This window comes from Nicotiana attenuata, chromosome 3, assembly GCF_001879085.1.
Source record: "Nicotiana attenuata strain UT chromosome 3, NIATTr2, whole genome shotgun sequence".
Lineage (NCBI taxonomy): Eukaryota > Viridiplantae > Streptophyta > Magnoliopsida > Solanales > Solanaceae > Nicotiana > Nicotiana attenuata.
This window is the reverse complement of record NC_031991.1, coordinates 51,178,188-51,250,276: the sequence shown is the minus strand read 5'-3', so window position 1 is coordinate 51,250,276 and position 72,089 is coordinate 51,178,188. Positions and strand designations below refer to the sequence as shown.

The window sequence follows — 72,089 nt, the reverse complement described above, 5'->3', positions numbered from 1 at the left end:
ATTCTCATCTTCAATGGCAATAGGAACACTATCATCATGAGGAGGCATACGCACTGCCAAAGGGATAGGGTCAGTTGCCATGCTGGAACTAGAAGGTACGTTAACCATATCTTTGAGAGAGGATGTTTTAAGTACAGAAGGGTTGGAAGCAACTGATAATCAGAATCAGGGGAGTAGATACACAATAATGATGTAAAGAGAAGACAAGGATTCATATGAAGAATAGAGAAGAAGACATAGGGATTCGATATTAAGAATATGCAAAACACAAACGAATGGTCTCATATCCCTATTTATAAGAGTTCAAGCGTCATGATCAAGAAATCAGGCCATCATTACCCAGCACAGGTATCGAAACGGCAGAGGCACGGGAAACGACCCAAAGCATCGGGAAAACACGCTATAATGACGCATGATGTCATGACGTCATTCTGAAACGATGCGACCCAAAAGGTTGTGGCTCACGAAAGGTCATGTTGTCACCTCGTCTGAAACGCCACTACTCGACTTGCTCGCCCAATTTTGCCAACCGCGATAAACAGTGTCCGCTCATCAAGGTCGTCTGGGGTCGGCCTTAATAAACTGAGGGACTAACTGTATAGGCCAAAATCTACACTAAGGATATTTAGCATAATATGGCATTAAGGAAAGAGTCGGTCGAGGTCAACCAGGAAGCAGCAAGATTCATGGCCGAAATGTCAACCATGACCGAGGTCGAGAATTGTGTAAAGAACAGTAACGGCTAGTGTTTGAAATAGGAGATTAAAGAGAATATTCTAGTAAATATTCTCTGCACTTTTACCATTAGGGTTTGTTAGAAACATGTCTTATAAATAGAAAAATAGATAATGGGATAGGGCATGTGATATTCACTTTATAAGAACACTTTCCAGAAGAAGATTCTCTCTCTCTAGCAAAATACAAACTTTACCTTTTCATCAATATTTTTACTCACATTATTTCATACTTTTCCATCAGATCCGAGAATAGTTCGAACATTATAGGATTTGTCTGTCATTCATCATTGTCGGGAGGAACAATCATCTACCTCATTCATTATTGGGTGAATCACTCCCCCTATTTACTTAAATGCCATTTATTATTATTATTATTATTTTTTATTGTTATTATTATTATTTATTGCTAGTTACTCATCCATTATTGTTCATACCTTTTGGAATATTAAACGTGTGTTATTTTCAATCTCCCACTGACTATGTCTTACATTATCCGTGTTTTCAAGATCTATATCTAGAGATATTATCATTAACTAAGTTTAACCCTTTATTACATAAAATATAATAGTTTAACCGAATGTTTATACTTTTTGGTCAAACATCATTATTCGTGACCAAGATGTTAGTGAATCTTGAGGATTTTCGATTGATTGAATTTTCAGAGATTTGTTGTAAGTAAAATCAGCTCCACTATTGAAGGCTCTTGAAGCTTGAAACTCATAAACTGGGTTTGTTGAATTTGTAGTTGTTTTTATCCGATTTTGACTAAGGTGTGTTTGAAATGTTGATTAGAGGTTGTGACTAAATTTTAAGTCCATTTGGTGGAGATTTTAGAGTTGGTTTTGGTATTTGGATCAAAATTGAGTTGAACTAGTGAATAAGACGAATTTATACTATATACCATAATGATATATTATATACCATTTTGGTATATAATAATTAATTCAAAAGTATACCATGAATTGTAATAGTGTACTATTATAGTATACAATATGATGTTACAATACACTATTACAGTATATAGTATGCTATCATACTTTGGTACTTTTAATTATTATTTTTAAATTTACCACTGGGTCCTTTTTTAACTTTTCAATAGAGTTCTCAAATTTTTATTTTTAATGTTTTTCTTAAATGAGGTGTTTGTTGAAGTTTCATGAAAGTATTATTCACTACACAAAAAGACAATGAATTGAATACTATATATCAAATGATATATTGTATACCATTTTGGTATATAATATATAATATATTACAACAGTATGGGCGCCTACATACTCATGAACAAGACTCTACTAAATATTGCTCCATGACTCGGGACTTAAAGCCTAAGCTCTGATACCAACTTTGTCAAGTCCCAATTTAGGATCATGACCAGCACTTAGGAGCAAGTACCCCCAAGTATGCCTCATCTGTTTCTCAAGCCATGCTAGGACACGCACACCCTCATTTGTTGGACGTGGTACTACCCGAGGTGGCGGTCAAGTTGGGGTTCATCAAACTAGAGGAAAGGATGCTCCTCAACCTGAAGTTCAGAACATGGGTCAACCCCAAGGTACTATGCCAGATCAAGGGCAAGAACAAGGGGTTCAAGACGCTCCATCACCAGTGACAACTGTTGTACCTAATGCTGCCTTACCTGCAGACGCAGTGGCAAGGTTATTGAATGTGTCAGAGGCATTGATGCTTACTCATGGTGGAAGTTCAGCTTCTCAGGCTACTTTACAGACACAAGCACCTACACGGACTCAGACTTCCGGGAACAAGGAGGTATCTCTACAAGAGTTCCTGAAATTGAAATCACCAAAATTCACAGGTTCAGATAATTCAACAGATCCTCAAAGTTTCTTTGATGGGACACTCAAGGCATTACGTGCTCTAGGATGTTCCTGTGAGAGAGCTGTGGAGCTCGCAACATACAAACTAGAGGATATGGCCAACACAAAATTGTATTGCTAGGAAGGCCAGCGGGAGCAGAAGCACTGACATGGGATGAGTTCAGTAAGTTGTTCATAGATCATTCCTTCCAGACAACCTGAGGCAAAAATATGCTAGTGTACGTGGTGAAATCAGAGGGCCCGATTTCCCGCCATCAATCTATCTCGGGGAGGTACCTCGAGACCCCGAGAACATGAAGCCATATCGGGAAGATATCTCAAGACCCCGATGATATGAAGCCACAACATAGTCCATCCCTTCGAGGCTTGTCGAGGTCCGATTCAAGGTCGAGATAAAGACAAAAGGGGGAAGCCCCCAAGACGCACGGTTGAGTCTGACAGAACCGGCCTATCCCTAGCCTATGTTGGGGTGTCGAGCCAAGCCATCACATCTCCATATTTCATAAATTAGATATATATGTATTCGTTACTAAGTTCCCTCTCCTATATAAAGGGAACTCGCCCTACCTTGTAAGGGACTGATGTTGCTCCCACAATTCTACAAAGTGCAATAATATCTCTCTCTCTCTCTCTCTCTNCTCTCTCTCTCTCTCTCTCTCTCTCTCTCTCTCTCTCTCTCTCTCTCTCTCTCTCTCTCTCTCTCTCTCTCTCTCTCTCTCTCTCTCTCTCTCTCTCTCTCTCTCTCTCTCTCTCTCTCTCTCTCTCTCTCTCTCTCTCTCTCTCTCTCTCTCTCTCTCTCTCTCTCTCTCTCTCTCTCTCTCTCTCTCTCTCTCTCTCTCTCTCTCTCTCTCTCTTTTCTTACTAAAGCTCATTGGTTCTCACTGATACTGAGGATACCTCGATATCCTTTGTCTCTATACGTGTTCTTCATTTTATATGTGTTCTTCATCGTACAAACTCAATTTCGGTTGTAAATAGCTTCATTTGATTATATTTCTAGCTGTTAGATTACTCTCGAGTATCCCCGACAACCAGAGCTCGACCCCGAGGTCGACCTCGAAGTCCCAATCGACCAAGTTTACGCCCGGGTAGCAGACCCTTTGGTTCGCTCGTTACCCCGTTTTATCTCCCCCCCCCCCCCCCCATCGTTAAAATTCATAACACTAGCATCATCTGCTCTAACAAACTAGCTTGGGAATAGATCATGTATTTTTAGAGTCCCATTTAATAAATTTAATTGTTGTTACCATTTTTACGGTAAACAGTTTAGCGCCCACCGTGGAGCTAAAAATAATAGTGATTATTTTCTTGTTAGTTTCATTACACGAACGCATACCATCTTTCACACTTTTTCTTGTCCAAGATCCTTTGATTTCAGGTAAAAATGTCTGGCTCAATGAACAGAGCTGAGAACGACCACCTCGAAGATTACAGGGAAAATGGCGTAGCTATCCCGGCCGCCTGAGCAGCGCTACAGGATCCCGATAACGCATCCGGACCAATACTAGCAGAAGCGAACTCACAGGACGCACAACAAGTCAACGAAACTTCTCACGCCGACAGAAGCGTGCGACTCAGCGACCGACAGGAAGTTCAAAAAACCCCGGCCCGGGAAGAACAGGAGGTTAGTCTTCACATTATTTTTGAAATGTTGCAGGCACAACAACTGGACATTTCTCGGTTACAAAGCCATCCAAGAACTCCCAGCACACCAGCACCGGAGACAGCTCCCCCCGCCGAACAAATACACGAAAGATCAAATGATATCGGGTCAACGACTGACCCCACCATTGTGATGATGCTGGAGGACCTTACCAAAAGGATCGAATCGGGCGAAAAAATAATTGCGGCCAACGATAGAAAAGTCGAGACCAACAACTCTCGAGTGGACCATATCCCGGGAGCACCCCCGATCCTAAAAGGTCTGGATTCGAAGAAATTCGTACAGAGGCCACTCCCCGAGGAAGCGGCCCCGAAGCCCATTCCCAAAAAATTCAGGATGCCGGAACTCCCCAAATACAATGGCACCACCGATCCCAACGAGCATGTCACCGCTTATACCTGCGCTGTAAAAGGAAACGATATAAAAAATGACGAAATCGAGTCTGTGTTGCTGAAAAAATTCGGAGAAACACTTTCGAAGGGGGCCATGATGTGGTATCACAACTTGGCTCCCAACTCCATAGATTCATTCGCCATGCTAGCAGATTCCTTCTTAAAAGCACACGCGGGAGCCATCAAAGTAGCAACGAGGAAGTTCGACGTTTTCAAAATCAAGCAAAGAGAGAATGAGATGCTGCGGGAATTCGTGTCCCGCTTCCAAATAGAATGAATGAAACTGCCACCCGTCTCCGACGACTGGGCGGTACAGGCCTTCACCCAAGGCCTGAACGAAAAAAGCTCGGCGGCCTTGAAGCAGCTGAAGCAGAACCTGATCAAATACACGACCATGACTTGGTCGGACGTCCACAACCGGTACCAATCAAAGATCAGGGCCGAGGACGACCAGCTGGGAGCCCCTTCGGTCTCAGTATGCCCGAGCAGACTCCCGGTAAAGGAAGCAAGACCAAGCAAAGAAAGGTACCAGCCGTACCTCGAAGACAGGAGGAACATCCCAAGACGCAACCTACCTCGAAACGATCGAAGGATGGATCGAGGACAGGACCCTCGAGGACTCATCAACAGAACCAGGTTCGATCAAAACATAGCACCAGCTAACGCGCCCCACTTATCGGAATACAACATCTGCGTCGATGTTTCAGACATCGTGTTCGCTATCAGCAAGATCAGGGACGCCAAGTGGCCCAAACCGATACAGACAGACCCTTCGCAGAGAAACTACAATCTAGTATGCGAGTTTCACAACACGCACGGTCACAGGACCGAGGACTGCCATCAGCTACGAGAGGAGGTGGCTCGACTACTCAACAAAGGACATCTCCGGGAATTTCTCAGCGATCGGGCCAAAAATCAATTCCGGGAGAGGGAGGCGGCCAAGAAAAACGAGGTAAATGAACCAGGACATGTCATCCACATGATCATGGGGGGCGCCGATGCCCCGTAGGAACTGGTAGTGAGAAGAACAAAGATATCCATCACCAGCGAAAAAAGGACTCGGGGATATATCCTAGAAGACGCCCTCACGTTCAGCGAGGAAGACACCGAGGCCCTATCCCAACCCCACAACGACACCCTGGTAATCTCCTTTCTTATAAATTCATTTCAGATAAAATGGGTACTCGTGGATCCAGGTAGTTCGGCCAATATCATCAGGGCGAAGGTAATAGAACGACTCGGGCTGCTCGAACGAATCGTACCCGCCACTCGGGTCCTTAATGGTTTCAACATGGCTAGCGAAACAATGAAGGGAGAAATCATCCTCCCGGTTACCGTGGCCGGCACAACCCAAGACGCCAAGTTCCATGTCATCGACGGAGATATGAGGTATAATGCTCGGACGACCCTAGATACACTGCATGAGAGCAGTACCATCCACCCTCCATCAGGTGATAAAATTCCCGACAAAGGACGGGATCAAGATCGTATACAGGGAACAGCATGCGGCAAGGGAAATGTTCGTTGTACACGACGTAGTGCCAACACTTACACTTCCACCCCAAATGAAACCACGAGCAGTCCAGGTCTCGCCCCCGGTCGAACATGACAAAGCAAAGTGAAGAATTCGCACTGCATCTCTGCTCCCGGGAAGTTATAATAGGCTAAGTCCCAAGACGTCGCCTGCGCACGTAACTCTAAGGTACAACCATTCCTTTCCTTATGTTATTTTTTCAAATTCGGGACTAACCCTTGCGCAAACACCCAAATCGGAAGCTGCCCAGACGTTAGTACTGCCGCGGAACCCGAAGCCCTAATGGCGCACCCGTTGCACTCTTTTCCTTCGATCGAGTTTTTATCCTAAAAATAAAGGTTTTTACCGGCAAGGTTTTTAACGAGGCAATGTATGCAAGCCACCAGGAGGGGAACTCCGCAAGATTTTCAGAACAAACCCAGCGGCCGTTAAAAAATCAAGAAGGCATTCCCCCCAAACAAAAGCGGCCCGCTCGTGGGAATCTCGGAAAACGCCGGACAAGGTTCCCTGTAAGAAAAATGTTGCATCGGAACTCCGGTGCATTCAGGCCTCGTCGGCAAAAACGTGTACTATTGTATCAAAGAAATCAAAAAATACCTTTTGGAGGAGGGAACTCCGTCCCAAAGTAAAGCAACGGATATTTCCCCTGAAACATCCTAAAATCGCAGGAACAGGTGCCAACAATTCAAAACGCCCCAAACGGCCTCCGGGTCGAGGCTATGAGACCGCAATGTCTTTCACGCGGAATAAACCCGCAGGCAATCAGCCTTGACCCGATATAGGTCGGGCCAACACAACAAGGTATATTGCGCCAACGGATTAAAGGACGCTTTCCAACGCTCTGTTCCCCGAACGGAGAAATTACAGCGCATTCCTGGCAGAGATCTCTTCACCAAGTGTATCTCGGAATACTCGGAGACTTAATGCCTGCAATAGGGCACTCGCACAGCTCCAGGACCGGAACTCCGGGCTCATAAAGCCCAGAAAACACAGCTCTGAGTTCACAAGAAGCGGTCTTCACGCTTAAACAACTTGATGACTCGGAGACCGACGACAATCGCCATACTACATCACCGAAAAAACTGTAAGACCTCAATAGGCATGACAAACTGTAAGACCTCAATAGGCATGACAAACTGTAAGACCTCAACAGGCATGAAAATCCCGAAGTTTAGGCTACACGTCGCATTTGTAAGAATCCCGAAAGGGCATACCCTCGATGTGGATGCCTAAACTATCACTCAGGATCAAAAATGGCTACGGCCAAACGAACATGACTACAGTCAAAACGGCTGATACAGCCAAAATAACGCGACTCGGGGACGTCCGACCATCGCTAAACAAAAAATTGCAGGCCACTACTTCGAATATACTTTGAAAAGAACCGGTTACAACAGGCTTCCCTCAACAGGCAAACAACGGGCTATGAACCTTCCGAGGTGCTCGAAATATCGCCGATTACGACTTGAAATCGAGGTTTCTTTAGAACCGACGACGGGTCAGGCAAAAATCTTTCAAAAAGACCTTAATGAGCGGAAAACAAAGCCTACAAAAAGCCCACGGGCAAAAACAGCGTAAGAGCCATTGTCGCCAGCTAAGAAAGCCTATGGCCCACATATAAAAAGGTCTCTACGACCAAAAAGCGTAAGAGCCATTGTCGCCAGCCAAATTGACAACTTGAGGATTAAAGTAAGCTCGAATCATAACTCGATTCGGAGACCGGATCCAAAATAGTTAACTAAGCAAACCTACGGGCCACATGTTGAAAGGTCTCAACAACCAAAAAGCGAAAGAGCCATTGTCGCCAGCCAAATTGACCAACTTGAGGATTAAAGTGAGCTCGAATCGTAACTCGATTCGGAGACCGGATCCAAAATAGTTAACTAAGCAAACCTACGGGCCACATGTTGAAAGGTCTCAACAACCAAAAAGCGAAAGAGCCATTGTCGCCAGCCAAATTGACCAACTTGAGGATTAAAGTGAGCTCGAATCGTAACTCGATTCGGAGACCGGATCCAAAATAGTTAACTAAGCATGCCCCCGGGCCACATACGGAGGGGTCTCAACGACCAAAAACCACGTGCGAAGCACTACCTCATTCGGGAAATCGAAAGGTGCGTAAAGGTCAATTACAGCCCGAATCGCAAAGCGACTCGGAGACTGGACCCACAATAAGCACAAAGCTACAGCATGCCTAAGGGCACGGCACATATGCCACAATCGCCAGCCGAGTGAGCCCCAGGGTCACCCGCTTATAAGGTCATTTCGACCCGAAGCAAAGAAGGCCACCGTCACCCCCCCCCCCCCGTATGAACAGGGAAGAGCTTAAAGGCCCGTAACAGCTCGACTCACAAAGTGACTCGGAGACTAGATCTAAACGGCCGAACAAAGCGCAGGGACCGCAATGCTCGCTCACATCAAGATACACTCCTAGCAGCCAAGGGCTGACCCGGTTGATCCCGGACATGTGAGGATCCCGCCAAACATCGAAACCGGCCTGGTCGAGGACGATAACAGAAGGAGATGCGGAAAAAGTAAGGCTTCAAAGTATCTTCTCATTTTACGCACACAGAAGAAAAAGGGGGAATAGACACACTCTTCATAAACAGACATATTCTACATATATCAAAAACAAAGCAACAAAATGGCACAATCTATGATCCGTTCCGAAGAGCTACAGCTCGCCAGGTTCACTCCCCGCCCCATCGGCAAGAAATGACCACGCGTCACGCTCGTCCCCCCTTGCTCGGTCCAACTCATTGGAAAGAATAAATCCCCTCGCACCAATCTCCTCGAGTGCTTCCCTTCGCGATCTGCAGCGGACATATTCCTGATCTTTTTCTCCCGGTCGAGGGCTCGCCTCAGCTCGGCCTGAGCGTCCGCGACATCCTTCATACGGACCGCCATCTACTGATCAGCGTTGGCTCGGCTTCGCATCGCCCTAGCCCGGGCATTAATTACCTCGGCCCTGGTCTTTAAAAGTTCGGATTCCAATTTCTCGATCACATCTGCTTGGGTTTTGGCATTATCTCGAGCCAAGCACATTTGGACTTCTAAGAGACTCCACCTCATCTCGAACTTTCTGAAACTTGGCCCCTTGGCGGACCAGCTCAGACATCAGCCTGTCACAGGCCTGCACAAGGAAAACTCAATGACGAACAAAGGACGCAAAATATAGGGAAATTGCGCCTAAACTCACCACGAAGTGAAGCCAGCGGACTTCCTCGAAGTCGGAGCATACTCCTGTTGATCCTGTCCCTTCGCCCCCGGGAGAGTCGGTCTCGGGCATAGCACATCCACTCAAAGGCATCGACGACCAGAAAAGGGGAAAAATGTTACCTCAAATACATAAAGGCCGAGGCAAAAAGAAGCACGCGCACATACCTTGGTATATCGCTCCCCACCTGACGCAAAGCACAGTTCACCACCGACGCTCGTCGCAAGACGAATGGGTCACCAGCCTCCGGACCCAGCCGGGCAGATAAGAGACTTCGCCTGGCGTCCATGAAATTGCTACAACAAGGTAAAAAGCATCATTATTTAACTAACTTCCGCTATAGGTACAACCTAAAAGAGCACCAGACGCTCCACTCACGTGCGTAATTCCACCCTTCCGGGAACGGCAAAAGCTCCGAGGGGATGATGTCGACTGTCCGGTCCCAGACAAACCAACCGGCCCATTCTCGACCCCCCTCCTCATCGTCATCGACAACAAACGACGGGGATGAACGACACTTCAGGGTTAGCAGGCCCTGATGATGAAAGGGTCGATACAGCCGGATGAGGTGGTCGAGCGTAAATTCGAGATTGGCCTTCTCCCTAAAGAACCTCATCATCAGTACCACCCGCCAATATGACGTATGTATCTGCGCCAAAGTTAACCCGATACTTCAAGCAAAAATCAAGCACGACCCTGTCGAGGGGGCCAAACACGAAAGGATGCAGGTATACACTCAAAAATCCGTCAGCGGAATCTGTAACATTTTCTCCCGGAGGAAGGACCTGCAGCGCTACCCCCTCACTCCATCCGTAGTATTTTCTCACCATCTCCAAATGCTCCCCTCTTATCAAAGAAACCATCGTCAGAACGAAATCCCTCAGCTCCCGAGCGCAGGGAACATCACTCTCCGCTCTTGGCCATGTCGTACCCAGAGTGGTTGCCATGGCTACGGTAATACTAAACAGAGCAAAGCAAGGACGCGCACAAACACTTCTTGCACCTAGGGAAATAAGGAACCCTATGCCAAAGCAAGAGAACAACTACCTCAAAATAGTGAAGCCCTGCAAAGAAGCCGAAGCCGCCCCACTTATGTTATAAGAAACGGCAATGTTTCGCCTACCCGAAGTCAGCCCCGGGGAGTACACGACGTCGATATAGTCCAATAGGATAATATCCGACCCCGAAAGTATCCTCCGACAAAAACCCAAGACTCAAGAAACGGCCCGCATTATCTCCAAGATCGGGATGGCATCCCGCCTCGAGGATCCCCACCGAAGAGAAACCAGAATTTGTGAAGCTTTCCATGCCGTCACTCAATGCAAGGAGCTCCAATAGCGAAAGCTCCATAAAAGTTTGAAGCGGTGCCTAAGCATAGGCAACCGCTCAGCAAAACCTATCTCCTACATATCTAAAGGAAGTTGTCCACATCGGAAATCAAAAGGGACCCCACGGTACCCAAAGCTGGCCTCCATCCAGGATAACATCCTCAAAGGCTCCGAAGTTCAAACGCATTATCTCCATGCGATCAGAAGGCCTAGGCAGCCCAAATCTGACCAATCAACCTAGGGTTGCCCGAGGAACAATGATGGCCTCGAAAGGGAGCCGTGTCGATCAGTAGAAGAGCTGAGAGAATGCTCGCACCCTGGGCAAGTATCTGCAGTCGAAAGGTAAAAAGGGGCGTTCAAGGGGCCTCGAGGGTATAAAAACATGCAGTTACTCGGTGCAAATCGAAAGTAGAAATCAAAAGGATATCTTTATATTCATTAAAATTCATGTACAACAGCCCCTGAAGGGTCATGACATACGTTTACAAAAGCCCTCGAAGGGTCATTACATACAATTTCTAAGGCCTACGGGAGTCTACCCCTACAGCGAAGGAACGGAAGGATGTACATGTGATGAAACCAGGAAGCCCAGTCCGCCCTCGAGGGTGCATCTCTGGTATCAGCATCCTCGAGCATCACACCCTCGAGGATGATCCCTTCGACCTCCACCTCCTCTAGGTTCCCAGCTCAATCCCTCAAGGGATTCCTGCCTGAGGAGATGGAGAAGATGAAAAGGAGGAGACACAGAGGAGGCAGAGAAAAGAGACATAGCCCGCCAAAACCAAAAATTGGAGATTCGGCGGGCCTCAACCTCAACGACCGAGAGGGCCACCTTATCCCTCGGGAAAGAAAGAGCCCTAAGGATGAGGTGCCACACCAGGCCCGGGTAGGAGAGTGAGCAGCGGTGCATAATCTGAACGACTGTCTGCATAAGGGAGAGGCCGATTCCCCGTCCATCGCCACCTCGAGCCGACGGCAGCAGCAAACACCGGCATACCAATGACCATAGCGGGACAACGCGCTTATGCTCAACAAAGGGACGTCCCGACGAAGGGCCATGGCACAACTTAAGAAAACTCCTCCTAACGGTCTTGAGGCCATAAGCCCCAAGCATGATGTTCAAAGGTAGAAGAAGATGACAAGAAGGAATAGGCAAAGCATTCCAATAAAGATACTGGGATAGGAAAAACAACGCCAAGGCACCCCATTTATAGGGGGGCAGCAACACGGTCGTAGAGGCTTTGGAAAACTGACCGACGAATGCAATTATTGCATCCTTGAAAAACCAAATCGACGGCAGCACTTTTTACCTTGAAGAACGAAAGTGGCAGAGTATTGAGTAGGAGTCTATGAGATATGCCATCTGTCACGAAAGATTTCGCCACGACACGGATCGCCAATGCACTATCTCCATGAGGAGCTTGAGGAGTCAATGGTCATAACCGGTTCCCATCGCTTCGTTCTGAGAAACGCGGAGACTATCTGTACGTGGTGAAATTAGAGGGCCCGATTTCCCGCTATCAAGCCATCTCGGGGAGGTACCTCGAGACCCCGAGAACATGGAGCCACCTCGGGAAGATATCTCAAGACCCCGATAATATGAAGTCACAACTTAGTCCACCCCTTCGAGGCTTGTCGAGGTCCGATTCAAGGTCGAGATAAAGACAAAAGGGGGAAGCCCCCAAGACACGCGGTTGAGTCTGACAGAACCGGCCTATCCCTAGCCTATGCTGGGGTATCGAGTCAAGCCATCACATCTCCATATTTCATAAATTAGATATACATGTATTCGTTACTAAGTTCCCTCTCCTATATAAAGGGAACTCTCCCTACCTTGTAAGGGACTGATGTTGCTCCCACAATTCTACAAAGTGCAATAATATCTCTCTCTCTCTCTCTCTTTTCTTACTAAAGCTCATTGGTTCTCACTGATACTGAGGATACCTAGATATCCTGTTGTCTCTATACGTGTTCTTCATTTTATATGTGTTCTTCATCGTACAAACTCAATTTCGGTTGTAAATAGCTTCGTTTGATTATATTTCTAGCTATTAGATTACTCCCAAGTATCCCCGACAACCCGAGCTCGACCCCGATGTCGACCTCGAAGTCCCAATCGACCAAGCTTACGACCGGGTAGCAAACCCTTTGGTTCGCTCGTTACCTCATTTTATCTCCCCCCCCCCCCATCGTTAAAATTCATAATACTAGTGGAGGTTTTAGTGAAAATTGAAGAGCAGGAAATCAGGGACAACAACAACAGGGTTCTCAGATAGGGACAAACTTATCTTCACAGTCCATATACAGACCACATTACAGACAGGGTACTAAGGGACCATTATCATCTGGACATCGTAATTCTGGGCAGATATATGCCACTACTCCAGTCTGTCAGACCTGTGGTAAATCACATTTGGGCCAATGTTGTGTTCTAACTGGAGAGAGCTTTCGACGTGGCCAGTTGGGACATCACTTGAGGGATTGCCATCAGCCTCCGAGGAATTTCAACCAGGCCAACTACACCTACTAAGACTACTCGTAATACTCAGGTCCTACAGGTACAAGAAATAGAGGTCGTTGTGCTGGAGACCGTGCTACTGTGAATCAAGGATAAGGGAATGCTGGTAGAGGTCAGGCGAGAGTTTTTGCATTTACTAGACAGGATGCTCAGGCCTCGAATGCTGTGGTTACAGGTATTCTTTCTGTCTGCTCATTTGATGCACTTGCGTTGATTGATCTAGGATCTACTCACTCCTATGTGTCCTCGTACTTTGCTTTGAGGTTTTGTAGACAACCTGAGCTATTGAATGATCCTTTTCTAGTTGCTACTCCTATTGGAGTGTCTTTATTAGCTGAATACGTATATCATGCTTGTCAGATTCGGGTTGAGGGTAGAGATACTCTAGCTGACCTTATTGTACTTGATATGATTGACTTTGACATGCTGATGGGAATGGATTGGTTATCTTCTTGCTATGCTATCATCGATTGTCATGCAAAGATAGTTAAGTTTGAGATACCAAAAGAACCCAGTTTTGTTCTAAAAGGGGGTCAGGTTCCAAAGACTTGCAAAGTTGTATCTTTTAGGAAGGCTCAACGACATCTGAAGAAAGGTTGCTTGGGTCTCTTAGCTATTGTAAATGACACAAGAAAGGAAAAAATTAGTACAGAAAATGTACTAGTAGTGAGAGAATTTTCTGATGTATTTCCTGAAGATTACCAAGATTGCCTCCAGTACTAGAAATAGATTTTGGTATTGATATTCTACCTGACACACAACCCATATCGATACCCCCATATCGGATGGCACCAACAGAGTTGAAGGAGATACAACAATAGTTGCACGATTTGTTAGATAAGGGTTTTATCAGACCGAGTATATCTCCATGGGGTACACCAGTACTGTTCGTAAAAAAGAAAGACGGATCCCTGAGAATGTGCATTAACTACAATTAGTTGAACAAGATAACAATACGCAATAAATATCCTTTACCTCGTATAGATGACATGTTTGATCAGTTACAAGGAGCTACCCACTTTTCAAAGATTGACCTCCGTTTTGGTTATCATCAACTTAGAATCAAAGATGAAGACATTTCTAAGACTGCTTTCAAAACTCGATACGGGCACTATGAGTTTCTTGTGATGCCTTTAGGACGGACTAATGCTCCAGCTGCATTCATGGATTTAATGAATAGGGTGTTCAAGCCATTTCTGGATAGATTTGTAATAGTATTTATTGATGATATCCTTGTAAGGTGTTTGCCATAATTTTCTTACCATATTTGGTTTTCCTATTTGTTGAAGGAAAGGGCAACATGTTTACCTTAATTGGGTTTTCCTTCTTGTAGAAGAAAATTACAAATCCTCCATATTTGGCTAGTCCCTTTTCTTGTAGGAAAAGGTTTGGGCTTCTATAAATAGAGGATCCTTCCTTCTCATTCAGTAGCATCCACAATGTAGCCATATGGGGTTGAGAGTCGTGTTTAGGGGGAGAACTTTACGGGACAAGTGTTAGTGTGTCACTTGTGTTTGCCTCTTTGTGAGGTTGTTCTCTCGATATTTTGTACTCTCTTTTATATAGCGGATTGCTCATCTCCGTTGTGGACGTAGGTCAGTTGACCGAACCACGTTAAAATATTTATGTCTCTTTTGGTAGATTTCTCTTAGTTATGTGTGGTTTATCGGTTCAACGTTTGCTTTACTAGCTTCCGCATGACACCTGACTTTTTCTGTCCTAACAAGTGGTATCAGAGCGAGGTTCAAGACAGGTTCATCTTGGCGGGTTCAGTCTAGCTGCAACATATTTGACGATAATCGTGATTTTTGTCTGAGAAATTTGACCGGAGTGCTACGCACGTTGAGACAAACTTTGTCGCGGAGATTTGGAGATGCGACCAGTTGAAGGCTATGTGAAGAAGGTGGATCAAGTTTATTTTGTCAGAAAATTCAGGCCAAGGGGGAGAATTGTTAGGTGTTTGCCATAATTTTCTTACCATATTTGGTTTTCCTATTTGTTGAAGGAAAGGGCAACATGTTTAACTTAATTGGGTTTTCCTTCTTGTAGAAGGAAATTACAAATCTTCCATATTTGGCTAGTCCCTTTTCTTATAGGAAAAGGTTTGGGCTTCTATAAATAGAGGATCATTCCTTCTTATTCAGTAGCATCCACAATGTAGCCATATAGGGTTGAGAGTCGTGTTTAGGGGGAGAACTTTACGGGACAAGTGTTAGTGTGTCACTTGTGTTTGCCTGTTCGTGAGGTTGTTCTCTCGATATTTTGTACTCTCTTTTATATAGTGGATTGCTCATCTCCGTTGTGGAAGTAGGTCAGTTGATCGAACCACGTTAAATGTTTGTGTCTCTTTTGTAGATTTCTCTTTGTTATGTGTGGTTTATCGTCGTTCAACGTTTGCTTTACTAGCTTCCGCATGACACCTGACTTTTTCGGTCCTAACAATCCTGATATATTCTCATAGCCAAGGTGAAGACAAGAATCATTTGAGGACTGTGGTGCAAAAATTGCGAGAACATCGGCTTTATGCTAAGTTCTCAAAGTGTGAATTTTGGCTGGACTCAGTATCATTTCTGGGCATGTTGTATCCAAAGATGAAATTATGGTAGATCCTAAGAAGACAGAAGTTGTGCAGAAATGGCCTAGACCTACTTCTCCTATAGAGATTCGTAGCTTTTTAGGCTTGGCAGGCTATTATAGGCGTATTATGCGGGATTTCCCTAGAATAGCAGTGCCACTGACCAAGCTAACACAGAAAAATACAAAGTTTCAGTGGACGCAAGAATATGAGCAGAGCTTTCAAAAACTCAAAATATGTTTGACAACTGCGCCAATATTAGCCTTACCATCAGGTTCTGGAGGATTTATAGTATTATGTGACACCTCGAGGGTGGGATTAGGAAGTGTTCTCATGAAAAATGGTCGCATTATAGCTTATGCTTCGAGAAAATTGAAAAAGCACGAGCAAAACTATCCTACACATGATTTGGAGATGGCTCCAGTGGTATTTGCTCTAAAAATTTGGAGGCATTACTTATACGGCGAAACTTGTAAGATTTATACAAACCATAAAAGTCTGAAGTATATCTTTCAGCAGAGAGATCTGAATCTTTGACAGTGTCGATGGATGGAACTACTAAAAGACTATGATTGTTCTATTTTGTATCATCCTGGAAAAGCCAATGTGGTGGCTGATGCATTGAGCAGAAAATCTATGGGGAGTTTGGCACATATAGCTCCTGCAAAGAGACTTTTGGCCAAAGATATTCAGAGACTAGAAGATACAGGTATCAGATTTAGTGTCAGAAATTCAGAGGCATTGTTAGCTAGTGCTCAGGCTAAATCTTCATTAGTTGAGCTCATTAAGCCCACCCAATATGAGGATGAGCGATTATGCAAATACATAGATGAGGTCTTAGCCGGTAAAAGCAAGGATATGGTTGTTGAAAGTGATGGTGTTCTTCAAATGGGTGACAGACTATGTGTAGTAGACGTAGACGGGTTGAGACATGCTATTCTTGAAGAAGCCCACAACTCTAAATACACTATACATCCTGGATCCACAAAAATGTATGATGACCTGAAGCAATTTTATTGGTGGGAAGGTATGAAGAAAGATGTTGCTAACTTTGTTTCTAACTGTTTGACTTGTCAGCAAGTCAAGGCTGAGCATCAGCGATCCGCGGGACTACTACAATAAATTGAGATTCCAGAGTGGAAATGGGAAAGAATTACTACAGAATTTGTCATCGGGCTACCACGAACCCTTAGAGGTTGTGACTCTGTAAGGGTGATTGTAGATCGTTTGACAAAATAAGCACATTTTTCGCCAGTGAAGACTACATATGGTAGAGTGAGGTATGCATAGATATTTATGAATGAAATTGTCCGACTTCATGGAGTTCTGATATCCATCATCTCTGATAGAGGATCACAGTTCACTTTATACTTTTGGAAATCTTTTCAAGAAGCATTGGGTACACGAGTAGATCTTAGTACTGCATTTCATCCACAGACACATGGGCAGTCAGAACGTACTATACAAATCTTGGAGGATATGTTGAGAGCCTGTATTTTTGAGTTTGGAGATAGTTGGGACGCCTATCTACCTTTAGCTGAATTTGCTTACAACAATAGCTTCCAGTCCAGTATCCAAATGGCACTGTACGAAGTATTATACGGTAGAAGATGTCGTTCTCCTATTGGATGGTTTGAAGCTGGTGAGACTAACTTATTGGGGCCCGACTTAGTACAAGAAGCTATGGACAAGGTCCAGTTGATCAGACAGAGATTGCTTACAGCTCAAAGCAGACAAAAATCTTATGCAGATAAGAGAATAAGAGACTTAGTGTTCGCAATTGGAGACAAAGTGTTCCTACGAGTCTCCCCTATGAAAGGCGTGATGCGGTTTGGGAAAAGAGGCAAGTTGAGCCCCAGGTTTATAGGACCGTATGAGATACTAGACCGAATGGGAGTTGTGGCTTATCATTTGGCACTTCCTCCTGAGTTGTCTTTTATTCATCCAATGTTTCATGTCTCAATGCTAAGAAAATGTTTATCAGACTTATCTCAGGTGCTTGAAGCACCGACTAAACCGCTCGATGAGAAGTTGTCTTGCGAGAAGGAGCTGATGGCTATTGTTGATAGACAAATAAGAAAACTACGGTCAAAATAAATACTGTTTGCGAAGGTCTTATGGAGAAATCATACAGTTGAAGAAGCTACATGGGAAGTGAAAGATGCTATACGAGTCAAGTATCCTCACTTATTTCAGTCTACAGGTATGCACTTGATTTAAATTCGGGGATCGAATTTCATAAGGTAGGGAGAATGCAATGCCCTATATTTTAAATAAGGGTGTATTGGTGATTAGAAAAAAAAAGGAACTAACTAATAAAACAAAACAAAAAAGATAAGGAATTGAAGTAAAAGGGCCGAAGCCCATTAACCTTCTGCCAAATTGAAAAGGGTTAGGGGAAGGGAAACGAAGCAAAAAACATCAGGAAACGAAAAAACAAAAAAAAACGAGCATAGGAAGAAAGAAAGAAAAAAAGAAAAGAAGGAGGAAGAAGTTGGTGCAGTGCGTTGGAACTATATCTATAACTGTTGAGGAATCTTAAGCACTGATTGAGTCTTACGGGTAATACTTGAGCTTCTTCTTCTGGTAGATTTTAATTCTTTTTCAATAATCGAAAGATTCTACAGAGTAAGAGAAATGACACTAGTTCATTCACGTAATTGAGAATTTTCATCCTGAAGAATCCGTAGAACTTTATAAAATTGGGTTAATAAATTATATGAATAGGTTGGAGTTGATAGATTAGTAATTACTCATACCCTGGGTAAATATAATTCGACGAATTAAGAGCCAAATATGAAACCTCGAGTGTTGGGTATTCTAAATTAGCTATGAATTAGCCTAAACATGGAAATTAACATAAGATCGATATTATGTAATTATAGATTGATTGGAGGAAGTTGTACGAACTGCTCGAGGTAAAGCATTTGGTATTTCGGCACGAGTACTGTGACTAGTAATCTTACCGCAGTTTGTGTTTTCATATCTTGCATGATTTACACATGATTTTTAATATGAATATGTTACCGATTATTTTGAGTTGCATGTGTGTGATGACCCGAAAGTTCATCTTATGTTTGAGAACTCAACTTTGCGCTTTCAAGCGTTATAAATCTAATTTTTACCCTCCTCGATTTGCGTGCATAGTCCGGGCGTGTTTTTGGAAAGCTTTTATGTTAAAAGCTGATGTAAATAAACTTCATTTGAGTTGACTTCGGTCAATATTTTTGGTAAACAGACCCATATTCGTGATTTGACGGTCCCAGTGGATCCGTATCGTGATTTTGGACTTGGGCGTATGCCCGGAATCGAAATCGGAAAGCCCTAGCCCGAGATATTGGACTTTGTTAAAATTTTGAAGTTAAAGACTTAATGAATTTGAAAGGGTTGACCCATAGTTGACTTTTTGGATATCTGGTCCGTATTTTGGTTACAAAATACGGTATAGGTCCAACATCACATATATGACTTGTCTGTGAAATTTGATGAAAAACGGAATTGGTTTGACTTAATTCGGATGTCCTGTTGTGAAATAGAAATTTCAAAGTGTTCTTGAGAATTTCATTTGATTCGCTACTAAATATGTAGTTCTAGGTGTTATTTTGTTGATTTGATCGCACTAGCAAGTTCGTATGATATTTTTCGACTTGTGTGCATGTTTGGTTTGGAGCCCCGAGGGCTCGGGTGAGTTTTGGATAGGCTACGGAGTGATTTGAACCTGGAAAAAATTTGCTGGTGTAACTGATCTTGTTGCAGGCCTCTGATCTCGCATTTGCGAGATCAAGCATCGCAATTGCAATCTCTGAGAGATTCGCATTTGCGAGCTTCTCATCGCAAATGCAAAGAGTAGCTGGGCCAGGCAGTCCTCGCAATTGCGAGAAAAGCTTCGCATTTGCGAAGTGAGTCTTGGGAGGGCATGATCGCAAATGCAATCATTTCTGTCGCAAATTGCGAAGTGGGATGTTCGCATTTGCGAATAAACCTTCGCATTTGCGATAATCCCCTCGCATTTGCGAAGCTCAGGTCGCAAATGCGACATCTGCAGCTGTGTAAAAGTGACTTAGATGGGAGTTTTCTCCCATTCTTCAAATTTTCAAAACCTAAAACACAAGAGGCGATTTTTCAAAGACCATTTCTTCCCCAAAATATTGGTAAGTGATTCTAAACTAGTTTCTTTCAATCTTTCACTTCATTTTACAAGATTTCAACTTAAAATCTAAGGTTTTCATGGTGGAATTGGGGATTTTTGGGTAGAACCTAGGGATTCCAAATTTGGGGATTTAGACCTCAAATTGAGGTCGAATTCCAAAACAAATTATATATCTGGGCTCGGGGTGAATGGGTAATCGGTTTATGGTCCGAATTTCGAGTTTGGACCAAGCGAGCCCGGGTGTTGACTTTTGTTGACTTTTTTGATAATGACTTAAATTGAATCTTTTGCAATCATTGGTGATTCCTAAGGCTTATTTTGAATCGTCTGGTTGGTAATTGCTAGATATTGTTAGTTCGAAGGCTAGTTTCAAAGGCGAAGCCGTGGTTGAGCTTTTACTGGTCTTTGGAGCGAGGTAAGTGTTGTGTCTAACCTTGACTTGAGGGAATTAGGAACCCTCATACTATTTTCTATGTGATTCTCACGTGAGCGGCGTATATGCGAGGTGGCGAGTGCTTATACGCCGCCAAATCATCTGTTTTCCCTGATTTACAGCTTTTCCTTAATTGTTTCCCTTCTCGTCTTAACTGTTATATGCTCTACATGCTTTCCATGCTTAACTGCTACCTTTTAATCAATGTCTTCTCCCGTTAATGATGTTAGCTCTTTTCATAATTTCACAAATCCCTGTTATTTGCTTAACTTGACTTGTTTTCACCTTAAAATTGTAAATGATGGATTGGACTCGCTGTGTAGTGCTATTTGTGTAGATTCTATATTGAACAAGGTTTCCCTTTTGGTTAGTTTGGTATTTATTGATCGTAAAGGCTTTGTAGTTTCCACTGTTGATTTGACTATGTACATTGAGTGATTAGAACTGATATGGTGGGATCGGGTTGCGCACCGCAACAGGTATAATAAGGGTGGATTGACATGGTGGAATAAGGGTGAATATGTTTATACGATGGTATCGAGTTGCACGCCGCAACAGGTGAAATAAGGGTAGATTGATATGGTAAATAAGAGTGAACTATGATATTAATAATGATATATGGTGGGATCGGGTTGCGCGCCGCAAAGATTCTATATTATTTACTATTATTGATATTGTTACGGTGGAATAAGGAGGATTATGAGTTGTCTGACGGGAATGGGTTGCGCGCCACAATAACCTACATGTTTCCATTTTCTGAGTTGCGTTGTTTCCCGCTATTATTATTTGAACTGGTAAAGATTGGTAAATTCTGGACGACACTGGTTTATTTTTTAGGCTGAAGTTATCATTTTTTGTTGGCTAATTAAAATCTGTTCAGTAATTCCATTATTCTGTCATTATTATATACTGCGTACAGATTACAGTGTAGGTGACCCGCCTTATCCTCGTCACTACTTCATCGAGGTTAGGCTCGGCACTTACTAGTACATGAGGTCGATTGTACTGATACTACACTCTGCACACTGTGCAGATTTTGGAGTCGTTCCCAGCGGCGGTTATTAGCATGCTCGGATGGACATTGTCGGAGACTTGAGGTACGGCTGTTCAGCGCCCGCAGCTCCTAGAGTCCCCATCCTCTTTTCTTTTTAGCTGTATAACTTCATTCAAATAGCTTTGTACTCATTTAAAACCTTTATATGTATCACTTTAGAAGCTCGTGCACTTGTGACACCAGGTTCAGGGGATTGTAATAGATGTTTGGCTGGTTTAGTTTTCCGCATTTAAACTTAGAACATATATGTTATTTCAGTTTGTTATTAATGTCATCATTTAAACGGTTAAAAGAACAAAATTGTTCTAATATTGGCTTGCCTAGCAAGTGAAATGTTAGGCGCCATCACGATCCCGACGGTGGGAATTCCGGGTCGTGACAATGTGGGACAAGTCTTTTACTAATTATGATATCAAAATAGTTATTTGAGATGATTACCATTGTTTTAAATATTTCTATTGTCACTAGATATGTTTTACCGTTACTTGAATTTACTGCTATCCAAATAAAATTTTATGATTTGATAAGAACCGATATGCCCTACATTATTTTAAAATATTTTCCTAAGAGTATATATGGATTACAGAGACAAGTATAAATGGGAGTAGATTTTGAAGGATCCCATAGCTAACGACAGGTTCGTTAGACCTGGTGCACCTTGTATTACCGATTACCGTTACAGCCCTCACTAGTGGGAAGGTCGAACTAGCATACCGTTACCGATTTCCCTCGAGTTGGGTCTACCGTTATATTTGACTTCTTACGAAGAAGTCCACAGTTATACCGACACATGATCCATTCATTGAAACGTCCCAAACATGAATATTGATATTACACAGTATTTACTGAGCTTATTACCGAATTGTCAGTTGATTTATATTACATGAAAAACATGATGAGACTGATTATTGTTTATTGTTTCGGAAAGGCCATTCTTATGATATTTTCCGTTTAATATATATACTAGCAAGTTTTCTGACTTGTCCCCAATGAAAGCGGTTGTGGTTAAGTGTTATTACTCACTGAGCTAGCAACTCATTCTCCGCTAATTTTTGTACAGAGACAACAGTTGACGCGGGCGAAGATTTCGGTAATTAGAGCACACAGGTTGATAGTTCTTGGTGAGCCTCGCACTTGTTCGCGTGAGCGGAGATTTTATTTATTGTTATGGTCTTTTCTTTGAACTCTTAGAGTCGCTCCATAGTCATTTTTTTAGTGTCATGAGTATTCTTTTGTTATTATAGACTTATGTTGAGTATCGCTCTTTATTATCAAAGTTGGAGATAAATTAGTATTTCTAGCTGTTAGTGGGTGGGCAATTAATGGTAGATATTTGTTTGGGTTATTTGATAAAGTTATTGTTGTTTGGATTGGTATTAGGATGTTTGGTTGTTGATTTGAGACAGGAACATTTTTGGATAGTCCAAAAATAGGGGAAACTCTGTCCGATTTTTTGTAAAATACCGATGAGGCTTACTTTAGGGCACTTGCTCCTAAGTGCCAGTCATGATCCTAAATTGGGTCGTGACATTACAATTCCAAGACTATTTTATACCACACGAGAGATGGGATAAAATAATTCCGCATTTGATGGGATAAGGTGAGATAAGATGGGATATCCTGGATTAAGTCTCGGAGTAAATTTATGCCTTGTTTGGTTGGAGGTTTAAATTTATCCCAGGATAAATTTATACCGCCAACCAAACAGAGTATAAATTTAATCCTACATCTTATCTCACCTTATACCTCATACCAAACGGCCCCCTGAGTTTTTATAAGCCCATTAACAAAAGAGAGGTAGCACAAAACCTGAATCAATAAGAGTAATCATAGAAAAGAGAGGTAGCAGAAAACCAATTTTTTGAACTTCCATTAACAATCAAAAAAAATTGTATACATTGAATACTCGTATAATTATTATAATTTGATTGAGAAAAAAATGTTTTTCTCTTTCACACAAGAAATGAATACATTGCTTATTGACTCTCCTTTCCTCTTTGTTTCTCTTGTTGTAGTCTTTAGCCTGCTTTCCTACATTTTGCTTTGTATGTGAATTTAACTCCTTCCAAAAAGGCCTCTCCGTTTTTAGCATTTTGGAAGATCCTTTGGAGGTGGCAAAAGGGACTCATTTGGACCTTTGCCATTATCAACAAGCCATGCCATTTTCAATCCCCATGTTGTATGTATCTCTAGATGACAATGCATAAACCAAATTCCTGCAATTTTAAAAAATAGTTAAAATACACTAATAACATAAAATTTCTTTAAACTTTAAGTTAAATGTTAGGTGTGCGAAAAAGTCTCACAATCGTAGCTGAAAAGATTGGAATTCTACACAAAAGATATAGGCATTTCTTAACGGATCTTCACACAAATAGCTGGTCATATTCATTGTTTATTTTTCTAACTATATATATAGATTATACAGTGATTATACACAGTTATACACATATAATACATAAATTATGCATATATTATACTTTTACTGGCTATTTTTAGTTTAACTGGTTGGGCGAGCGATTATTTGGATTAATTATTAATTTCATAATGGTGTGATGCTTTTGAGGAAAATCGTGTGAGCTTTGTCCAAAGCAAATAATATTATACTATATTAAGAGTATTTTTGTGCTGTTTTAGCCCAATATTAAATCTAACAAACAATGATGTATGTACCTGGATTGTCAGCACGGAATCTTATAGCAACCCATCCTCCAGCAGGTACACCAACTGTATTCCTCTCAACAGGATCAACAAGATTAAAATTTTTAGGATCTGTTTTTGGATTAAAATTTCCTATGCCTTTACCCACTAGATAAAAATTGAAGCCATGCAAATGGATTGGATGGTTCTCAGGGGCTATAATTCCAGTATCCTGCAAAACTAATTGAACTGTATCGTTATATCGCAACCTATAAACCTTAGTCCCATTCGTCGTTGCCAAATTAGCTGGTCCTGTTCCTGTATAATTGAAAGCAAAAGGAGGGTTTGCTGGAAAATCTGTCGTGAAAACTCCTTTGATCCCGAAGAAATGTGCTTGTAAAAGTGCAGTAGTTGGCATAACAAATGTAACATTGTTTACACTAGCCACAACTCTGCTTCCATTACCCTGTTTGCAACTCGGGCATGGATTAATCCCTAAACCTACCGTGAAAAATAGGGAATGATCAATTTTTTTGGGAACATTAGCAGGGTATTTTTTGGAATTCAGGCTTCTTAATGAATCAAGAAAAGTGTTGGCTACAGGGGTGGCATTTTTAGGTGGGGTGCTAGTAAGTGAAATGTGGTTATTTCCTTGTGTGCCAGAATAATGTAAAGTGGCTATTGCTGTAACATTGTCAACAGCAATTGGTGCATCCATAAAAGGTGAAGCAGCAACCATGTATTTTCCAGAACCTTGATTGGCAGTGACAATTACATTTGTTGTTTGGCCAGGAGCAATTACAATTGTGTCTGTTTTAAAAGGTTTAACATAAGTGGCATCAACTTCAACTACTGTCATTTTATGTCCTGCAATTTTAAAGAAGAGTTCTTCATTGAGCGCAGCGTTGATGACTCGTAACATGTAGGTTTTTCCTGGATCAACATTCAATTTGTATCCACCTGCATATCATATGGTCCAAAAATGTTATATGTTTTCCTCTTTACCAAAAATTAGAGTGTACTTAATTCCCCTTTATTTTTGTATTAGTATATGGAAGTTAAACTCGTACAAGTTTTACCTTGTGATGGGCAGTTTGAGACGGGTCCCGGATGACCATTGATGGTGTGAGCATCAGAAACATTAGGGGCTAATCCTGATTTTATGGCTTCATTAATCACAGCTTCGGTATCAGATTTCCACCATTCAGCTGCATAACATCATCAAAATCAGCAAAATTTCCAATCTTTTACATATATAAATATTTCAAGAAAATAAAGATAATACTGTGGTTTAAACAAAATTAATGTTTTTTTTACCTAGGAGCACGACAGCTTCATGGTTGGGTTTAGGGAATGGATAAGGCACACCAAGCTTAGGCAAAATAACAATTGCACCATGAACAGTGGCCCTTAGCCACAAAATATGAGCATGCCAAAATAGTGTACCCCTTTGGCCTGTAATGGTGAAGTTGTAGACATAGTTTTGCCCTGGCTGAACTGGACATTGTGTGATGTATGCTGGTCCATCTGCCCAACCTGTTCTAAGTTGTCTAATACCATGCCTGTATAAAAAAATATATGTTATCGTTGTACTTTAATCTATTGTAACAGGTAATCTGTTTTATTTTCTAGGTAATGAAATTCGTCCATTTTTTATGGGTGATTATTTATAGCTATCTTTTAAGTGATGAATTGATAAGTAGGGGCAAAGCTAGCTAGGTGGAAGCAAGGGGGTTCACCTGAATGATTCCCTTTATCGGAAAAATTATATTGTGCTAATATAGATAAAAATAAATATTGAAGAATTAACCTAAATAGTCGTCCACCAAACCGCTTAAACTAAAAGATAACCGGCAGATACACAAACACACACACACACACGTTATATATATATATATATATATATATATATATATATATATATATATATATATATATATATATATTAAGTTGTTATTCAAAAATTGCTTATGTCACAAGTTTTGATCTCAGGTGTAATTTTCTTGTATTTTTTTAATCCCCTTATGGAAAATCCTGACTCCACGTTGTATAGAAGTTAAACTGATAGATATTAGATGACTTACCAATGGATAGAAAGATTATACTTGACATGGTTAACAACTTTGACAAGTACTGTGTCTTCTTCCCGAGCATAGATTGTAGGTCCTGGAAATTTTCCATTGACAGTAACAATGGGCTTGGATGAACAAAGGCGAGTTGTGTTCTTCATTACCACCTGCCATGCAATAATTTACATTATTATAACTATACATTGTTCATGTATAGTTGATACAAATTATTTTGATCGTAAATATAATGATTTTGCTTGTCTTAGCGTCAACTGATTTGTTTTTATAGACCAACCACCTTTGTTAATTCGAATTTTCTTTTACCTAATTTTTGTTGTCTTAGAGTTCGAGAAATCTACTTAACAGTAACAAGAGCCAATCATTCTGGATTGATACACTTTGTGACAGTATGTTAATAGTGGGATGGAAATTTTCTGGTTTTCCTTATTTTATATTATTGCTAAGGCAAAAGAAAAGGAGAAAATTCCTTTTTCTCTAGAAGCTAGAAAATAGGACCAATATATATTTATTGATTAATTAATCATTTCAAGAAACTTACAAAAGATGATTCTCTTCACTTTTGTAGCAGACTGAATGTAAAACTTAAGTTGTTTATTGTTAGAAAAATTGATACTGTAATTAAGAAGAAGAAGAAAAAAAGTAGTCCATTTAAATATAAAAGCACTTGGACACATGCAGAACGCTTTCTTAAAAGATTGATTCTTTGACTTTGGATATATATAGCAGATCTTAGGGAATATGAAGCTTGTTATCACACTTATCTGTAATTGGTTGTGATTTTTTCCAAATCAAACACCCCCTCTTTAAGTGCCAACAACATTCTCTTTTGCAGAACATAATGTCAAAAAGTTAGACCCTTATTATAGCATATTCCCTCCATCCCAATTTATGTAGTACCGTTTAATTAGATAACGAAGTTTAAAAAAGAAATAAATTTTTTTGAAACTTTTGGTCTTAGCCTTAAATATTTGTATGACTATAAATTAATTAAACGTAAAATAAAAAATGTAAACTTAAATTGTATCTAAAAATAGAAATAGGACATTGTTTTTGCGACAAATTAAAAAGAAAAGTGTGTCATGTAAATTGAGACGACAGGGGAGTATATGTCTTCCATAATACAAATTATCCAACATTTGTGACTATGGTAATATCAAGAAACTTGCATTGTTGTTTACTGATGCAATAGTGCTAAGAGTACTTACATTGAACTTGTAATGTCGAATCCTGCATTCAACGACAAGAGGAAAAAGGCAAGCTGCCAATACTATGAAAAGGCGAACCCAAGAGTTCATTTTTGTCTCTTTTCTTGAAATTTCTGTAAATACTTCTCTTTACAACTATTATGGAAGTGATTTTCTTTTTAGTTCTGATGTCTTGTGATCTTGTTTTATTCAGGAATGACCTGCCAACGCAAATATATATAGTTGAAAGTGCCTTAATTTTCTGTTGTGTCATCATTTTCTTCAGTTAGGTGAGATGGATGTTTTGGGGTCATCTCTACTTCTTCTTGAACAGCAATTTAATTTCTTTCATGCAATTTCTCCCTCAATCATTACTTGCATTTTACATAAAGTTCAAAACTCTGTGGACCATCAAAATTTTGCTAGTTAAGCTATTAGTTTGTTTATGTGAGAAACAAATTTCCTTTTTTTCTTTATTAGTTGTCTAAACAAAGGCACCTCATATGTGTGGCGGGAGGTTGGATCATATTAGGTCTATTATACTGTACGTAATGCACCCTTGAATTTATGCAAGTGGCCGTTTTCCCATGCATTCATTAGTTGGGTAATTAATTTATATTCATAACTATCTAAAAGCTAATATCAACTAAATTGGAATTAAGGCATAATTGATAGAACTATCTAAAAGCAATCTATGATGCTTGGTGGTCTTCATGTCCCACATACTACAGATCAATTAATTCAAGGCTTGGAAATTTCAGTCATTTTATTATATGGTTTTAAAACCTAACTCAGCAAAGTGTGAACTGCATGCATGGGATGAAAATTGGCTTCTCGTGAAGAATATTACATTGCCCCATATAGTTTGCTACGTCACGGTTTATGACGGTCGATATCACCAAAATAAGACATGATAAATTTGTCTAAGACAAATGATACTGAAATTCACACGCAAAAATTTTAAAAATTTATAACTCAAAATGTAAAATGAAAAAAAAAATCTTCAAAGTTTGATACAACGGACTATTAGAACGATATATAAAGCCGTGAAACTTTGGAAGGATGAAAAGTGTGTCGATTGTCCCAGACTCACAGATAAATCATATGCTAAAAGCGAATGAATGATTGGAAAAAGAGTAGCTATTGCAACAAAAAAAAAAAAAAATAGTTTCGAACTTTTTTATTTTTGCAAACATGTCGAAAAGCAAAACTAGAAATTATAGTAGGTATTGTTAAAAAGGGAATTAGTTAAACTTAGTAATTTCAGGTCATTACTAAATAGGATAAGTATAACCATATTTAATATACTACTTACTTTTTAAGGATAAATACTGACTTGCATCATGTTCTTGCACCAAACCATATTAATACATTATGGTTAAGTGATTTAATGAGATATGCATGCATATATTCACAATGGTTAAGTGTCTGAAGTTCATGTACAAAACACATATCATGCATTTATTGATTTGCTATAAATATCCTGTACGAATAAGTTTTAAATCTCGTAGTTTTTCATCATCAAAACAAAAATATAGGTTTCCCTTATTGTAGCTTGATTTATCTATGGCAACATTAAAATGACTAAAACAATCCTCCTTTTTTGTTTTATTTAATAAAATCGCCATAATCATGGTAGTGTTTAATAAATTACCGGTATATTAATATTAAAAATAAAGGTATGCAGAATCTCAACAAAAAGATGTGTAATAACTGTAATATTAATCAGGCAGGACCCCTTATGAAAAATAATTATTATTTACCATAAAAAGATAGGAAATGAATGAGAAAACTTCTACTTTTTGTGTTGTCGGTGAAGATCTAGTAATTATATTATCATAGAACCTTAGAAATTTGAGGATAATAGATATGACTCCTACTTACTAAATGTAGTAAATATTGGTTGTTAAATTGTTTTCATGGGTTTGCATCATTTTACTCTTGGCTATCTATAAGACATTTAACATTGTTTCAAAGCAAAGATTAAGCCAACCGTGGGTTTTAACAACTTATTAGTTGTCAATCCCCTTTGCTCCAAGCTCCTACCCACCCCTGCGAATGTCCTGTCCCTTCTCTTCCCTCCCCCGCACCCCCCCCCCCCCCACACCAAACCCCCATAAACCCCAAAAAAGAGAAAACAACAACAACTACTATATATGGCGCCTCCAATTTCAAGCACATTACATTGAGATAGATAATATGAATTAATCATCACTAGTGTACTGGTGTAATTTATTGTAATTAACTAGTTTTACGTTGGCGGTCAATCTACTAACAAAAATCCTTTCCTATCGTCTCCCCTCCACCCCCTCCTTTTGCCAACAACATTGATTACGGTTCACTTTCAATAAATTATGATAGTCTATATGAATCATCATTAGATAATTGTGAGAATTTGTGTAATTAATTAATTAGTTTTAGGCGGGTTGTCAATCTACCAGTCCTCTCTCACTAGTCAGAGCTAGCTTTCTCTTACGACCCGAATTTTCTACCATCGAAATCGTGATGACGTCTACTCGTGGTAGCTAGGCAAGCCAACTTATTTACCTTTCATTAATAAATAAATCTGTTAACTATCGATAGCATCAATAAGTAATATGAAATTTAATAATACTAATAGTGGAAGTCTAATTTATAAGTCTGAATCAAAATGCGGAATAGTCAATAATAACCTCTACCCAAGATTTGGTGTCACGTTACTCACGAACTACTAAGAATAAACTAAATACAAAGGTCTGAAAGAAATATAACAGCTGTCTGTCTCGAAAACAATGAGGCAACAGTCAAAAGGAAACATAAAGAAGAGACCTGCGGACGCCTGCAAGGCTACCTCAGTCTCGTGAATAGGAAAGTCTGCTCCCGAACTACTGCTGCTGCTGCTCCTCAAAACCTGGACCTGTGCAAAAATGCACAGAAGTGTAGCATCAGCACAACCGACCCCATGTGTTGGTAAGTGTTTAGCCTAACCCCGGCGAAGTAGTGACGAGGCTAGACTGGACACCACATAAACCTGTGCAGTTATAAATATATAGCGAAAATCAAATACAAAGCAATTAACAACATGGGAGGGGAGACATGCTAAGGGGAGATACAATATTAGCAGCAATCCAGAGTAACAACTAAAACAGCTTAGGTTCACAATGAACAAGGAATCAATACTCAAATACAAACACATAGCCTCAATAGTTGTTGCGGCGTGCAACCCGCTCCATAATTACTATTGTTGCGGCGTGCAACCCGCTCCACAAATACCACTATTGCGGCGTGCAACCCGACCCATATCATTTATCATGTATAATTGTTGCGGCGCGCAACCCGATCCTCACCTTTTACTGTTGCGGCGTGCAACCCGATCCTCAATAACATTGTTGCGGCGTGCAACCCGACCCTCACATATTATTGTTGCGGCGTGCAATCCGACCCTCAATATCATTTAACAGTCCGACTCCCCAAACAACATTCACAATTAAGGGGCATAAAAATAAGTAAATATTTGACAAACATCCCGGCAAGGGAAAGAATCCAACAAGTTCAACCAAACGTTCCGGCAAGGGAATAATCAACAACGTTTTCTCTTTCTTACTTTTCTTATCTCACGATATCACTGGAGCCCAAGCTCCAAGAAATTTCTTATCTCATATTCCGTCACAAACAACAATATAACGACTTCCCAGTAAGGGAACAAAATATCATCTCGAATATTCTGGCAAAGGGATTAATGTAACCACATTAGTTCCAACATCTAACCACCACATTAGTTCCAACATCTAACTACCACAGCTATAATCAACCTATTACCACACTTGACCACCTCAGCTATATCTAACCTCTACCACACCTAACCAACCCATCTATAACTATAGTCATCATATGACACAATGAAATATTAACTTGAGCGACCCTAGTATCCGTTAAGAACACAATGCAGAGGAATCACAACCCAACAATAGCCCGCCAAGAGGGAAACATAATGATCTCTCCTCTTTCTCGCTTTTACTTCATAATTCTTTTTCACAACTCGAGCAGATGCTCCAGAGGTTCAATTATCACTTATACTTTCGCAATTCGTTCTACAACTGGAGCCGACGCTCCTCAATGAATCAAGTCATTTCATATACTTTCAATATTCGTATCACAGTTCGAGCCAATGCTCCTAGGAATCAAATTATCATATCACCATTCACATGTTATTCACAATATATGGAAATACTCCAATAAACATGAAATTCACAATAAGTTCATGATAATCACATTATAAGGACTCACGGTCATGCTAGACACCAATGTATAGATACTCGTCACCATGCCTATACATCGTACTCGATCACATAGCAATTAGCAACAAGACTCAACTCCTATTCCCTCAAGCTAGGGTTAAACCAAACACTTACCTCAAAGCCTTGAAATCCACTTAATCCTCAACTATTGCTTTACCTCGCGGTTCCACCTCCAATTCGCTCGAATCTAATCACAAATTGCTCAATTACTTTAATAAACATTATATGAATCAATTTGAATGCAAAAAAAAATGAGTTTCCCAAGTTTTTCCCAAAAATTCCAAAATCGCCCCCGGGCCCACGTGGTCAAAACTCGAGGTTCGAACCAAAATCCGGTTACCCATTCCCCCACGAGTTCAAATATATAATTTGTTTTGAAATCGGACCTCAAATCGAGGTCCAACTCCCCAATTTATAGAAAACCTAGGTTCTACCCAAAAATCCCAACTTCACCCATGAAAATCCTTGATTTCAAGTGGAAAACATGTTTAATGATGTTAAAAGTTGAAAGAATTGAGTGAAAATCAACTTACAAATGATTTGGGATGAAGTTTGCTCTTGAAAAATCGCCTATGGTGTTTGGGTTTTGAAAGAATGGTGAAAAGTGATGAAAATTCGACTAAGTATAAAATTTGCTGGGCCACGGATATGGGAATTGCGAACCATGGTTCGCAATTGCGAACAAAACAGGGCTGGGAATTGCGACATTTTAGTTCGCATTTGCGAACCCATGTCTGGTGGCCAGGTTTCGCTTTTGCGAACATTCGATCGCATTTGCGACCAGGGCCACCTCGCATTTGCGAGCCAATGGATCGCATTTGCGATCCCAAGCCTTTTCCCCAGACTTCGCATTTGCGAAGTATTGATCGCATTTGCGACAGTGCCCCATTTTCCCAGACTTCGCAATTGCGAAGCAATGCTCGCATTTGCGAGCTCGCAATTGCGAGTCTTCCCTTCGCATTTGCGAAAATTGCAGAAGCCAGCATACCAGATTTTTAAAACATGAGAAATGCAATCTGATGCCTATCCAAAACTCACCCGAGCCCTCGGGGCTCCAAACCAAACATGCATACAACCTCAAAAACATCCTACGAACTTGCTCGTGCGATCAAATCGCCAAAATAACATCAAAATCATTGAATCAAGCCTCAAAACACATGATTTTTCTTCTAAACTTCATAAACTTTCAAACTTGGAACTTATAGTCCGAAACACGTCAAACGACGTCCGATTTCGACCAAACTTTACAGAAAGCGCTTAACACATATTTAAGACTTGTACCAGGCGTCGGAACCAAAATACGAGCCCGATACCATAGTCTTTTAATCAATTTTCATTTCCATTTTCCTTAATAATTTTAGAAAAATAATTTCACGGAAAAATTCATATCTCGGGCTCTAGGCCTCGGAAGTCGATTCCGGGCACATGCCCGAGTCCCATATTTTTCTACGGACCTTCCGGGACCGTCCAATCTCGGGTCCGGGTCCGTTTACCAAAAATGTTGACCAAAATCAACTATGATCATATTAATATCAAAATTCTTCAAATTTTTCACGGAATTCACATATTTCAACATAACAGCTTTCCGGCTACGCGCCCGGACTGCGCACGCAAATCGAGGCAAGTAAAAAAAATGAGGTTTTAAGGCCTCGAAAGCACGGAATGGATGAGGAAATAGGTGATGACCCTTTGGGTCGTCACACTTTCTCATCCTTCCCCAAAATAAATAATCAAATAAAGAGAAATATTCACCAAAAAGGGAAAGATAATTAATAAAGAAAGAAATGTACTAAAGTAATCATGACTTTTAGGATTGTTAGGACTTGAATTGGTGATCAACTAACTGAACCTCTTCGTTTGGGCAGGAAGTTCATCTACTGGCAGATGGTAGCTTAAGTTTCACTTTCGCGTTGAATAGACCTAATTCTATAAGATACAACACCTGAAATTTCTGAATATATATATTATTCATGATTTTTGCATGTAAAATGTGAACTGAAAAGAAAACAAACAGAAGAAGAATAAGGTATTCTATTTTCGCTTTGTTTCAATTCATTGAAACTAATACTTTAACGAAATATTTCAAGTACGTGATGGATGATTTTCTATACTAAGAAGCTGGATTGATGAACTTTCATAATAGAAATTTAAGTTGTGAAGTGCAAATGGAATTCTATTGTACGACGACCTAAATTAATTATGATACTGAAGCTTAATTAGCTCTTTTAAATAACTGAACGGCAATTGCTTGAGCCTACTACCTAATATTGTTATTGAGAACAACTAATCACTTACACCAAAAACAAATAACCCCGGCCCCTTTATTCAATTATATATATGACATCATCTTTATTTAAAGGGTACGATAATTTTTTCTTTGATTAAAATTTTTCAAAAATTCTTTAATTATTTTTAGTTTAAAAAATGAAGACTTACAGTAACTAGTAAGTACTCATGTGATTTTGAAATGTATAAACTTTATTTATAAAAAAGAAATATCAAAAAGTCAATGTTCGTTTTATATTAGAAATAAATGCATTTATTTTTGCATTTTAAATCTGGGTAGTCTTTTTAGATCTGTACTAATTGGACAATTAACTTTTTTTTCTTTTCAATTCTTAACTTACTATATATGTTCTTAAGTGGCCTCATTTGTTTGCACTTAATGAAGGTCTGAATCTTAATCATTCAGATCTCAGACATTAAGTGTGTTTGTTTTTTTTACTTTACAACCACTTATTGGGTCTGAATAGGTCTGTATGATTAAGATCTATACCAGAAACTTAATTTCATTAAGATGCTATCATATATTCACCATTAACTGCCGCCACCGCCTACCATTATCAACTACCACCATGTCACCACTACTACCATACTCAACCATCACCACCACCACGCCACCATCACCCTTAATCATAGCCTCCATTATCGACCATCACCACCTACTATCCCCACCACTCCGACCGCCATCATTCTCACCCACAATCAACATTCATCCGCCTCAACTACCACAACTGATCACCCTATCACCATCAACAACCACAGCCGGCACAGCCCATCAATATAACCTACCACCCACCCACCCACCACCTTCCTCAATCACAACTACTACCACCACCCGATATTATTAACTATCACCACCCACCACCACCATCCTCAATCATAATCGCCACCACTACCAATCACTACTAGCTACTAGCATGAACCACCATCATCAACCATAACTACCACCAACCACCACCTCTAGTCGGCATTCACCCGTTAGCCATCACCACCAACAACTATCATATTTTTAAAAACTATACTCCCTCCGTTCCAATTTATGTGAACCTGTTTGACTGGGCACGGAGTTTAAGAAAAAATGAAAACTTTTGAAATTTGTGGTCCTAAATGAGTTAAAATGGGGTCGAGAGTATTTGTATGGTTATAAAAGCTTCTCATTAAGGGTAGAATTGTAAGTTTAAGCTAAATTGTTTCCAAATTTAGAAAGGGTTCATTCTTTTTTGAACGGACCAAAAAGAAAATAGGTTCACATAAACTGGAACGGGGGGAGTATATTTTATTGATAGAATATTAGATTAGTTAGTATTTCATTTGAATTTTATGTTTATTAATTTTTAAATAAAGATAAATTTTATACATTCAGATGTTAAAAATCAAACAGTCTTAATTATTTCTATTCAGATCCTAATACACATGTTAATATATTCAGATGTGTATCCAGATTCAGCTGTCTTAATCTTAATACACATCTTGATATTTAGATGTGTATTCAGATTCAGACGTCTTAATCTTAGAAAAAACAAATGAGGCATGTTTACTTGCTACCTTATAAAGAATCTAAATACAAATACAATCTTAAGCACTTTGTGTTTGAGAAAGAAACAAATTAAATCAATAACTAATCCAATCTTAGAATTAGGTATATTATGTTTCTCTACTTTTTCTGACTAAATTTCACAAGCATCGGAAAATACTTCATGTTATTAATTTTACCTAATTATGTTGAACTCGTCTAATCTTCACCAAAAACTAATTTGTCATGAGTCATGACTAAACTTGGATTCTACATGAGCTATTGGCTACCCGTTCCAAACCCAACAACCCATAAGGGATCATCACGTAACAATAGCGGTAAAAACAACAAAAATGTCCATATTATGCTCACACTAAAATACACAATCATCTTTAGCTACCCTTTGAAAATTTCAATAGTGATTATCTTGCATGTTTTGACAGTTATTTTGAGATTAACGTGGTGTAACAACAAATTTTCGTGTCGAGAAAAATAAATAATCAAGACTAGAAAATTGCGTAACAAATTTAGTAATTGATTTCAATAAGTAATGAGTGTAACAATCTCTACGGTATTCCTCTGATTCTTCAAGAATGTAAAGTATTTTAATGAGCTTGATTTCGATTTCGATTCAAAGGCTTGTAAAGCTTGATCTTGAATCTCTTTCTTGAACTTGAATTTGGTTTGATTACGAGCAAGTAATTTGATCTTGAACGCCTTGGTATTTGATTTGCCTTCTGTTTGCCTCGAAAATACGAGTAACAATTAAATTTGATTTGTGATTTTGATTAGATTTAATACCAATTAATAATCAAGAAATATGAAGTAAAAGTGAAAGAAATAAGTGAATCGAACCAATATAACTCAGCAGCAGTGACCTCGAGCTTAGTGACCTCGAGGTGGGTTTAGAACAATAAGAACAATTAAGCAAGAAAGTAAAGTAAGAGCAGTAGAGCTAAAGGACAATTCTGATGAACAATAGGCAAAAAGTAAAGATTATATTCTTTGCTCAATGATTAGATAATCTTACAAATGATTGGGGTCTCCTTTATATAATATGGGAACCCTAAATAAGGTATATTTCTATTTACAGTAAGGAATATTCTTGATACAGCTGTCTAACCGCCTAGTACGGAGTCGTACAATCCTATTCCGGGATTTGCGCCATGATCTTGGTGACGGGCGAGAATCTAGCTCATTCTGTTACAAATCCGTAACGGTACTATTTCGGGGTCGAGCATACTTGGCTTCGATATTCCTCGTACTCATATCTCCGGGCCTCGCATTCTGTCTTCAAGCTCAAGCCTGGTCTATCGGGCTCGAACTCGACCTTGCCCTCGAGCCTATAAATCGGGTAGCCCCGATTTCTACCGTATACACATTCGTTATTGATCTTGAACTTGAACTTGTAGCTTTAGTGCTTGAACTTGTAGCTTGTACAAAAATCTGTAGCCTTTGATCCACGAGCTCCCTACTAGCTTCTTGTTCTCACCTCTGGTGTCTTCTAGCTTTATGAAGACCTTTATTTATAGTTGTGGGGAGTGGTGTGGCTTCGCGATTTGATTGGTCCGTTTGAACTGAGCAATATCAACTAGACACTTGCCACAACTCTATTGTTGTTGATTTGACTTGGTATGCTACCCTTTCTTGACACATGGCATGATTTTACTGACTCGTTTATTTGGCTTGGATCGCCTTATCACTTGAAACGTAGCTGGATTTTATTGGCCCGTTCTTTTGACTTGGATTGCTACATCACTTGACACACAGCATGAGCCTAGGCTTCAAGATGGGCTAATAGCCATTTGGATCTTGGGCTAATGAAGTGGACTTATCATTTAATTTGCAGTCAAATTAAGCCTCATTTGTTTGCACTTAGTGGAGGTCTGAATCTTAATCATTCAGATCTCAAACATTAAGTGCGTTTTGTTTTTAAGTTTGAATCTTAATTATTCAGATATCAATCATAAATTGTGTTTGTTTTTTTTACTTCACAACCACTTAATGGGTCCGAATAAGTCTATATGATTAAGATCTATAACAGAGACTTGATTTCATTAAGATGCTATCATCCATATTCATTATTAACTGCCGCCACCGTCTACCATTATCAACTAGCACCATGCCACCACCACCCCCATACTCAGCCACCACCACCACCATACTCAACCACCACCACCACACCACCATCATCCTCAATCATGGCCGCCACCATTATCGACTATCACCACCTACCATCCCCACCACTCCCACTACCATCATTCTTAACCACAATCAACATTCATCCACCTCAACCACCACAACTAACCACCCCATTACCATCAACAACCACAACCGGTACTGCCCATAATTATAACCTACCACCACTCACCACCACCTTCCTCAATCACTACTACCACCACCATCCGCCATTATTAACTATCACTACCGACCACCGCCATCCTTAATAATAATCGCCACAATTACCAATCACCACTAGCTACTACCCTAAAGCACCACCATCAATGAAAACTACCACCAACCACCGCCTATAGCGCGACATTCACCCATTAGCCATCACCATCAATAACTATCATATTTTAAAAAACTATATATTGTATTGATAGAATATTAGATTAATTAGTATTTCATTTGAATTTTATGTTTATTGATTTTCAAATAAGGATATACATTCAGATGTAGAAATCAAACAATCTTAATCATTTAGTATTCAGATCTTAATACACATCTTAATATTCAGATGTGATCCAGATTCAGATGTCTTAATCTTAATACACATCTAGATATTCAGATGTGTACTCAGTTTCAATCGTTTTAATCTTAAAAACAACAAATGAGGCCTAAATAGACTAGCCCAACACACACACGCACACACACACACACGCACACACATATTTGTTTGGACTATTGTGTTGAATTTAATATAGTCCAAATTATTTTATGGATTTAAATCTGATGAAATTTTAATGCTTACACGTGGTTCTGTATCCTATTCAAAAAGTTAAATAGAAGCTCTACCCTTAATCTCTTTTACTTGTTATGTTTGAATTTTACACCCCTCTTAAGAAAATGTTAATTAAAAGAAGGGAGAATTACAACCTTGTCACTTAGCCCAACAACCCATCAGAAAATGGCCCACATTTGGAGCCCTTACCCAGTGTAGCCCAAGTTGTACATAACCTGAAAATTACTTTTCATCAATTAGCCCACCTTTTTTTTCTTCTTTCTTCTTCTTCTTCTTCCCATGTCACGCCTTTGCACCCCAAAATTTTTCTACCATTGTTATTCTCCTTCAATTCTTCTTCCAGATTCAAAGATGATCTCTTATGAAGTGCATTATTCTGTAATTTTGTCACTTATGGTTCACTTCGATTTCAGAAATTTGGGTTTTCCAATTTGTTAGTTTTTTAGAATGGGTATTGTCCCAATTGATTGGAATTATCAACAGGAGTTCAAAACTTAAATTTCAAGTGATTGGAGTAGATTTATGCTGGATTTGAGTTAAATTTCAGAGGATGCCCAAGGAAGAAGAAGAACCCGTGAAGCTCCATTGACAGAATTCATTTGTATAATACTGTATAAATAGTACATAAAGTGTATAGACACCTCTTATACACTATTTTATACAAGGTTGATACATTATTTACAGTTATTTGGTGAATTTCTCAAATTTTCTTCTTCTTCTTCTTCTTCTCCTTTCTTCTTCTTCTCATTCTTCTTATACACCTATATACATAGTGTATCACGAATATTTTTACTACTGTGAATATACATCTTTATACACTTTTATACAACTATATACATAATGTATCTCTTTGTATAAAAGTGTATAACATTGTATAAAAGTGTATAAGCATCTATGATGAACTTTTTGTACGATTTTCACTTGCAATTCTTGTATAAAACTAGTCCAAATCTCCAGCAAATAACTTCAAACTGTGTATACAACCTACTTAGACTATTTCTAATAAGTTCAAACAATACCCACTCCAAATTTCTCACAAAATCATAATCGAAAATTAAGAAGATTAGCATTGAACGAGATGAGATTTTAGGTTCTCTCGTCTGATTTTGCGTTTTCTAGTTGTGATAGGTATGTATAAACTTGAGGAAAAAAGAGAATAAAAACTGACGGATATTTCACGCCTAAAGATACACAAAATAAGAAAACAAAAAAAAAATAATTCAGAGAAATATTGGTTATGGGAGAAGGCATGAATTAGTGTTGACTGAGTGTCTCGGCAATGGTTACACTAAAAATAGGGAAATGATTTTCGTTTTCATTTTTTGTTTGCATATGATACTTTTTATTAATTAAATTAAATATTTATGGGTGAAAATGAGGAGAGAGCTACAATACAATATGTAGGTGATGAAAAAAAAGATGAGGTTGTTATAGTTAGAGGGAATGGTAAAAGAAAAGGTCTTATTGATATTTGGCTACATATTTACAAATTTGTAACTGGGCTAAAATAGTGCAAGGTCTACTTATGAAGTGTATTATTGTGTAATTTTATCTTAAAAGAATAATTTAACTAGATTGTCCTTATACTTTAATCTCAATTTATTTCTATGAACGGGAAGATATTTCGTGAAGTTAACTCTGATATTTATTGTGATAGTAACCTCTCAATCCCTATAGGGCAAGTATGCTTGGGAGCAGGAAAAATCAATTAGAATCAAAGATGGAAATCAGAGCTAGTAGAGATTGGGATTGATTGATCCATAATGAGAAGACACAGACTGATCCATTAATGCAATCAGTTAATCAATTACTATGGATTGAAGTGTGTGCCATGGCGAAATATCTACACTATATTCATGACCCCCCCCCCCCCCCCTAAAAAAAAAAAAAAGATACAAAAGGATTATTGAGGCCAACAATAGCCGATAAATGACTTTTAAATGAATACTAGCTATAAAACTTTACACGTTTAAGTACAGTACTCCTCCTTATATATCAGTAGTCGTGAACGTTGAAGAGTAGTAATGGATTACTTTTTTCTCTATGCATCCGATATTCTAAATTTACTAATTTAATAAACTTGATTTTGAGTTTTGAAAGGCTTATTAAAAGGAAAGATACGTCCTACAAGGAAATTTTGAATTCTCAAGCCCGAATTCGACATCTTCGTTTAATGGTAAAGGACTTCTATCTTTTTTTTGGTTGGATAAAGGACTTCTATCTTACTATACTCCTTGAGGATATAATAATAGTAATAGTTTGGGTGATGATTGTGATATGCATATTTCGTGGCAAGGTGATGATTGTGATATGCATATTTCGTGGCAAGTCAATTTAGGCATAGCTCCAAGTCAGTCGATTTAAAAAGATGGGTTGAATGGGGCTAAGTGTAGTCCAAATTGACCCATAAGAAAATTTATTAAAATATTTATATAAAAGATTTAAACAAATTTTAAGAAAATAAACAAAGAAATTAAATACAGATTAGAGTTGTACATGTTGAGTTATGATACATTGTTTAGATTATCTTGACTCAGCTCGTTTCCGCCCGAGTAATCTTTTGACGGATTAATAACAGTCCATTTATTGATTCACACCATTTTGATTCGTTTCAAATTCAATTCAACTCGCCTATTTAACACAGCCTAATTAGCTTAGTAATTTGCAGAGGAATTTTGTAATTTCCTCAAAGAGCAAGAAAAGGGATTAGATGGTGGGAGTTAGTGGTGTACATGGATCGGGTTGGTTCAATTTTTTTCAAAATCAAACCAAATCAACTATATCGATTTGGTTTTGTTGGTTTTTTTGATTTTTTCAAGTTTTTTTTTTCTAATGTAAATATTATTTCAATTTTACTTTATTAAATTTTTTATAAGTAAATATATGTTTAGTAAAAACTTAAAAGATTAACAAATATATGATCTCATATTATTATGGAAGAATTTTCACGTGATAGTTACTTTTTAGTCGTCTGAAAATAATTTTAATATTGATGTACACTTTTAAGGTTAACCAAATTTAATAATTAAACATAAAAATAAATATGAACCTATATAATGATATGTTCTATTTAATTTTAAATTATCGAAATACCATTTCAAATTCGTAAAAGATACAAGAATTAGCTAGTAGATCTTTACATATGAATATGGAAGAACAAAGAGATTGACGCATTTCACTAATACTTGATAAGAAAGTGATCATACAACCCATTATTTAAAGTTAATAAATATGGAACACTTTATATTTAACTAAATATTACATCCCATAAGAGAATCACAAATATTTTTTGACATTTTTTGAAGAAAAATCTATAAAAAGTCGTAAAAGTATATATTTATATGACGGTTCGGTTCAGGTATTTTTACTCAATATCAAACCAAATCTAGTCGGATTTTTTAACCTGGTTAGTTTGATTTTTCGATTTGGTGCGATTTTTCGGTTAATTTGTATACCCTAGTGGGAGTGTAGGATAACGTAGGTCCAGTGAATGTGTGCATGGCTGAAAAATGGAAACCATGCACGCAGCCATTCTGTATCATCTTATCATTTCCAACTTCCCCAATTAATTACTCATCGTATAAATAAGCTGGTCAGTTTCCTTCTTTTCTTGAATCTTGAACTTCCCAGCTACCTATATATACACCTCTGTGCAACCGCTCCCGAGGTACACACACATTATATATAATTAGACTGCTGGATAGTGTGTCCGCTGAAACTTGAATTTTGTTTCGCGTTGTTGTAGATCCTAAAAGAATTCTGTCATACACGCAATATTAATATAAATTAAAGAGCAGCATAAATTCCTTAAAGACGGTGAATAAGTTGTATTGAAGCATCGATATTGTGATATCAAGAATATATGGCGGAAGATGATAAGTATGTCAAAGATGGAACAGTGGACTACAGAAACAATCCAGCAATCAAGAAGGAAACTGGAACTTGGAGAGCTTGCCCCTACATCCTTGGTACTAATTTCTCATATACTTCGAGTTTTTTCTTTTTTCAAATAAAAAAAAAAAAAAGAAAATTTTCATTTTGCTGAAGTACAAATTTTTGTTTCTAACAGGAAATGAATGCTGTGAGAGGTTGGCATATTATGGAATTAATACGAATCTAGTGAACTATCTCAAGTTTCAAATGAACGAGAGTAGTGTTGTGGCTGTTAATAATGTCACAAATTGGTCAGGGACGTGCTATGTCACACCATTGCTTGGTGCATTTCTAGCTGATGCCTATTTGGGAAGATATTGGACAATTGCTGCCTTCTCAATCATCTATGTCTTTGTATGTAAGCCTCTTTATATTTGCTTTACCTGTTTATTCTACATACTAGTCATCTAAAAGATAACTGCAAATAATTATTTTAAAGAAAAAATAGAATGAATAAATTAAAAAATAAGGCAGGTTGTCTGATACAACATATTAAAATATATTAATAGCATAAAAATCCTTACATTGTCATCGGGGGCTGCTCTGGTTCTTCGGCATCAAGTTCATCTAAATTCAATATTTTCAATTTCGAGAGTAGATCTTTTCTTTGTTGTTGTGAAAACGCACACAAGAATCATAAATATTATATCTGAATCATTTTAAAAGTACAATGCACTCAATCTTAAAATGTCGAACTCATACTGTTAAAATCATGTATCCACCTCGCATTGTCACTAGAGGTGGCAAATTGGATAGTTTAGATTAAACTTGGGTAAGCCAAAACAAGTCAAGTTAATAAATGAGTCATGCTTAGGGGTGTGCATTTGATTTATCGATTCGATTTTGATCCTTATCGATAATTACTTATCGATTATCGATTTGTACATATGCTTATCGTTATCGTTTCAATAAGGTTTTGATTTTTTCGATTTCGATTTATTAATTTTTGGGGCTTATCGATTCGATTATCGATTACACCAATAAGAAAATTTGCGGGATTCCACGGAAAGTATATCGCTATAAACACGCCTAACTAATATGGACAAAAAGAAGCTAAAATAAGACGAACACCGTTTATAACATAAAAATTGTGTCAACAAGCACATGCAACGAAACTAAAGTGAGGGATCAAATGTATGCCACCAACACTCCAACGGTATAAAAAAAAACAAAATACATCATCACGGCTAATTTTGTTTTCCATTAATATGAACTTCATTCCCTTGAGCTTTAAATATGATCATTCCTTAAATGTGGTAGAGGAAATAATAGGGTTAGGGACTTAGGGTAAAGGAAATGGTATTATAGAATAAGAGTAAAAAAAAAAAAAGTCTTTTTAGTATATTTTATCGGTTTATCGATAAACCGATAACCGAAGAGGACAAAATCGAAATCAGATAAGGAAAATTTTGAAATTGAAATCGAAATCGATAAATCGATAAACCGATAACAAACAATCGATTCGATTTATCGATAAACCGATTCAAATGCACACCCCTAGTTATGCTCCAACTCACCCAAAGTTTTCTTGGGTCAAAGTTTCCTTTTGGAAGAAAAAGTAAGGAAAGCCTAATGTATTTTTCTTATATTTAGCTTTAGTGTGTCTAAATATTTTCCAATGGAACGTCCAAATAAATCCAGAGTTTTAATTTATGCAGGGGATGACTGTATTGACATTATCAGCATCAGTGCATGGACTAAAGCCACCTTGTGATGATCAGAACAACACTTGTCATCCTAAAGGGATTCAGATTGGAATGTTCTACTTAGGACTTTATCTAATAGCTCTTGGTACAGGTGGGATTAAGCCATGTGTTTCATCATTTGGGGCAGATCAATTTGATGATTCTGAAGAAACTGAGAAGAAGAAAAAGAGTTCTTTCTTCAATTGGTTCTATTTTTCAATTAACATAGGTGCACTTGTTGCTTCCACTGTTCTTGTTTGGATACAAACAAATGTTGGTTGGGGTTGGGGTTTTGGTATCCCTGCTGTGGCAATGGCTGTTGCTGTTGTAAGTTTTTTCTCAGGAACAAGATTATATAGGAATCAGAAACCTGGTGGAAGTCCACTTACTAGGATTTTTCAAGTGATTGTTGCCTCTTTTAGGAAATTTAAAGTGAAGATTCCTAGAGATAGTTCTCTTTTGTATGAAACTGCTGATGAAGAATCTGCTGTCCAAGGTAGCAGGAAGCTTGATCACACTGAACAATTGAGGTATATCTTAAATCATTTTAACTTATATGCACTCGAGCTTAGGGTTTAGGGTTTAGGGTACAGGCATCTATTACATTGAATTTACCCGATAGTCCCATTTTGGGAATATTCAGTGCCAAAGCCACTGAATGGTAATGGGTAAGTTGCCAATCCCTCGATTATGTAATGCAGTATTAAAACTTTTGTGGTAGTTATCTTTACATAATCTGGTAGAATAAACGTTATTTTTATATTTATAAAAGTTAAACCCAACTTACAAAGTTACAATGTACTCTTCATTTGTTTGTTCAATATAAATCATTCCTTATTAAATATAATCTCCATGCAATATCAGTACAAACGCAGATCAAGCATGATTATTATTATTATCTACGTTGTTCAGTGGAGCCATAGAGCTGCCAAAATTGAAGCCTTGGATTTTAATGAAATGAATGTCTTTTATAAGATACACCAGAAGTCATACCCTGGATAACTAAATGAGTCTTATCTTTTATACACTGCAAACATAAAGAATTTCTTTACTATCAGTGTAATGTTGAAATGTTATAGCAAGTTGTCAGTCTTATTTTACATGTATACTAATTTCAATTATCAGATGACTAGTAGTTATCTTTTAGGTGACTTGATAGTGTAAAAGAAGATGGTTACACCGGTCGATGTATAGAAGTTAAACTCAAAGTGTCTAATTTTATAGAATAATACGTTATTAGGATTTTACCAAAGAGAAGTGTCTCTTAAGATCGCAAAACAATTAATATATCGATTTTTAATGCTTTGATCTTCATTTTCTATCCAGTTTCTTTGATAAGGCAGCAGTGGAGACACAATCAGACAAAATCAAAGGCTCAGTTAATCCATGGAGCCTTTGCACTGTGACACAAGTTGAAGAACTGAAATCAATTATCAGATTGTTGCCTATATGGGCAACTGGTATCATCTTTAGCAGTGTGTATAGTCAAATGGGAACCTTATTTGTCCTTCAAGGCAACACAATGGATCTTCACATGACCAATTCCTTTGAAATTCCTTCAGCTTCTCTTTCCCTTTTCGATACGATTAGTGTCATTTTCTGGGTACCTGTCTATGATCGTGTCATCGTTGCATTGGCAAGAAAATTCACCGGTCACAAGAATGGTTTCACACAGCTTCAGAGGATAGCAATTGGACTAGTCATTTCAATATTTGCAATGCTGATTGCTGGAACACTGGAAATGGTAAGACTAAGAACTGTAAGAGAACATAATTACTATGAGATGAAGCATATTCCTATGTCAATTTTCTGGCAAGTTCCTCAGTATTTTGTCATAGGTTGTGCTGAAGTTTTTACCTTCATCGGGCAATTGGAGTTTTTCTATGAACAAGCTCCTGACGCGATGAGAAGTTTATGTTCTGCTCTTTCTCTTATAACGACCGCGCTTGGAAACTATTTGAGTACATTTTTGGTCAATATAGTTACAGATATGAGCACTAGGATTGGTGGTCCTGGTTGGATTCCTGATAATTTGAACTATGGTCACCTTCACTATTTCTTCTGGCTTTTGGCTGTGTTAAGTGTGCTCAATTTTGGTTTCTTTCTATTTGTTGCAAAATTTTATACTTATAAGAAGGCAATAGGTCCATCCTCATAATTTATTCCAATTTGTAACAGTGTTATGAGAATGGTTCTCCCAACACCCTCATAATTAGTTTCCCTCTGTTTCTGCAAGTTACAATACTGTATTCAACATTCTTGATTTTCTGAAATGAGAATTAAGGTTGTTTTCTTGTTTTTCTGAATTTCAGTATGGTAATGCATTATATTTGGTAAAAAAATATTGGCTGGTAACTAAAAGCGGATGGAGCCTATGTTTAGTGGGTTCATGAATTGAACCGATTTCAACACGAAACATATATAGATTGCTAGAAATATTAAAGGTGAATTTATCAAATTTAAATTTTGGATTTGTTTCTGCGCTGGACGGTGGTAAATGTCTTCATCAGCTAAAGTAGTAAAAGAAATCGATACTTTTGTTGAAAAGAACTGCAGTGATCCTTATTTATTTGTTAAGATGGGGATTGATGTATTCCTCTGATCAGCCCACAGTGACATTAACATAACTAGGAAATTCTACACATCATTCATCTTTCCACCCAAAGGCAAGTAGCATAACGAGGAAAGGTGATGACTAATGTAGACTGGATTTTGGATAAAAGTGATAAATGTTCCAAAAAAACAAATTTAGGGGAAGAAAAGAATGTAAAACAACCAAGACCTAAAACATGAGCAATTATTAGAAAGAGAAAGGAATATTCTTATGATGTAGTGAATAGTTTAAGAGAGTAGAAGCTGCAAATCGCGAGATTAAGATGTTGCTTTAATTGCAATTAACAATATAAGATTAGAAGCTGCAAATCGTGAGATTAAGATGTTGAATGTTTCTTTGGAAGCTCTTAAGGTTGAAAGAGACGGGCTAACTGAAAAGATTGAACTCATAGATTCTATGAAGAATTTTGAAGTTAAAAAGAATATGGAATTGGAAGCAAAAGTGGTGAGTTGAAGATGATCATCACAATTTTATGCTCGCTAATATTTGGATTTGCATTCTCCTATATAATGAAGTGAAATTATTTTGAAAGTAGTTTTTAGAAGGGGAATGTTGTATTTACTGTTGAATATTGGAATGTTGAACTTGTTGGAAGTTTCTATTAGATGTTTAATGGTTGGATTTTGTATTATAATGACATTCTTAACTTAATGATTATTGGAATGTTATTTAATGGTTTGATTTTGTATTGTAATGTCATTGTTGGTCAAATTGCTGTAATAAAGCTTTTTTAACAAGGCTATTTGCATAGCTAACTAGTAGTACTAATCTAAGTTGAAGCACTATTGCTTAAGGACAACAGTAACAAGGCCAAAAAAACTGTAGCACTATTCCTTATGTAATTGTCTTATACATAACACAACGGGATTGCAGTAAATAACTTATAAAACTGGGCTGCAGGACCATCATCAACAAACACAACAAAAACTGCTTAAGGACAACAGTAACAAGGCCAAAAAACTGCAGTAACAAGGCCAAAAAAACTGCAGAACTATTCCTTATATAGTTGTCTTAAACATAACACAACAGGACTGCAGTAAATAACTTAATAAAACTGGGTTGCAGGACAGCAATAACAAACACAACAAAAACTGCTTAAGGACAGCAGTAACAAGGCCAAAAAAACTGGGCAGCAAGGCCAAAAAAACTGGGCAGTAATGCAAAACAACTGGGTAGTAATGCAAAATAACTGGGCAGTAACATTAACAAAATCTGGGCAGTAAGAGTAATTCAACAAGTCATAATTCTGCCTATTACATCAAATTGGAGAAGTGGATGCCATGGCTATAACTTCAAAAATTCACTCAACCTTAGTCATAACAAGACATCCAACTCCAAATGCCAACAAAATAAACAAAGTGTTTAAGTTTCACTTTAGCTACAAACTAACAAAACAAGTCCTAGTTAGATTATCAAGGCCCCTTTCTTGTCTTCAACTTCCCAATTCTTTGTCTTGTTTGCATCTCCAATTGATTCCCAGTGATTGCTGCCTTTCTCTTCCATGTCAAGTTTACTGGGGAGTATGGAAGATCAGTAGGTTCACTTACACCTGTGTTATCTCCTGTAAACTTGATTTTCCTTGTCCCAGTGTTCATACCAACCTTCTACCTTTTCATAAGTCTAGTTTGTGATTCTAATATAAGGTTTCAACCTGGCATAAGCTAAGGTACCTCGCTCATTAGTCACTTCCCCTGCATGGTCAACTCTTGCCGGATTAATGTATTTGAATTAATCATATATTCATCCTTACGCGTAGAGATACCTATGAACATAACCAATACAGGGAACAAGGGCTATCGATCCTGGCCCGATGAGAAAAGGGTGGAACACTAGGCCTTAATGGAGGCTCAGGACCATCATCAAAATCGGAAGAAGCATCTAGAGTTGGAGTAGGCATAAAGATAAATGATTGACTGCTGCCAATGCCTTCACTTGTTTGGGACACTTGGGGTGCTAATAAATTGATATCTACCAATACCTCATCATCATCATCAGTGTCTTCATTAATTAAAGTCCTTTATTTTTTGGCTGGCTTCTTAGTCCTAGATGTCTGCCCTCATTTTCATTTGATGGCTGCTTCTTCTTTGTCACTTTCTGCACATTCATTGGCTGTTTAATGTAAAAAAGAAATAGTTAATATCAATTAAGTATAATAACAAATTCATTGCTAAGTATTAGGTCTATACCTTTTTACATCCCCTTGCATTATGGTTTGCCTCTCCACATGCCACAAGTCATAATTCTGCCTTTTCTAGACTGACTCCACCCCCTTGCCTCTTGATTGCCTCATCCTTTTGTCTATCTCTTCAGATAGTCATTATAAAGCTTCATGCTTTGAGGGCTATAGTCTGTCTTCCATGTTCTCACCTCATTTTCATGCTTTCTCAACTGATTCATTACTTTGAGTCTTATATCTTCCAACATCTTGATAATGGGCTTGTATCTAGCTTCTAATATCCAAGAATTGAAAGATTCTGTAAAATTGTTATCCACACCTTGATTTTTACAGACAGTGTCAAAGTATGCCCTACACCAACTCTGGGGTGGGTACTTTAACAGGTCTGTAACAGCTGCTTCCTTCAACTGTCCTAACTTGCTCGACTGATCCTTGAAGTCTTCTTCATAAGTGGCCCAAGCACTCCACCAAAGTAACTTCTTCATTTCAAGACCTCTATACTCTTTGCACTTGTTTGACTCTACATGTCTCACACAGAACCTATGCTTTGCTTCGGGAAGTACTGTCTTTATTGCCTCCATTAATCCCTGTACAAAACAATAGTAAAGAAACAGTAAAGAAAAGTTAGTAAAAAAACAGTAAAGAAGCAGTAAAGAAAAGTTAGTAAAAAATAGTAAAGAAACAGTAAAGAAAAGTTAGCAAAAAACAGTAAAGAATTGTGACAAAAAAAGTAAAGAAACAGTTATACCTTCTGCATATCCGACATAAATGTGACTCCATTGCCCATATTCAAGTCCAATGAATTGTGAAGAAGCTCCAGAAACCAAGTCCAACTTCTTTTTGTTTCCCTATCCACTACAACCCAAGCAAGTGGATAAAAGTGATTCATGTTATCTTGCCCAACAGCAACTAGTAGCTGTCTTTTAGCCTTCCACTTTAAAAATATACCATCAAGCCCAATAAATGGTCTCAAGCCCTCTTTGTACCCTACCTTCAATGCATGAAAATAAATGTACATCCGAAGGAATTTCCTTTTGCCTTGCAACAATGATTCTTTAGATAAATTAATAACCACATCACTTCCAGGATTACTGTCCCTCAAAGCATTGGCATATGCTTCAAGCTTGTTATAATCATCAGTGAAACTCCCTTCCAACTTCTCCAATATCATTCCTTTTGCCCTTTTAACCTTAGATTTACTAGCATTAAGTTGAAATAAATTCTTCAGGTCTGCCCTCATTTCTTTCACCTTATACTTAGGGTTGTCTTGCAACTTCTTCTTGAAGTAGTAAGCTATAGTGCTATATTCAACCCTACTATTATCAAAAGTAGGATTACAGTCATGTGTTGGATCTAGTGTCTTCACTCTACACCCCTCATTGCCCTTTTCAACGGAAATGAGACATTTAAATGGGCAGCCCAATACACACTTATACCTTACTCTAATTTTGTCACTTTTCACCAGCTTTAATTTCTTTTGATTAACCAATGAATAAAGGTTCATGAACTTTCTAGCTTCAGGAATGTTCTTGAAAGACATGCCTTTGTAAATCTCTTTGTATTCATTAAGGTTTTCACTAGGATACTTTTTCCTTTGAGCCTCAAATTGTTCTAACTCTTCAGAATCATAGGCCAGGCCATCAGAACCTGCCTGATCTTCAGCTTCATCTTCACTACTACTATCATCAGTACCAACTAATACTTGAGATATATAAGCCTCAGTATGGTTGACAATGTTTGGGACACAATTCTTCATACTCATCTACAGCATAGACATTTAGTACCTTAAATTCATCACAGGCAAGGAATAAAAGCTGTCTAATCCCGATATCTCCTTCAACTTCATAATACTTACCAGATGGGCCAGCAATTATTAATTATTGTACCCCTATATACCCTAACATAATAATGTATTCATCTACTATATCTTTAAAGGACAATAGGTCAGAATCTTTATCTTTCCAAATGTGGACCAACTTCTTTGAATAGACTAGGTGTGGCTCTTTAATCCAGTCACCCCCATAATTGAAAACTAGGTCAACAAGAACCATCTACAAACATAAATAAGACAGTGTAAAAAACTTTATCACCATAAAGTAATACTTTATAACAAATGGACCCCACTAATTAAAGAAATCAGAAATCAAACAATAAAGAATGGGGAAAAACAGTAAAGAAAGCAGAACATTGAAAAAAAAAACAGTAAAGAATGCAGAACATTACAATAAAGAATGCACAGCTACCACTTTCCAATGTACTTAATCACATGCATAAGGTATATTTGGACCCCATTCGATCATACACGAGCAAAAAGACACAACTCAAAGTAATAATAGACCATCAGAAATCAGAAATTAAAGGACCACCTCAAAAGATGCACATGCACGACAAAATAACATTAAATCGACAAACTACAAAGTAGGAAGCATGTATAATTACAGAAATATGCACATTTTCCGGAAAAAAACCCTAGCTCGAAACATTAGGTAGAAATCGCACATTCTTTAAAAAAATTAGCAGAAACACCACTTTACTTAGCTGAATCATGAAATATTTTAAGAAATAACTCACCTTTTTGAGTCTCAGATCCGGAGTTTTGTCACTGATGAAAACCCTAGATGGAACCCATCCCGTTCGTCATTTCTTTTTTTCAGTTTTTGATCTTTTGTTTATGTGTTATTTACAGTGATTTTAGTGTATTTACTTAGTTGGTCGGGTTTATGGGGCGGGCGGGGCAGTGGAATTGGGGCGGGTTGGTTTTATTTAGTGTAGGTGATTTTTGGTCTTCTCAGAGCGTGCCACGTGTCCCAGACATTAAAATGGGGGCATATATGAAACTTGGTTGGACGGTAAGGGTTTTAAGGGACGGAAAGTATAACAGGGGACGGTATTGAATAATATGTCATAGTAGAGGGGTATATTAGGCCCTTTTCCGAATAATTAAATTGTTTACATGCTTTAGTTCTCTTTTATTTATTTACTTTGTTATATTGTTCGCTAATGGTATGTTTAGGACAACCACATTTGGGTAGGCAAACCTTTAGGACGTTCGTGTTTTAGTTTCATTAGAGGTGAGAGGTCGTTCCCTTTAGTTCATATTCAGGGGAATGCCTTGTAAACTTTGTATATATTTTATCCGGGGTATGCCCCATAGTAAATGTAATTGGAGGCCGTGACGGACCACGTGGAAGAAGTATGGTATATATTAATGTCTATGACTTTACTATATTGTTTTTTATATATTTTCTTTTATTAGGTGGAGACGAACTCGAGCCTCTTTTGTGTTTGCTTTCCTTTTTTCTGTGTTTTTACCTCATTTAGAATATTTTTAAAATCCAATAAGATCAAGTATGCAACCGTACTAGTTACGGGACTCGGGAAATGCCTAACACCTTCTCCCGTCACATGAACCCCCTTACCTGAATCTGTGGTGCAAACTGGTTTTAGAGTCCAAACGTGTTTCAAAAGAACAAATCATTTCTAAAATACAGTGACCTGACACACCGAAACCAAATGTCAGGTGGCGACTCTGAAAAGTTTTTTTTGTCACTTTCAATTTTGAAAACTCTTTCAAGATTCAAAATCACTTTTATTATTTTAAAGAGGGTTTAGTGAGGTGAAAAGGGGGGGGGGGGGGTGGCAGGGTGACAGCTTTGGCGACTCTGCTGGGGAGTTGCAATTTCGAGTTGATACTTGATCTTGTTGGATTTTAGGATATTCGGTGGAGGTGTTTGTTTTCTTTATTTGGTTTGTTTGTCTTGTTTCCTGTTTTGTTGATTATTTATTTATCGCTTTTCCTTATGTGTTTACCGCTTTATGACTGTTATCATTTGCATAACTATGGGTCTTCTTTCTGCAACAAGTCTTCCGGAGTACATTTGAGCGTACATGGCCTTTTGTGAGTCACCCGTGTCTTTAGGTGGGTGGCGTGGGAGCGTGGAGTGGGCGGATAGCTGGAGCAGCCGCCATCGACCACGTGCCTCGTCGAATTGCCTTATCTAGTGAACCCTTAGACTTAGGTCAGCCTTTAGGTCATGTTTATTTGCACATGTCATTTACACTTAGTAGGGTCGATCCCAGGCACCGTGTCCCTTTATAGGAGGCCTGTCCAAATTATGTCAAAACGGGCCCATGGCCCAAAAAGATATTTAATCATCCCTATGTGCTACATGTTGCATTCTTTAAGGGTAAAGGGGTCATTTGACGGACCAATAATGGTTGAGGGTAAATGAGAAAGAAAAGAGGGTGAAGTATAAAGATGAAGCAAGTAGGGCCCAGTCATATTTTTCTTTCACAACTTTTTCAAGAAAAGACAAAAAAAAAATAAAAAATTCAAAAAGATTTTGCACTTTCCCATCATTTTCAAAAAAGAGAAAAAAAAAGAGAAAAAGAAAATCCAAAAAGATTCTACATTTTCCATTATTTTTCAGAAAAGACAAAAATAAATATATATTTTCTCCAAATTAATGTTTAAAAAAAAAATTCTCTCCCATATCCAATCTTCCCGAACTACGCATACCTGATTCTCATCTTTCGAGGCGTGATACGTAAGCAACCCACATAGGGTCCGGTCTTCCTAGTGAGTCTTAGGTTCTTGTCTTTGGGGGTCGTAGCCAAATCTTGCATGTCTAGCCACTTTTGGCCACATCGGTCTTTTTGCAAAATAGGGTTATTTTTGCAAAGTGGCTTGTTGAACCGTGTCCAGAGAGTCTTGAATCCACAGTCAGCTCTCTCCTAACTTTAAGGTCCGTTCCTATTGAATTTGCATGTCTAGCCACTTTTGGCCACATCGGTCATTCTTGCAAAATGGGGTCATTTTCACGAAAGTGGTTCAGTGACCCATGTCTTAGAATCTTGAGTCCACAACTAGGTGTCATATTACTTTAAGACCCGTGCATGTTGAATTTTCATCTCTAACCGCGTTTGGCCACATCGGCCATTTTATCAAAATGGGTCACTTTTGCAAAGTAATTTCTAGGGCCATGATTATTAGGAGTTTGAAGTCATATAAGCTTTTTGAGATTTTTTTCCGTATCTGAGTGGTCCCCATTGTTGAGTTTGCACTTCTAGCCATCCTTGGCCACATAGGTCATTTTGCAAAATATAGCCTCAATCATGTGTTGCATGTGTCCAATAGGAGGTGTTGTGGCGTCGCATAGTGTCCTGAGTCACTAAATCTATTTGGTCTTATTTTTCTCATTCAGGTATGGATCCATGTACCACAGCTCGAGCATGACCAATATCCCAGGACCATCGCATTTGGGAGCTTGTTTGAAGAGACTTTTTATATTTTGAGTCTATTTTCATGTTTTCTTTTACTTTCTTGTCTTGTCTAGTAGTTTCGAGTCTTTTAGGTGGTGTAAGAGTTTACTGAGTCTTTTGTCATCATACTTCCCATTTGTATTTGAAAACAAAAGAAAAATAGTTCTAAATGAAAAATCCAAAAAGTTTTTTTTTTTTAGTTTATTTTGTCCATTACTTTTCCAGAACTACGCTTGGTCTGATTCATGTGGAACATGATACGTAGGCAACCTACTTATGGTTCGATCAACTCATTTTTAAATTAAAAAAAAAAGAGAGATGAAGTTATGGGATGTGAAAATGAGAGGAAACTGCGGGATACAAGAAAAGAGCGATAATTAGAAAGAAAAGAGAGGGAAGAAAATAAAAACCAAGGAGTGAGAAAAAGGGCCAGGAGAGTAAAATTGGGATGATGCCAAATGACCTTGTGACCCTCGAAGTCACTCCAGAACCGTTAATTGTTGCTAGGTGCATTGCGCGCAATGTGATATTTCTATCTGATAAATACCCTAACGCTAACATGTTCGCTTTGTTTTGCTCCTCTTTGGTATTTTCATTGTTATCATAACAGAAGGTGGTTAGTTTGTGGCATTCTTGCGAGTCGTCCGTACAACAAGGTCAAAGGGCAAGGTAACCATGGCTAGCAAAGACTTGGACACAGGTGTTGTTGATTCGTCTAAGGAGATTGTTGAATCAGAATCTAAGTTGAAAGAAGAGGTCCTAAGGTTGAAAGGACAGATGGCCGAAACATACCAAGCCTGGATTAGTGGGAGTCCTCCACCATTATTTCCCACTAACTACACTGAAAGCCTCGTCACCATTCCTCCAATGTCACAAATATAGATTCCCACTGCCGCTGATATCTCCCCACCACCTTTTCACACTCCACCCCCCAAAATCACCTCATATCCCGCTCCTTTGTATCTCCTTCCCCAGCTATTCTTCCTCGATCCTCTAGCGATACTGTGTTCAAAGTCCCCGATGCCCAACACTATGCTCCAGTGCCCACTTTCAAGGTCTCGGATCCATAATCTTACGCTCCTCATTTTGAGCCTCCCGGTAAAACTGAAAAGCCTGCTAAGACAGTTGAGCAAGATGAGATATCAAGAAAGCTAAAAGGTATAGAACAATCCTTAAAGAATATACAAGGAATGGGAAATAACATGTCTTATAACAACTTGTGTATGTTTTCGGATATTCGTCTGCCTGCGGGGTTTAAAATGTTAAAGTTTAACTTATATGATGGCGTGGAGATCCAATAGCCTTTCTGAGGGGTTATTGCAGTGAAATGAGAAGTGTTTGCGGGATAGATGAATTGTTGATGGCGTATTTCAGGGAGAGTTTGAGTGGGGAAGCCTTGGAGTGGTATACTCGTCAAGATGTCAGTAAGTGGCATGCATGGGGTGACATGGCTCAAGATTTTGTTGGGCACTATAAGTACAACGTAGACATTATCCCAGACCGCTCCTCCCTATCTCACATGGAAAAGAAACCCGAGGGAAGTTTTAGCTCAGATGGAACGAACAAGTTGCCCGGGTCAGTCCTCCGATTGATAGAAAAGATGTTGCTGAGCTCCGCCAACGACAGGATCTAGTGGGCATTCCTGCTAAATACTTTCAGCCTCAATACCGACCCCATGAATATCCTCGTACTCCAGATAATCCTCACCATGCTACTTTCCTCCACAAAATCCCCAAAGTCATACCTTACCTTCCTAGTACTCTATCCACAATGCACCGCCATATGCTCCACACCCACGAAACCCGCAACGGCTTGCACCTCCTCCACAAATGTCTTACCCACCTCTATAAGCATATCAACCACCTACCCGAAAGAGGTTCCAACCAAGGCCGGAGTACAAAATGAGAAGGCAGCAACAAAGAGAAAAGTCTTTCACTCCTATTGGAGAATCATATGCCAATCTATTCCAAAGGCTGAGGCAATTGGACATGTTGAAGCCGATTCCGATAAAAATGCCGGACCCCCTTCCAAAGAATTTTGATTTTTCTCAAAGAATGCCTTGGAGCACAATATAGAAAAGTGTTGGCATCTAAAAAGAGCAGTCTAAAATCTTATTGATGCAAGTGACATTACCGTGAAAAATCCAAATGCAGCAAATACTTGACAAAGTCCATTGCCTGCTCATAATGAGACGCATATGGTGGGCATGATTTGTGTGGAAAAGGAATATGAGAACTATTCTGACTCACTTGACAGGCCACTTACCGCAAAGTTTTCAAAGCTATCAGTCGCAGTTCCAGAGGTTGATCTTAAGAATGAGTTGGCAAAAGGTACCCAAAAACTATTTTCTAAGGTCAACATGATGGTGACTTGTGGAGGTTCTGGTAATGTTGATGTGAAACTCAATGGCTAAGATGTCGAGCTTGGTAATTGGAAAGACACTGCTTTCTTGGCTAGCCAGGGAGGATTTTTAGTGGTTTATTTTGTTGTCATTTCTGTTGTCCGAGTTATTTCAGGGTTGTAATCCAGATATTGTCTTGTGGCTCAAATCTTTCCTCTTCTTATTTTGCCTAGTTCGTTTAGTTGTAGTAATTCGTCTAGTATTATCTAGGATTGTTCCAGGGTTGTAACCCATGTCTATTTTGCTTATTTTGTTCAAACCCTTTTCACCATCTGTCTAATGTAATCTCTTATTTTCTGTTAGTTCTAGTCAGTTTTTGTTTAGGTCACTTTTCCTTTTATAGTTCTTTTCATGCTGACTCTAGTGACATAACATGCATGCATAATTCTCAGCCTGGTCTTAATGGTTAGTTTAATCATGAAGCAATGACACAATTTTGAATATGATAAAAGTATGCATTTGAGGAAACAAATAAAGATTCACGCATTCTGAGATAACCCGAAGCTTAAATTGAGTGAAACGAGGGCAGTTAGTCTGGGAAATCAAGAGGTTGATGAGAGCATACAACAAGGGAATGTCTCTCAAGCAGTTTGAGGCAGATCAGTCAATGCTGAAATGCATTCTTCCACATCAAGATAAGGTTGAGTCAAGTCTGCTTCGAACTGGAAAGGGTCATTCATTGGGACAAAGGTATTGCCCATTGACGCTTTTTATTTGTGTTGATGTCTTCAGTAGATACTATGTATGATTTTTTTGCCTATCTTCAATTGCATGTTTGTGCTTGGCATTTTTAAAGTTTGGTATGACGAAGGCATTTTATTCCGCTACCCAAATATTTTAATCTTTTGCTACCCCTTTTGAGCCCTAATTTGTTTTATTTCATATCCCTATTTTGGAATCAGAAGTAGAGTTAGGAACTAGAAAAGAAAAAGAAAAAGAGAAAAAGAAGAAAAAAACAAGAAAAAGAAAAAGAAGAAAAGCAAGAAAAAGAAAAGAAAAGAAAAGAAAAGAAAAGGGAGAAAAGAAAAAAAGGAAAAAAGAGAAAAAGAAAGAAAAGGAGAAGAAAAACAACAAAATAAACCAACTTTGCGTTGGAACTACATTCGACCAAATTCCTTTTAAGGATACGTAGGCAGCCTTACTCTGAGGTTCGGTCCCATAAAAGAAAAAAAAAATTCCCCGGACTCCAATAAACTGGGGCAGAAGTTTTAATTTTGCCAAAAGATCTGATTCCAAAAGTTGTAATTTTGAACCCTTTCATCTTAAATTATTTTGAGCCTTCATGTCACACTTTCTTTCCAACCCTGTCCAAAAGCCTACATTACGATCCAAAGAAAGACCTTCCGACCAATCTTCGAGGATGCCAATCAAGTGTGTGGTAGAAGTATGGTCTTCTTGTATCATGGGTAATACCTTGTTCTTAGCACAAAGAGAGAAAACGATATAATAAGAGAGTCTTATCGGTGAAAACCCTCATGGTCACCGTAAGGCGACGGTGAGTTGAGAAAAAGAGCAAAATAAGGGAGGCTTGATGGTGAAAACCCTTCAGGGCACTACAGGTCGACTGAGGATTGTGAATTAAATAGGACGATTGGAGCGCTAAAGCCCAGTTTCACAGCTTACAGGCATAACAAGAGTTGAAGATTAGATTCTCTTGAAAAATCAGGCCGCTTAATCCAAAATGCATGTCATGATCAATGGACCTGGCCTTCAAATCAGATTAGTTTCTACTTTGTTCTTTTTCCTTGGCAAAAAAAGAAAAATCCCTTTGCTCAATGCCATCTCTTCTCGTTCTTCTCCTTAATTTGTTCCTCTTGTTTTGTTTGAGTCCTTTTTGAGTCTATTTTTGTCGAAACAAGTGACAAATGACTTCAAAATCTGCTACAAACTTTTTAATCACACACAGCCGAGTCTGGCAAGCACATCAAAATGGCATAAGACACAGGAGAATACTGTGTGTACTGAGTTGGTGATAATAGATGTTCTTTGGGATTGATGTAAAATGCAAAGATTTGGTGAATGTTAGAATACGAGTGCAATGTATCGGGCATAAGGTGTTGGGCTTGAACAAATCAGAAATATTGCTTGTGATAAGGGTTGTTCGGAAAAGCGGTCGGCCGATAACAAGCACTGTCTTCCAAGTTGAAGTCCAAGTTGATCGTGACAAGTGCAAGAGAAATCGCCCTCGTAATCAAGGCCACAAACTAACCACCATGTTTTAATCTCACAAGTTTTCTTTGTTAGAAACAGGGATGAAGGGTATGTTCATATCAAAGCTTGAATTTTTCAGGTGTAAATGCCCCAATTCTGCTTACGCGAAGGCTATTGAGAAGATCACACATCATCCCTAAGAGAAGCACTTCCTAGTCTGGGTCTTTCAGGTTATATTTTTATTTTAGGAGACGCACTTCCTAAATTGATATTTTTTCCTTAGAAGATGCACTTCCTAGTTTTGTTCTAAATTTACCCCTGGGAGACGCACTTCCTAGTTTGGGTCTTTCAAGTTATATTTTTGTTTTAGGAGACGCACTTCCTAAATTGAGATTTTACCCCTAGGAGACGCACTTCCTAGTTTTGGGTCATTTAGGTTCATTCCTAGGAGACGCACTTCCTAGTTTGAGTCATTGAAGTTTCACCCCTAGGAGACGCACTTCCTAGTCTGGGTCCTTCAAGTTATATTTTTGTTTTAGGAGACGCACTTCCTAAATTGAGATTTTACCCCTAGGAGATGCAATTCCTAGTTTTGGGTCATTTAAGTTCATTCCTAGGAGACGCACTTCTTAGTTTGAGTCATTGAAGTTTCACCCCTAGGAGACGCACTTCCTAGTCTGAGTCTTTCAGGTTATATTTTTGTTTTAGGAGACGCACTTCTTAAATTGAGATTTTACCCCTAGGAGACGCACTTTCTAGTTTGGGGTCATTTAAGTTCATTCCTAGGAGGCGCACTTCCTAGTTTGAGTCATTGAAGTTTCACCCTTAAGAGACACATTTCCTAGTCTGGTTCTTTCAGGTCATACTGTTTAGGAGACGCACTTCCTAAATTGAGATTTTACCCCTAGGAGATGCACTTCCCAGTTTTGTTTCATTCAAGTTTCATCCCTAGGAGACACACTTCCTAGTTTGAGTCATTCGAGTTTTATCCTTAGGAGACACACTTCCTAGTTTGGTTCATTCAAGTTTCATCCCTAGGAGATGCACTTCCTAGTTTGAGTCGTTTGAGTTCATCCCTAGGAGACGCACATCCCAGTCGAGTCTTTGGTTTTACTCCCATCATTGCATCAATATCATAGGTGATTTACAGTTTTTAACCACTCATCTTCCTAGTGCAAAGTGTGGCAGAAAATTTTGTTTTTTTTGTTGTTTTGATTGTAGACACCCATCTGGAGAACGGGGAAATTCTTTTCAGAGTTACTTTAAATTTCAAGTCAGTAGCAGGCGCCCATCCGAAGAACGAGGGAAGTCATTTCAGAATTCAATTCAAGTTAGAAGTAGCAGAAGCTCGCCTCAAGAATGCGAGTCGACAATCCGAAATGACCAAAAGAAGAACTCTTAATCCAGAATGAAAAAAAGAAAAGAAAAAAAGAAGTAAATCCAAATGCAGAAGCATATGAAAGATGAGAATTGCTCAAGACATGGTTGAAGTTACGAGCACTCCATGTCCCGTCTTGATCTGAAGAAGTCGTGGAAGAATGAATCAGTACCTGCAGCTAGTAAGCATCAAGGTTCAAATCAAAAGTCTGCATGAAGAACCATTCAAGATTCAAGATCAAGCTTCAGTAGACTTATAGATAGGAATACTTGTAACTCATAGCTGATAGGCTTGCTTAGGTCTTTTAGATTTTGATTTGATGTAATAACTGGATCGCGGACCAGAACCTCGACAGCACCTTTATCGACTCTCCACCTCGGTATCCTCCATCACTCTTCCTAATTCTGAACTACACGTGGCCCGATTTCTTTATAGCCAAGGATATGTAGGCAGCTCAGATACCAGGGCTCGGTCACATTCTCTTTTCTTTTAGTTTTTGGTCTCTCTAAATAAGGGTCGGGTCAAAAAACCTGTCTCGTCGTTCTTTGTCTGTAACTCTTCGTGTTTCCAATCAAAGAGGGGCAGCTGTGGACATGTAATTTTTGACCCTCCCCGAGATTTTACACATTTTAGCGTTTAAATATTTAATTTAGTCTTATATCGCTATTTTAACTAGTTTTGACTCTTTTACTTTATTTTATCACAAAAATGAAAATTACTAAAATATTATCTTTTATTTAGCTAATTGATATTTTATGTAGTTACTTTTAGTTTATCTACCTTTCATAAAATTTAAAAAATACAAAAATAGTATTGATATTTTATTTTTCCAAAAAGATAAGAAGGAAAATTTTGGACTAATTTTGTCTTGTTTTTATGTGAAAAGACCATTATTTTGAGCTTGACTTGGCCCAAAAGAGGATCCCTAACCCTTAAAACCCTACATCCCTTTCCCCTTTTGAAAAAAAAAGAAGAAAGGAGGAGCATAGGAGCTGAACCCTAGAGATAGACCTAATCTCTCAAACCCAAGCCAGCCGCACCCACTCCTCTCTTCAACTCACTGCCGCCGGCCACCTCAAACTCGTCGGAAAAAGCCGTTTCCCACCACCCTTAACCAACCTCTCAGCAGACGCCATTTTCCATGCTCCAAGCGCCCAACGAACGTCCCTTACCCATAAAAAAGGACTGCCGCCGTCGAACCCTAGACAGCCGAAACCCACCCCAATTCTTCCACCCCAACCGCCTTTCCACAAAACCCCGCCAAAAACATGCACACACACACTCACGGACATCACTCCCTAGCAGACGACCCTTTCTTGATCACATGGCCGTCCTCGCCTGCCCATAGATAAAAACATAGGGGCAATTTTGGAGACAGAAAAGAGTTGACGAAAATTAGGGGTTCTTCGGACAGAGTTTGGTGTAAAAAGATTAGGTTCGATTGAGTTGCTGTAGGTTTCAAGTTTTATTGGTACCGTTTGAGGTACGTTCATCGTTCCGATTTGGCTCGCGGTCCCTGCTCGATTTTGTTGCTGCTGTTTTTCATCTTCCTTTCTAGTTCAATCGCCAGAATTCTCATTAGATTGTAATCGTCGGAGATTCAAATATATTGGAAAGCAGTTCAGGTCCATCTTTCCTCCTCTTCTCTATTATTTGCGATGTTACTTTCGTGGTTGCGATTGTAATATGTTGCTTGCCTATTCTCTTCGTTGTTTGCTGGTTTCATATGTGTTCGTTATATGAATCAGTTATAATTTTGGATTTAGTTTTACTGTGTTGGATTTATGCTGAATGTCTGAAGTTTTATTGTGTTGGATTTATGTTGGATTGAGTTTCATTATATTTGTGACAGAAAATTGATTAAGTAATACTTAGAAGCCTTCTATTCTTTCGTAATGGTTTTAACAATCTATTTAGTTGCACTCTAGGATTTAGAAGATATAAGAAGGTTAACCGTTCTTGGTATTTTGGTCTATGATTGGATCTGTTGGTGTGTTAGCAAGCTTTGGCATTACATTTAGTTCTGGAATGTTTGTTGAGTCCGTGGGAATGGGGAAAAGACTACAATAATTAAATTGTTTACATGCTTTAGTTCTCTTTTATTTATTTACTTTGTTATATTGTCCGCTAGTGACATGTTTAGGCCGACCACATTTGGGTAGGCAATCCTTTAGGACATTCGTGTTTTAGTTTCGTTAGAGGTGAGAGGTCGTTCCCTTTAGTTCATATTCAGGGGAATGCCCCGTAGACTTTGTATATATTTTATTCGGGGTATGCCCTGTAGTGAATGTAATTGGAGGCCGTGACGGACCTCGTGGAAGAAGTATGGTATATATTAGCGTTTAGGACTTTATCCTATTTTTTTTATATTTTTTCTTTTATTAGGTGGGGACGACCTCGAGCCTCTTTTGTGTTTGCTTTCCTTTTTTCCGTGTTTTTACCTCAGTTAGAATATTTTTAAAAACGACTAAGATCAAGTATGCAACCGTACTAGTTACGAGACTCGGGGAATGCCTAACACCTTCTCCCCGAGTCAAATGAACCCCCTTACCTGAATCACTGGTGCAAACTGGTTTTAGAGTCCAAACATGTTTCAAAACAACAAATTAATTATAGAATACGGTGACCTGACACACCGAAACCAAATGTCAAGTGGCGGCTCTAAAAAGTCTTTTGAACACAAATTTTTGTCACTTTCAATTTTGAAAACCCTTTCAAGCTTCAAAATCACTTTTATTTTTTTAAAGAGGGTTTAGTAAGGTGAAAAAAGGGGGTGACACCATTCAAGTATTATGTGGTTTTGATAGATGCATCTATAAGATGGATATTGCATTTGTGAGGTTGTTGTCTCAAATAATAAAGTTAAGAGCACAATTTCTAGATTATGCAATTATGATAATTCGTCTCGATAATTCTGGTGAGTTTACATCCTAGGCCTTTAATGACTATTTTATATCAACTGGAATAACAATTGAGCATCCGGTTGCTCACGTTCATACTCAATAATGGTATAGCAGAATCATTGATTAAACGCCTCTAGTTAATTGTTGGACCAATGCTTATGAGAACAAAACTTCTCATTTTAGTATGGGTCATGCTATTTTGCATGCAGCAGCACTTGTGCAGATAAGGCCCACAAGTTATCATAAAGTTTCTCCATTACAATTGGTTTTGGCAAGGTGCCAAATATTTTTCATCTCAGAATTTTTAGTTGTATGGTATATGTTCTAATTGCTCCACCACAATGCACATAGATGGACACCCAAAGAAGGTTGGGGATATATATTGGGTTAGAATCTTCTTCTATTATAAAGTATTTGGAACGTATGACTGGAGATTTATTTAAGGTAGGATTTGTTGATTGCCATTTTGATAAATCAGTGTACCCAACATTAGGGGAAGAAAATAAGCAGTTGAAAAAGGAGATAGACTGGAATGTATTATCACTATCTCATTTTAATCCTCCAACAAATCAATGTGAACAAGAGGTTCAAAAGATAATTTATTTGTAAAATAATAAAAATCAACTGCCAGATGCATTCACTGACTTACTAGGGTGATTAAGTCACATAATTCAGCTGCTAATGCTCCAATTCGAGTTAATGTCCCATAGAACAATCAATTAATGCTTATGAGTCTAAGTCACACTTGAAACATGGTAGACCAATCGATTTTAAAGATAAAAATCTTCAAAAAAGAAAGGAGCAAATGATCAATGTGATCATAATACAGAGGTAGTGGCTCAAGTGAAGCGCCGAGACATAACAAATGATAAGACCTCAAGGGAGGTCCAGGTACCTGAAAATAATGAGAATGAAAAGTTATCAATAAGTTAAATCTCTACAGGAAAAAGGTGGAACCAAAATGATAGTGTTGTTGATATATTTTTGTATAATGTTGTTGTTGAAATAATACAACAATATGAGGATCTCGAACCAAATTCTATCGATGTATATAGATAGAGAAATGACTGGCCTAAATAGAAAGAAGCGATCCAGGAAGAATTAACTTTACTTGAAAAACGTAAAGTCGTCGGACCTATAGTTCGAATTCCTAAAGGTATAAAGCAGTAAGGTACAAATAACTTTTTGTGCAAAATGAAATGACAAAAATAAAGTCGTTAGATATAAAACGTAACTTGTGGAACTAGGGTTATCGCAAAGGTCTGTCGTTGATTATATGGAGACATATTCTCCTGTGGTGGATGCTATCCCTTTCAGGTATCTCATAAAAATGTAATGCATGAAAAACTTGGCATGCGTCTAATGGATGTTTTTACGACCTATTTATATGGATCATCAAAATTTATATATAAATACCTAAGGGATTTGAAGTGCTTGGAGCATATAAATTTTTTTCGTGAATCTTGTTCAATAAAGCTTCAGAAATTCTTATACATATTGAAACAATTAGGTCGTATGTGGTACAATCACCTGAGTGAATACTTGTTGAAAGAAGGGTACAATAATGATCCAATTTATCTTTGTGTCTTTAAAAGGTCTGGATCTCAATTTGTTTTGGTCGATGTGTATGTTGATGATTTAAATATTATTGGAACTCCTGGGAAGCTTCCGAAAGTAGTAGATTATTTGAAGAAAGAATTTGAACTGAAAGATCTTGGAAAGACAAGATTTTCTCTTGATTTGCAAATTGAGTATATGAAAGATGAAATTTTTGTCCATCAATTAACATGCATCAAAAAAATCTTAGAGCGATTCTATATAGATAAAGCACATATATTAAGTACCGCGATGGTTGTGAGATCACTCGATATAAATGAAGATCCATTTCGACCTCATAAAAATGATGAAGAGTTTCTTGCTGCCGAAATACGATATCTTAGTGCAATTGAGGAACTAATGTATCTTGCCAATAATTTCTGATCAGATATAGCGTTCTCAGTAAGCTTGTTAGCAAGATTTAGTTTTTTCCCATCACAAAGATACTAGAACAGTATCAATTGTATATTCAGATACCTCCGAGGACCACTGATATGGGTTTATTTTATTCAAGTAAATCCAAATCTGCATTAGTTGGTTATGCTGATGCAGGATCTTTATCTAATCCACATAAGGGTCAATCTTAGATAGGCTATTTATGTAAATGCGGAGGTATAACTATATCGTGGCGTTCAACAAAATAGACTATGATTGCTACTTCTTCAAATCATGTAGAGATAATAGCCATTCGCGAAGTAAGTCAAGAATGCGTTTGATTGAGATTGATAACTTAACACATTCAGGAAAATGTGTTCTTTCTTCAAAACAGAATATTCCAACAATATTGTATGAACACAATGCTGCATACATAGCTCAACTAAAAGGAGGATACATCGACGAAGATAGAACATATCATATTTCAACAAAATTCTTTTTCACGCGTGATTTTCAAAAGAATAGTGAAATAGATGTTCAACAAGTCCATGCAAGTGATAATTTGACGGATCTATTCACTAAGGCATTACCAACCTCAACTATTGAGAAGATGATATAGAAGATTGGAATGCGTCGGCTTGGAGATATTAAGTGATGTTTTCATCAAGGGGAGTAACTACGCACTGCACTCTTTTTCTTTAACCAAGGTTTTGCCCCACTGAATTTTTCTGGAAAGGTTTTTAACGAGACAACAAGTAATGCGTATTATATATAACTATTTACTCTTTTCTAGTAAAATCTTAGTAAAGCATATTTATTTTACATGGACATCCAAGGGGGAGTGTTGCGAATAGTTTAAGAGAGTGGTTGCCCATGCTGCTATGGACACCCATTTCTTACTATTTGATGTTTAGTACTCCTATTTTTTTACCGTTTGATGGAGAGAATGTTTATTTTTTATGGTTATAAATATCCTTGTAGTCTTATGGGTATACGACACATAAGTGAAAGAAAGAAAAGAATTCTCTCATCCCTTATATTATATCTTTTCTTGTTACCTTATTTTGCTACATTGCTGTAATTTTATAACAGATGATAAATTCTTCTTTTTCTTTATTTGGTTTTATCAAAGAAAAAAAGTTCACTCTTTATTTCGCTCTATGGTAATCTTAAGGGAAAAACTAAAAGATACAATTCGTAATACTGATCATACAAATTTTATCAAATTCTTGTCCTTATTATGCTTAAATTAGCTGATTCCTATGTAACTATATAAACTAGTATTCAACAGTATTTGCCAACAGGTTGAAAAGCTAAATCAGAATATATATTTCTGGGGGCAATTTTGTCGAATATTGGTTTCTTAATCAAAATGTTCACACTCTTTTTCTCTGCCCAATAAAATTAAGTACAATAAATAAAACAAAAATATAATGTTTGATCGTTATTGTTTCTTCCATCTTGCTTTTGTTGGACAAGATATGCTTCAAAACATAAGTTGATATTTGAGTGAGTACCTCTGTGAATGGAATATTCACATTCAACTGCTTCAGTACCTCAAGGAATCATCCAAAATACTTGTCTAATTTTTCTCTCTTTATTTTTTGAAGGAAAGGTAACTTGTGCATGTGTTTGCTTTCTTCAATTTTCTGTTTCTATTTCTCTTTCCCCTTATGCGTTTTCCTTTTGAGTAGCACTATCCTTGCCCGCTGGTTCTATTATTCTGCTCCTCAGTAATCTCAACTCTCTTTCCAGTCAACTCATCCTTTTTACCACGGGGTCCTTCAATACTTTATCGTTCCTCAATGATACTGATTTTATTATTTTTTGGATTCTTTTTGGTGTCAGAAGGGAGAGTTTCGAGATATCTCTTGGGTAGCATATTAGCAATCTGTTCCATTTGACTCTCTAAATTCCAGATGGATGTACCTTAAGTCTCAATTCTCATCCGACTTAACGATGAAAGCCTTCATTAAATTCTCCAAACTTGACTGGTTGAAGTGTTGAGGGAGGTATTGCTACCTCATTTGACTTTGAAAACCTGAAGGTCCTTGTCCTAGGGGTCTAGGATTATTCTGCTACCAAGACTTCAAACTACCGCTCGGTGAACTCCAGAAAAATTAGGGTGCCTTTGACCCGTGGAGTTGAAGTAATTTCCCCTTGATAGTTCCCTTGGTTGACGTTTCCCACATCATTTACCTTCTCATATGCCGTGACTTGCTACAGTGATCCCTTGTTCAAAAGTATCCCCATTTCTGGTGCACCTTTGATATTTCTTACTACTCTCATTGCAACATCTAAATGGGATTGTTTTGGATGTTTTATAAATTGACTTAGTACCTAAACTGCAAAGCATATATCATGTCTAGCAATAGTCAAGTAGATCAGCTTCCCTATTAGTTTCTGGTAGGTTTAAATATCTTACAACTCTTTATCTCATGTAATACCACTATGCTAGTCATATTCCATAATTGTTAACTTCCAATAATGCTCTAGTGGTGAGTTTTCTTGTTTTGCTCCATTCAACCATACCTCTCAAATAAGTTTAAGTGCATATTTCCTTTGATTGAGTACAACCCATTAATGGGAGCTCGTTTTTTTACCTTGAAATTCTCGTATAGTGTATTTTTTTGCTTCTTCCACCAGTGTACTACTGTCCCAGTAATCAGTAGGTCATCTACATACAAAAGAATGATTACTATGTCTGCACCTGGCTTCTTTGGAAAGAGGAAATGATCATAGGTACTTTGGGAGTACCCTACGCCAATTAATGCATCAATCAATTTTATATTTTATTGTCTTGATGTTTGTTTTAGACCATAGGACTTGATCAATTTGTATACTTTGTACCCTCCTGCCTATGGAATACATGAGGCAGGTCCATATATACCTCCCCAAAAAGGTCACTTTATATAAAGGCATTGTAGACCTCCATTTGAGACAAAGACCAACCTTTGGAATTGAAGAAAAGGTTTTATGATAATCTAGCCCCTCTTGTTGTGTATATTCTTTGACAACCAACCTGGCTTTGAATGTTTCTACCTCTCCATTGACCTTGTGTTTGATCTTGGATACCCATTTAGAGCCAATGGTTTGCTTTCCTGGTGGCAGATTAACTACTTACTATGGCCCGTTTTCTTCATGAGCTTATATCTCTTATCTCATTGCATTTATCCACCTATCATCTTGAGAAGCCTCTTTGAACAATTTAGGTTCCACATAGGATGAATATGAGCAAGATAATAGTGGTAGTGTGCTGATAAGTGAGCATGTAACGACCCAGCCGGTTGTTTTGAAAATTAACATCTCGTTCGATGGCTTAAGGTCTTGAGGAGCTTCGTATTATGTGTTATGAGTTGCGTGTGTGGTCGAGTTTAGTTACCGGATAATTCAGAGTCAAATTGGAAGAAAGATTCTAGTTTTGGAAGATTAAGCAGTAAGAGTTGATCGGAATTTGACTTTTTTGTAAACGACTCCGGATTGGGTTCTGGATGAGTTCAACAGCTTTGAATGGTGATTTTGGACTTAGGCGTCCGGATTTGGATTTGGAGGTCCGCAGGATAATTTGAAGCATTTCGGCAAAAGTTGGAAAAGTTGAAGTTTGGAAGGTTGAAAGGTTTGACCAAGAGTTGACTTTGCTGTTATTGGGGTCAAAATGAGATTCCGAGAGTTGGAACAGCTCTGTTATGTCATTTGGGACTTTCCTGCAAGATTTGACATCATTCCGGGTTGATTTGATAGGTTTCGGCGCGAGTTTTAGATGTTGGAAGTTTTGAAAGTTCATGAGTTCGGTTCATGGTGCGATTCGTAGTTTCGACGTTGTTGATGTGATTTGAGACCTCGAGAGAGTCCGTGTTAGGTTATGTAACTTGTTGGTATGCTTGGACGGGGTCCCGAGGGCCCTAGGTATTTTCCGAATGAGTTTTCGGATGGTTTTCATGTTTATGAACAGGTCTGAGTTCTGGTGTAATCACACCTCCGGACCCTAGGCACGGGTTTGATGGTCGTAGGTGCGAAGATGAAGACGTAGGTGCAAGAAGAGCTGGGCTTGGTAGTCTCCGCAGATGCGGAAAATTGGTGCGTATCTGCTGCTCCGCAGAAGCGGAGTCTTGGACACAGAGGCGAGCTGGAGCGCAAATGCGGTTTGGGCATGCGCACCTACGGTTGGGAAGAAGCGGTAGGATGTCCGCAGGTGCTGGGGGGAAGCTGGTCAATGGTCTTCGCAGTTGCGGTTCTTTTGTCGCAGAAGCAACGCCGCAGAAGCAGCTAATAATGTCGTAGGTGCGGTCATACCTGGGCAAAGAGTTTATATTCAAGGGTTTTTCCATTTCTCCATATTTTGAGTTTTAGACGTCGACTTTGGGAGATTTTTTGTGGTTTTTTCAACCAATCATTGGGGGTAAGTATTCTTCACCTAGAATTTATTATATTTCATGATTCTTTCTTAATTTCATCTTATAATTTGTGTTTTGAGTTGAGGAAAGTGAGGATTTTGAAGAAGACTATCAAAATGTAAAATGGTGATTTGAGGGATGAATTGGTATCGAAATTTGATAATTTTAGTATGGTTGAACTCGTATCAGAATGGGTGTTCGAGTTTTATAAAAAAAAATTCGGGTTCCGAGGTGCGGGGTCGGGGGTCGACTTTTGGGTTGAATTTTAGTTTTTGATAAAGATTGAAGCTTTACTACTCGGAATGGTTTCTTATGAGTTTTATTTGTGCTTTGAAGTTATTTTTGCTAGATTTGAACCGTCTGGAGGTTATTTCACCCGAGAAGTTCATTTTAGAGTATCGGTCTGTCTGCTTTGAGGTAAGTATCTTGCCTAACATTGTGTGGGGGAACTACCCCTTAGGATTTGAGTCTTCTATGCTAATTGTATCATGTAAAGTCCGTATATGCGAGGTGACAAGTACGTGCTCGGGTTTATTTGTGAAAAATTTACCTTTTTGGGCTCTTAGGTCCTTATGTTCACTGAATATGAAGTTGTTTTTGTTATGATTACATTTTCCATTTTCTACTTTCACTTCTACATGCTTTAATTGGAATCAATTGCTTCGTGATCCGCTCTTATTGCCTATTTGACTCTTATATGACTTAACTGAAGTTGTTACCTCTTCTATTACCATGCTACCCCCTCCAATCGCTTCTCCTTAATTGAAAGTATAATAATCTCTTCTGTAATTGTTAATCCTTAATTGAGGTTATGATTATCTTTTCGCTGCTTACCCTTAATTGAATTTCGTGTATCTCTTTCGCAATTGCTCAACCATAAAAGAAGTTTAGATATCCTATATCTGAGCTGATTTATCCTTATTTGGAATTATTGACTCATGTTATCTCCCTTGTTGTTGAATTGTACTTTGTGGGATCGTTGTTACATAGTTCTACTGTTTCTTTTTGATAGAATGCTCTTGAATTGATTTACTTGCCGTACCCTTGTGTTATTGTTATTGTGGTCGTTGTACTCAGTGTTGTGATGCACGAGGTTTCTGCCGTGCGGTTGTTATTTTTATGCACGAGGTTTCTACCGTACAGTTGTTATTATGATGCGCGAGGTTTCTACCCTGCTATTGGGGTTGTGTTTCACAAGGTTTCTGTAGTGCTATTGTTACTATTGATTGTGCATATGCGGCGTGACAAGGCGGGCTATATCTGTGTGTTTGCGCATATAGAGAGACAATGTAGGAATATAACTATGCACGTGACAAGGCGAGCATTTACTTATTTATTGCACACGTGGCGAGACAAGGTGGGCTATTGTCGGGGATTGTTTGTGATGACTTGTGATGGCCTAGGGCAATTATTGTTGTTGATATTTGTGTAGTGGCGTACTTACCGTGTGCGTGTCATACCGTGTACATTTCGTGGGGATCGTCTCTTATGTGTCATTCATTGTTTCTATTCTTATTAGTTGGCCTGAACTGTAATAGAACACTGGCACAAGCATACACATAGCTATTTACTCCTAACGGTTTAAGAAGATGGATCCTGATGCTATTGATCATTTCTATATACCTTTGTCTACTTGCCTTTTATGTGAAAAATGGCTATACTGGCATGTGAGTCATCCGTGCGGTTATAAAATTGTAACGAGGGCACAGAATGCCAAGTGTTTAGGGTTCAGGAATTGGGACGCGTGAATTGTGAATATTCTGAGGTTCGCTACCCCTTGGTGATTATTGGCTAAACCTGGTATGAAAATATTGATACCCAATTTTCCCTCATATATTTCAAACATGCATATATACTTTCAAAATAGTGCATGAGCATCACCAAGTATTTTTCCTAATTCTTCCATAATTTTTAAAGATTTTTTAATCAATTTACTCCCATATTTTATTGTATAAATAATCATTAATAGCATCACAAATTATTTTTTACGATGATTTTATCATCTAACTTCATCATTTATATCCATATTAAACCTTAAATTATTTTGATGCATTTATTATAATTATATTTGCATCTTTAGATTAAAATTGCACATTTTACAACAATGGCCCGTATATACTTATAATTACTTTATTTTTGCAAAAAATAACTTTTCATATTTTTATAGTGTTAAATAATTGTCATTAATCATTTTTATGCACAAATAATATTTTTACTACTTTATTTATCATTTTTATAAATTATTTATTAATTAAAAATGGATATTTAACTAATAGCCTATTTTCTAAACCTATTTTGGGACCAACCCCCAGCACAATGCCTAAAATACCTAGCCCAATACACTAACCGAATAACCCTAGCCCTAACCAATGACCCATTACTCCCCAACCCGGTCGCGACCCATTAACCAACCCGACCAAACCCCTCCTTAAACCCTGGCCGTTGATCTCTAAGATCAACGGGCCACATTTCTCACACCCCTTTAAACCTAACTCCCTAACCCTAATCCCTCATAATCCCAAACCCGCGACCCTAATATGCTCTCATCTCTCATCCCTCTCTGTGAAACCCAAGACGTTGTCACTCCCTAACCTCCTCTGATTCCCACTAAATATGGAATCCATTGAGGATTTCCTTACCTTTTTGGTTCTGTCTTACTACTAGCAACTCGATTATGGTTTAACTTAGTAGCTTGCCTAACATGGCAAGCTAATCTCTTCATTTTTGGACCAAATCTGGTTCGAACCTTCCCCTTTCCTCATCTGTGTTTGTTTTCCCTTCTTTCTATGTACGAATCTCTGAGATTTTTCTCTATTCTCATTTACGCTAA

General features: G+C 38.4%; 3 protein-coding genes across 3 annotated transcripts; 1 reads left to right on the top strand and 2 right to left on the bottom strand.

The window, feature by feature from the left end:
* Positions 23,283-27,559, bottom strand: LOC109223744 (laccase-4-like). Its single transcript, XM_019388161.1, has 6 exons — positions 27,375-27,559; positions 26,164-26,315; positions 25,397-25,641; positions 25,159-25,287; positions 24,113-25,039; positions 23,283-23,655 (listed from the first exon to the last, which is right to left on the bottom strand). The coding sequence occupies exons 1-6, from the start codon at positions 27,462-27,464 to the stop codon at positions 23,525-23,527; spliced, it is 1,674 nt and encodes a 557-aa protein (XP_019243706.1). The 5' UTR covers positions 27,465-27,559; the 3' UTR covers positions 23,283-23,524.
* LOC109224646 (protein NRT1/ PTR FAMILY 8.1-like) lies at positions 42,039-46,235 on the top strand. Its single transcript, XM_019389184.1, has 4 exons — positions 42,039-42,359; positions 42,461-42,678; positions 43,983-44,539; positions 45,336-46,235. The coding sequence occupies exons 1-4, from the start codon at positions 42,254-42,256 to the stop codon at positions 46,165-46,167; spliced, it is 1,713 nt and encodes a 570-aa protein (XP_019244729.1). The 5' UTR covers positions 42,039-42,253; the 3' UTR covers positions 46,168-46,235.
* LOC109224366 lies at positions 48,631-50,561 on the bottom strand. The gene is made up of 3 exons (XM_019388947.1): positions 49,548-50,561; positions 48,991-49,386; positions 48,631-48,732 (listed from the first exon to the last, which is right to left on the bottom strand). The coding sequence occupies exons 1-3, from the start codon at positions 50,559-50,561 to the stop codon at positions 48,631-48,633; spliced, it is 1,512 nt and encodes a 503-aa protein (XP_019244492.1).

Excerpts from the sequence above, each read along its gene's own strand:
- LOC109223744 (XM_019388161.1), bottom strand. The coding sequence starts at position 27,464 with ATGAACTCTTGGGTTCGCCTTTTCATAGTATTGGCAGCTTGCCTTTTT. Across the intron at positions 25,642-26,163 it reads TATAATCTTTCTATCCATTG|GCATGGTATTAGACAACTTA; the intron begins GTAAGTCATCTA and ends TTTTTTATACAG. Across the intron at positions 25,288-25,396 it reads TGAAGCTGTCGTGCTCCTAG|CTGAATGGTGGAAATCTGAT; the intron begins GTAAAAAAAACA and ends GATGTTATGCAG.
- LOC109224646 (XM_019389184.1), top strand. The coding sequence starts at position 42,254 with ATGGCGGAAGATGATAAGTATGTCAAAGATGGAACAGTGGACTACAGA. Across the intron at positions 42,679-43,982 it reads TCTCAATCATCTATGTCTTT|GGGATGACTGTATTGACATT; the intron begins GTATGTAAGCCT and ends TAATTTATGCAG. Across the intron at positions 44,540-45,335 it reads GATCACACTGAACAATTGAG|TTTCTTTGATAAGGCAGCAG; the intron begins GTATATCTTAAA and ends TTTTCTATCCAG.
- LOC109224366 (XM_019388947.1), bottom strand. The coding sequence starts at position 50,561 with ATGAGTATGAAGAATTGTGTCCCAAACATTGTCAACCATACTGAGGCT. Across the intron at positions 49,387-49,547 it reads TTATGTCGGATATGCAGAAG|GGATTAATGGAGGCAATAAA; the intron begins GTATAACTGTTT and ends TGTTTTGTACAG. Across the intron at positions 48,733-48,990 it reads TGAGAAAGCATGAAAATGAG|CCAATGAATGTGCAGAAAGT; the intron begins GTGAGAACATGG and ends TACATTAAACAG.